Here is a 72,089-nt window from a genome sequence, read left to right on the forward strand (position 1 = left end):
CAGTCAGATAAAAGACATTGAACTGTTCAGTGGTGGTGGTAGCAAACATAAATTAGTAGCTAAATCYTAATTTGACCCTGCTTCTCACAGCAGGAAACAGTAAATGTGAATTATTATGTGGATTATAATTAATGAACATTTTTGTAGTAGTTAATACATTTTTAGTTAGGGCAAGTCAAGTCTGACATTTAGAAGCTGTTTTGAATAAACTACAATTTGCATTTCTCTACAAATTCTCTGTGACAACAGTGATCAAATTAAGATAAAACTAATTTACTGACTGATTATAAGGCAACAGTGACATCTACTGAGCACTGCTAATCCTGCAGCGTTGTACACGAATTAGGACATTGATGGATGTTTGACTAATGTTTTTTGGTCAGAAGAAGTCATTATTTTTGAAAATCTCAAATACATAATGAATAGGTTACAAAACTTGCTATACTTTTTGATCATGTTGGCTCTAAAAGTTTTGGGAGTTTGGAGTTTGTAGCCTATATAGGAAGGACGTGGCAACAGGCAGGTCTYACCACTGGGTGTCAGTGTGCACATTGTTAATCTGCATTGTAAACACAGTAGATCTTCAATATAATGCCTCATCCCCAATTGCCTTTTTGGATCTTACTTATGCCACTGGGGAGAAACTAAGGGGACTTTTCTTACCAGCATCCCGTTGACAGGTTAACCCTAACCCTTACATTTAATATCGCTTTGCATGTCAACCATGTCCCATTTATTTCCCATGCCACTGTCTACAATAAATGTGACCAAGCTTTATCTATACAATCAGTGTGGCTCAGTTGGAAGAGCATGGCGCTTGCAATGCCAGAGTTGTGGGTTTGATTCCCACAGGGGACCAGTATTAAAATGTATGCACTCACTACTGTAAGTCACTCTGGATAAGAGCATCTGCTAAATGACTAAAGTGTAAAAAAAAATAAAAAAAATGTTTGTACATGTTACAACAATAGTATGTTGATCGAATATTAATCTGTGGAAGAAATCACGAAGTAGACTCTTTGGCATGATGTACAGTACCATGTCAAATAATATACATACAAATGTATTTCATTATCAAAGCATTTACTGTGGTGTCCATTTTGGCAAAACAGTCCCTCTTCACCTTTTTCAGTGAAGGTTTTGGCTTTAGTTACATCACTAGAACTGAATCCATGCTTCTTTGTAGGGTCTACAGAGCCCTACATACTGTAATACTACAGAGTACAGCTCTCTACATCAGGAGGTGAAGACATGCTGGCCAACAATAACACCAGCTAAGCAATTATGAGAAAATGACAAACTAAGTGTAACTGATATGAGCTTGGCAAGCAATTCGTTTCAGAACCATGTTATTATTATTACCTCTATCATGGTTGGATTAATGGTCAGAGAAACTATACAAATGAACTCCTTATATCAGCATAAAGTGTGACCTATACAATATGTTATCTGACACTCATCATATAGATTCGTTTCTGCTGATACCAGGTCAACATTTCACACTGTTATTATTACCATAAATTATATATGTTTGTATGTGGTTTGAATGTAAAGACAGACTGAGCAGGTAATCCGTCTCACTCTGTTTSTCTTTGGTGATTCATTGTTATTACATATAACACCTCCTATAAAAGTCTGCCACTGACTTTATAGCCCTATATTGCATGAGTTACCTAACAGTCCACAACAGGAGCCTGAATTCCCACCAGCAACAGGACTTGGTTTCTAGACAACAGGCAAAACATGGTGCGAAGGAACACATCATATCCTTACAGGGAAAATTGGTTTATTATTCTTTGCAATTTATATGTACTGTGTGTGTAGTAGCTTATGTGATAATAGCTTGTATATAGGGCAATATATGGCAGCTTTGATGTTGTGAGGAAMCTAATACCATTTGCAGTCACTCTGTGGTCTTTTGTGGACCTGTACTGAATTTGATAGGAAAATACTATATAATAATAAGTTAACATGGCAAAGAAGTCAATAATAATTAGTCACTGTATTCATATTTATGTACAGTCGAGAGTTGCAGGGGTAACTCTGACATTTATGTTTCTTATCGCCCCTGGTGTATCAGCTTGTGTAAACATGGGTGAATTACATCATTAACATTTATAGAAACAATGATTTCAGCAGGGGGAACGTAAGTTCTTGCTATTATGTCAGATGTTATTGTTCAGGCTGTTATTGTTAAAGCTGAACTCAGTGTACTTCTTCTAATCTCATGCCTTTTTCAGCATACAGTACAACAGCAATCGCCTATTAGTTGCTTTAACTTACAGTAGGTTAAGTATATTTGGATTGTATTCAGAAGTAAGACTTTGGTAACTCATTTAACTGTTGTTATTAACCCTTGTCAGCTGAAGCAATGGCATAAGTWCTATTTCTATAAAGATGTATTGGCCTAACAAGATAGCATACTACATTTTTGCCCAATGCAGGCCTTACATCAGTATCCACAGGGCACAGAYGTCAATTCAACATTTATTCCACATTGGTTCAACATAATTTAAATGAAATGACGTGGAAACAACATTGAGTCAACCAGTGTGTGCCCAATGGGTAAGAACTACTGAAGTTACTTTTACTAACAAAACACAACTGAACAAATATACTGTATAACTATGTGAAACACCTGCAGTGCAGAGGACTACTATTTTTACATATCTCTATATATGGTGATAAAATGATTTCTCTCCTCTGAGACACAGTACTACTCATGTTCTTCCAAGATCTTGAGCAATGATATATGGCATGAGATTTAAACATTTGAGCACATTGACAGCTTTATAGTCTCAACTCCCTGGTGAATGTTATGAACATATTTATAAACACTACGATTTAAAGGTTTTAAACAACTGATTTTGTTAGATTTTTCAATGGTTCGGTTACAAAAAGTCTGAAGATAGTACTTCCTGGAGAATGCTAATGGATATTATTCAAACTATGATGTCATTCACCAAATGCAAAATGCCCTGTATGAACACGACTGAAAGTTACATGGATGGATACAGCTAGGCAGGGTTGGGGAGTACATGTAAGGGATTACAAAAACAGTAACTGTAATCTGTTATGTTACCAGCAAAAATATTGAAATCAGATTACAGATACTTTTTGTCATGGATACTCCCTCTCTGGCCTCTAGGTCATCAGGCTGCTGATTATCTTCCCTATATCTGTCACTCCCCTTGGTTCTTTCCTCAGGTGTTATTGACTCTGTTTTCATGTTGGTGCGTTGTTTGTGTTCATTGTTTCTTATATTTATTAAAACACTCACTCCCTGAACTTGCTTCCCAACTCTCAGCGCACTCGTTACACTTTTGAAAAACTAGATGATTACTTCGAGGATTACTTTGAAATTCAGAAAGGATGTTTGCGAAAAATCTTTGACACTCCTGTTTTCTCAATGACATTCAAATCAGTATTGAAAAAAGCCGCAACTTTTAAGTTTGTTCCTCCTGAGCGAGTCTGACCCCAAGTCAGAGACCACTATGATGACACACCAAATGGGTTTTGATGGATTGCGGGAAAAGAGCAGGAATAGGCTTTTGTAGGCTACAGTCCAAGCTATGTCTTCCAATGGTGCAACTGCTGTCGGCATCCATATATTATCCAATTTGTATAAACACTTGGAGGTAAGGATTACAGAAGTGGTGTAGTCTATAACGATACGAATACCACTTATTATTGATATCTACATAACGCATTGATGTGAATCACACTGCTGCTCTCTCATTTAGCTATTTGAGTCTTACAGATTGTGGTTGTTGTGGATGGATGTTCACAAATCTAAATGTGTGTTTGAACCAAATAATGGTTGAATTCAAGAAGTTTAAGCTGCCTATCAATCAGTTTTTGAAACCAATGGACAGCCTGTGAAAAATGCAATCTTGCAGCATCTGCATAGTGCGGATCCCAGCCTATGGAATAAAAGTGGGGATTTTATTGCTCAATCTAATTCATGCAGATTTTTTTTTAAATCCATAGGCCTAATGGACACATGCTCAAACTTGTACACTTTTGATAGACTTAAAGGGGCAACCAGTAGTTGCTACATTCATTTTTGGAATTATAAATTCTATATATACAGTACCGGTCAAAAGTTAGGACACACCTACTCATTCAAGGGTTTTTCTTTATTTGTACTATTTTCAACATTGTAGAATAATAGTGAAGACATCAAAACTATGAAATAACACATATGGACTCATGTAGTAACCAAAAAAAGTGTTAAACAAATCAAAATATATTTTATATTTTAGTTTCTTCAAAGTAACCACCCTTTGCCTTGATAACAGCTTTGCACACTTTTGGTATTCTCTCAATCAGCTTCACCTGGAATGCTTTTCCAACAGTTCCTTCATATGCTGAGCACTTGTTGACTGCTTTTCCTTCACTCTGTGGTCCAACTGATCCCAAAACATCTCAATTATGTTGAGGTCAGGTGATTGTGGAGGTCAGGTCATCTGATGTATCACTCTCCTTGGTCAAATAGCCCTTACACAGCCTGGAGGTGTGTTGGGTCATTGTCCTGTTGAAAAATAAATGATAGTCCCACTAAGCACAAACCAGATGGGATGGCGTATTGTTGCAGAATTCTGTGGTAGCCATGCTGGTTAAGTGTGCCTTGAATTCTAAATAAATAACCAACAGTGTCACCAGCAAAGCACCCCCACACCATCACACCTCCTCCATGCTTCATGGTGGGAACCACACAGGCGGAGATCATCCATTCACCTACTCTGCGTCTCACAAAGACACGGCGGTTGGAACCAAACATCTCAAATTTGGACTCTACAGACCAAAGAACAGATTTCCACTGGTCTAATGTCGATTGCTTGTGTTTCTTGGCCCAAGCAAGTCTCTTCCAATTATTGGTGTTCTTTAGTAGTGGTTTATTTGCAGCAATTCGACCACGAAGGCCTGATTCATGCAGTCTCCTCTGAACAGTTGATGTTGAGATGTGTCTTTTACTTGAACTCTGTGAAGCATTTATTTGGGCTGCAATTTCTGAGGCTGGTAACTCTAATGAACTTATCCTCTGCAGCAACGGTAACTCTAGGGCTTCCTTTCCTGTGGCGGTCCTCATGAGAGCCACTTTCATCATAGCGCTTGATGGTTTTTGCGACTGCACTTGAAGAAACTTTAAAAGTTCTTGAAATGTTCCGAATTGACTGACCTTCGTGTCTTAAGGTAATGATGGACTGTTGTTTCTCTTTGCTTCTTTGAGCTGTTCTTGCCATAATATGGACTTGGTCTTTTACCACATTGGGCTATCATCTGTATACCAACCCTACCTTGTCACAACACAACTGATTGTCTCAAACACATTAAGAAGTAAAGAAATTCCACAAATTAACAAGGCACACCTGTTAATTGAAATATGTTCCAGGTGACTACCTCATGAAGCTGGTTGAGAGAATGCCAAGAGTGTGCAAAGCTGTCATCAAGGCAAAAAGGGTGGCAACTTTGAAGAATCTCAAATATAAAATATATTGTGATTTGTTCAACACTTTTTTGGTTACTACATGATTCCATATGTGTTATATCATAGTTCTGATGTCTTCGCTATTATTCTACAATGTAGAAAATAGTCAAAATTCAATAAAACCCTTGAATGAGTAGGTGTCAACTTTTGACTGGTACTGTGTGTGTTGTGTGTGTGTGTGTGTGTGTGTGTGTGTGTGTGTGTGTGTGTGTATACAGTATATATATTCTCAATTGATTCTTGAATAATTAAACTTAGAAGTGCCTCATGAGCTTAGTTCAACTGTCACACTCCATGAGAACCCAAAATATAGGCTTGTTTTTCTCCAATGTTTGTAAACATTGCAAATGTAAACAAACACTGTGTAGCCTCATAACATTTTTAAAACAATAATTTTGATATCATGGGTGTTCAGTCCTTGCATCCATAGCTCTGTCTATTAATCTGAGAGTGGTTACATTTCTCCAGGCCCATCCCTCCAGCTTTTTACCAAAACAGAGGCAGGGTGTCATTTTGTTATTGTTCAATGAGTTGTATAGGGCCATAAGCAAATGCTCATCCAGAGGCGGCGCTCCTAGTGGCCAGGAACTTTAATGCAAGGAAACTTAAATCTGCTTTACCTACTTTCTACCAGCACGTTAAATGTGTAACCAGAGGGGGAAAAAACTCTAGACCACCTTTACGCCACACAGACACGCTTACAAGCAAAAACTAAAGCAGGAAGTACCAGTGACTCGCTCAATAAGGAAGTGGTCAGAGGGCGCAGATGCTAAGCTACAGGCCTGTTTTGCTAGCACAGACTGGAATGGATTCTTCCGATGGCATTGAGGAGTACACCACATCAGTCACTGGCTTCATCAATAAGTACATTGATGACGTCATCCCAACAGTGACCACACGTACATACCCCAACCAGAAGCCATGGATTACAGACAGCACTGAGCTAAAGGGTAGAGCTGCCGCTTTCCAGGAGTGGGACACTTATAAGACATCCCACTATGCTCTCAGACGAACCATCAAACAGCCAAAGCGTCAATACAGGACTAAGATTGAACCGTACTACACCGGCTCCGACGCTTGTCGGATGTGGCAGGGCTTGCAAACTATTACGGACTACAAAGGGAAGCACAGCTACGAGCTGCCCAGTGACACAAGCCTAACAGACGAGCTAAATAACTTTTATGCTCTCTTTGAGACAAGCAACACTGAAGTATGCATGAGAGCATCAGCTGAGAGTATCAATTGTGTGATCACGCTCTCTGTAGCCGATGTAAGTAAAACTTTTAAACAGGTCAACATTCACAAGGCCGCAGGGCCAGACGGATTACCAGGACGTGTACTCTGAGGATGCGCTGACCAACTGGCAAGTGTCTTCACTGACATTTTCAACCTGTCCCTGACCGATTCTGTAATATCTACATGTTTCAAGCACACCACCACAGTCCCTGTGCCCAAGAACACCAAGGTAGCCAGCATAAATGACTACTGACCCGCAGCACTCATGTCTGTATCCATGAAGTGCTTTGAAAGGCTGGTCATGGCTCACATCAACACCATTATCAAATCAAATCAGAGTTTATTTGTCATGTGCGCCGAATACAACAGGTGTACAGTGATATACTTACTTACAGGCTCTAACCAATAGTGCAAAAAAGGTATTAGGTGAACAATAGGTAAGTAAAGAAATAAAACAACAGTAAAAAGACAGGCTATATACAGTAGCGAGGCATATAAAAGTAGCGAGGCTACATACAGACACCGGTTAGTCAGGCTGATTGAGGTAGTATGTACATGTAGATAWGGTTAAAGTGACTATGCATATATGATGAACAGAGAGTAGCAGTAGTGTAAAAGAGGGGGTGGTGGGTGGCGGGACACAATGCAGATAGCCCGGTTAGCCAATGTGCGGGAGCACTGGTTGGTTGGCCCAATTGAGGTAGTATGTACATGAATGTATAGTTAACGTGACTATGCATATATGATAAACAGAGTAGCAGCAGTGTAAAAAGAGGGGTTGGGGGGCAACACAATGCAAATAGTCCGGGTAGCCATTTGATTACCTTTTCAGGAGTCTTATGGCTTGGAGGTAAAAACTGTTGAGAAGCCTTTTTGTCCTAGACTTGGCACTCCGGTACCACTTGCCATGCGGTAGTAGAGAGAACAGTCTATGACTGGGGTGGCTGGGATCTTTGACAATTTTTAGGGCCTTCCTCTGACACCGCCTGATGTAGAGGTCCTGGATGGCAGGCAGCTTAACCCCAGTGATGAACTGGGCCGTACGCACTACCCTCTGTAGTGCCTTGCGGTCAGAGGCCGAGCAATTACCGTACCAGGCAGTGATGCAACCAGTCAGGATGCTCTCGATGTTGAGGCTGTAGAACCTTTTGAGGATCTCAGAACCCATGCCAAATCTTTTTAGTTTCCTGAGGGGGAATAGGCTTTGTCGGCCTGTCAGGAAGTCCAGGATCCAGTTGCAAAGGGAGGTGTTTAGTCCCAGGATCCTTAGCTTAGTGATGAGCTTTGAGGGTACTATGGTGTTGAACGCTGAGCTGTAGTCAATGAATAGCATTCTCACATAAGTGCTCCTTTTGTCCAGGTGGGAAAGGGCAGATCATCTGTGGATCTGTTTGGGGGGTATGCAAATTGGAGTGGGTCTAGGGTTTCTGGGATAATGGTGTTGATGTGAGCCATTACCAACCTTTCAAAGCACTTCATGGCTACGGACGTGAGTGCTACGGGTCTGTAGTCATTTAGGCAGGTTGCCTTTGTGTTCTTGGGCACAGGGACTATGGTGGTCTGCTTGAAACATGTTGGTATTACAGACTCAATCAGGGACATGTTGAAAATGTCAGAGAAGACACCTGCCCTTTGGTCAGCACATGCCCGGAGCACACGTCCTGGTAATCCGTCTGGCCCCGCAGCCTTGTGTATGTTGACCTGTTTAAAGGTCTTACTCACGTCGGGCTACGGAGAGCGTGATCACACAGTCGTCCGGAACAGCTGATGCTCTCATGCATGCCTCAGTGTTGCTTGCCTCGAAGCGAGCATAGAAGTGGTTTAGCTCATCTGGTACGCTCGTGTCACTGGGCAGCTCGCTGCTGTGCTTCCCTTTGTAGTCTGTAATAGTTTGCAAGCCCTGCCACATAAGACGAGCGTCGGAGCCGGTATAGTATGATTCAATTTTAGCCTTGTATTGACGCTTTGCCTGTTTGATGGTTCGTCGCAGGGCATAGCAGGATTTCTTGCAAGCTTCCGGGTTAGAGTCCCGCACCTTGAAAGCTGCAGCTCTACCCTTTATCTCAGTGTGAATGTTGCCTGTAATCCATGGCTTCTGGTTGGGGTATGTACGTGTGGTCACTGTGGGGAAGACGTCCTCGATGCCCTTATTGATAAAGCCAGTGACTGATGTGGTGTACTCCTCAATGCCACCGGAAGAATCCCTGAACATGTTCCAGTCTGTGATAGCAAAACAGTCCTGTAGTTTAGCATCTGCTTCGTCTGACCACTTTTTTATAGACCGAGTCACTCGGAAGTGCTTCCTGGTTTAATTTTTGCTTGTAAGCAGGAATCAGGAGGATAGAGTTGTGGTCGGATTTACCAAATGGAGAGCGAGGGAGTGCTTTGTACGCGTCTCTGTGTGTGGAGTACAGGTGATCTATAATTGTTTTCCCTCTGGTTGCACATTTAACATGTTGATAGAAATTTGGTAGAACTGATTTAAGTTTCCCTGCATTAAAGTCTCCGGCCACTAGGAGCGCCGCCTCTGGGTGAGTGGTCCAACACCATAGTGCCATCCCAGAAACCCTAGATCCACTCCAATTTGCATACCGCCCCAACAGTTCCACAGATGGTGCTATCTCTGTTGCACTCCACACTGCCCTTTCACACCTGGACAAAAGGAACACCTACGTGAGAATGCTATTCATTGACTACAGCTCAGCGTCCAACATCATAGTGCCCTCAAAGCTCATCACTAAGCTAAGGACCTCGGGACTAAACACCTCCCTCTGTAACTAGATCCTGGACTTCCTGACGGGCCGCCCTCAGATGGTAAGGGTAGGTAACAACACATMTGCCATGCTGATCCTTAGTACAGGGGCCCCTCAGGGGTGCATGCTCAGTCGCCTCCTGTACTCCCTGTTCACCCATGACTGCATGGCCAAGTACGACTCCAACACCATCATTAAGTTTGCAGACGACACAACAGTGGTAGGCCTGATCACTGACAACAATGAGACAGCCTATAGGGAGGAGATCAGAGACATGGCCCTGTGGTGCCAGGATAACAACYTCTYCCTCAATGTATTCAAGACAAAGGAGATGTTTGTGGACTACAGAAAAAGGAGGACCGAGGACGCCCCCATTCTCATCGACAGGGTTGTCGTGGAGCAGGTTGAGAGCTTCAAGTTCCTTGGTGTCCACATCACCAACAAACTAACATGGTCCAAGCACACCAAGACAGTCGTGAAGAGGGCACGACAACGCCTATTCCCCCTCAGGAGACTGAAAAGATTTGACATGGTCCTCGGATCCTCAAAAAGTTCTACAACTGCACCATCGAGAGCATCCTGACTGGTTGCATCACCGCCTAGTATGGCAACTGCTCTGCCTCGGACCGCAAGGCACTACAGAGGGTAGTGTGTATGGTCCATTACATCACTGGGGCCAAGCTTCCTGCCATCCAGGACCTCTATACCAGGCGGTGTCAGAGGAAGGCCCAAATAATTGCCAAGGACTCCAGCCACCGTAGTCATAGACTGTTCTCTCTGCTATCGCATGGCAAGCGGTACCGGAGCGCCAAGTCTAGGTCAAAAAGGCTTAACAGCTTCTACCCCCAAGCCATAAGACTCTTGAACAGTTAATGAAATGGCTACCCGGACTATTTGCATTGTCCCCACCCCACCCCCCATTTGTATGCCGCTGCTACTCTCTGTTTATTATCCATGCATAGTCACTTCAACCTCTACCTACATGTACATATTACCTCAATTACCTTGACTAACCGGTGCCTCCACACAAAGACTCCACCGGAACCCCCTGTATATAGCCTCGCTACTGTTATTTTATTGTTACTCCTTAATTATTTGTTATATTTAAAAAAATGTATATATTTTCTTAACTGCATTGTTGGTTAACCTTTACTTAACACCCATCCCGGATCCGGGAGCATCCTCATCAGTAAAAGCTGACTAGCATAGCCTAGCATAGCGCCACAAGTAAATAATAGCATATATATATCATGAAATCACAAGTCCAATACAGCAAATGAAAGATAAACATCTTGTGAATCCAGCCAATATTTCCAATTTTTTAAGTGTTTTACAGCGAAAACACAATATAGCATTATATTAGCTTACCACAATAGCCAAACACACAACCGCATTCATTCACCGCAAAGATAGCATTCGCAAAAACCAGCAAAGATATAAAATTAATCACTAACCTTGACCAACTTCATCAGATGACAGTCTTATAACATCAGGTTATACAATACACTTATGTTTTGTTCGAAAATGTGCATATTTAGAGCTGCAAACCGTGGTTATACATTGTGAATATGTAGCATCGATTCACCAGAATGTCCGGAGCTATTTTGGACACTCACCTAATCTGACCAAAGAACTCATCATAAACTTTACATAAAAATACTTGTTGTATGGCAAATGAAAGATACACTGGTTCTTAATGCAACCGCCGTGTTAGATTTTTTAAAATAACTTTACCATAACAAACAGCTTGTGTTATTGCGAGACAGCGCCCGCCAAAACGGCAGAGAATAGGAATCAACATTTTCCACAGAAATACGAAATAACATCATAAATTGTTCTTACTTTTGCTGAGCTTCCATCAGAATCTTGTACAAKGAGTCCTAGGTCCAGAATAAATCGTTRTTTGGTTTTAGAATGTCCTTTTCTCCTGTCGAATTAGCAACCTTAGCTAGCCATGTGGCGCGAACATGCCCATCTTCTCTHGACGCAAAGAACGGAAAATTCCAAAAGTCCCAATAAACGTTGAATAAACTGATACAACTCGGTTGAAAAAAACTACTTTATGATGTTATTATCACATGTATCAAATAAAATCAGAGCCGGAGATATCCGCCGTGTATACCGAAAGCTTTTCAGAAGCCAATGTCGATGTTCTTCGCGCGCCAGAGAAGACAAAGACATTTCCAGACCTGTCACTCCAAAAGCTCTTGTTTGGCCTCAGATCAAGCTAGACACCCCATTCCACCTTCCACTGCCTGTTGACATCTAGTGGAAGGCGTATGAAGTGCATGCATATCGATAAATATTGGGCAATTGAATAGGCAGGCCCTGGAACAGAGCATCGTTTTCAGATTTTTCACTTCCTGTATGGAAGTTTGCTGCAAAATGAGTTCTGTTTTACTCACAGATATAATTCAAATAGTTTTAGAAACTTGAGTGTTTTCTATCCAATAGTAATAATATTATGCATATTGTACGATCTAGAATAGAGTACGAGGCAGTTTAATTTGGGCACGATTTTTYCCAAAGTGAAAACAGCGCCCCCCTATTGACAAGAAGTTTTAAGAGCTTGTAAGTAAGCATTTCACTGTAAGGTCTACACCTGTTGTATTCATGTGACAAATACAATTTGATTTGATCTGTGGATTTGCCATTTAAACAGCTGCATATTATCAAGATAACAAAGTGTCCCCAACAAAAAGGGAAACAATAGGCAAATATCAAATGCAGCAAATGGCATTAATTTTTCACATGTAAATAGCACTTTTCACTAGTGGTCAATGCATACCATTCCATGAGTGCAGCATTTATTTTTCAATTCGAATCAATGAGCCCAATCAGTCCTCCATGACAACAAAATCATAAACAACAGAGTAGGGATGGCTAATAAGTCCTTAGTTTTGGGGTTATACTCACTTAAAACAATTTGGCTAATCTATACTTCCATATTTCCATATCCTATTCTTGAAGATCAAGGGGTATAACATGCATTGGAATGATTGGAATTCTGATACTTTTTTTTTTTAAAGATTTTTAAAAAATTGAACCTTTATTTAACTTTGGGTAATCTAAAAGTTATATTAGTGATTACAAATCTGGACAGGTAACTAGTAACTGTAACGGATTACATTTAGAAAGTAACCTACCCAAACCTTCAGCTAGAATAGGTGATTTGGTATTACTGATACATTTACACAACTCACCTTTCTCCTATTATATCTGCTAAAAGAGCAAAGGCTAAGCTACTTCTAGCTCTCTGTGAGGCACATGGAGTTGTTGTACCTGTAAGTGTTGGGATTGTTTTTATGCCAACTCCTACCAAAGACCTATAGACTTTTTAGGCTGGTTTGGAAAGCGAAAGGATGCCAGTGTCACGATCGTCTTGATAAGAGAGAGAGGACCAAGGCGCAGCGCGTGAAAAATACATCTTCTTTTAATGAAGGAAAAAACAAACACTTACAAAATGAACAAAACAACCGATCGTGAAGCTAAGAAGAACTAAGTGCACACATGCAACATAGAACATAAACATAGACAATTACCCACAATAACCTAGTGCCTATGGCTGTCTTAAATATGGCTCCCAATCAGAGACAATTAATGACATCTGTCTCTGATTGAGAACCATTCAGGCAACCATAGACACAGCTAGACACCTACACTAAACACAAACCCATCTACTCTACTTAACCCCCTAAACCATACAACCACCCTAGACAATACAAAAACACATACATTCCCCATGTCACACCCTGACCTAACTAAAATAATAAAGGAAACAAAGAATACTAAGGCCAGGGCGTGACAGCCAGATTCTCATGCCTCTGAATGATGCTTTATTGCCACCGAAACAGTGATAGCTCTTGTTAAACAGTAGTATGTCATCGAAGGAAAGAAGTTGTACAATTCTCACACATAGTTTTCTGTGTGTTAAGGAGTTGATGGGATCTTCATGCAACTATTTGGTAAACCAAATGGAAAAGAGAGTATTTATCCATAATTAGATCAAATCAACCATGTTTGACAAATTATCCAAAAAAGTCTAAAGACTCAGTAAAACTTCAGGAATTATATGCGTGAAATCATAATGTTAGTGTAAAGTTTCTAACCCCCATATTGCAATGCAATTCATACAGTAGGTGTGTGGCCTTCAAACTGCACACTTGATAGAAGGTGTAGAGGTACCTCCTCAGGCAGCAACCCTTACTGACAAAGCAATGCAGAGGTTATGCTGGGACAGCACTGCATTCCCAGTCCAGCTTCAGGCCAAACCAAAGTAACTACTGTGCTATGAAACAAGCAATAAATCTATTCTTATGTGTGCAGAGGATGTAGTGCTTAAACGTTCACTATTCTGACTTGTTACTGTATAACAAAACCATGAGAACTAGAGCGAAACATTTGTCAAACTCTCCAACACTCCCAAGATTACAATATAGAGAGAAAAACTATCTTTCCAATATCACCTACTGTATTGTATTTCAAAACAAAAAAAAGAACAAGATATATAAAATCTTTGCTAATTGTTCTGTTGATCCGAAAGGTTTTTATTAGGAGCAATTGGTTGATAAACAACCAGCATTCACAGCTGATTCCCATTATAGAAGTTGAGAGGCTCTGGGACAAAATGGGACAATGGTGTGTATGTCATTCTCATAGAAGTGATTTCAAAACCACTACAGAAGTTTAGACTTACAGTACAGTTCATGTACTGTAACTGTAACAGATTTTGGAGAAAGGCTTTGGAACTGTACTTGAGGGAGGGGGCTGTGGGTATCGGGTGTTTTTCCAGTTGTCAGCTAGCTTACAATCAATGCGAATGAGATTCATTATTTCTTTCTCTTCTTGGTTCTTCCATCATATAATCATTGTTGCATCCCTGTGCTTGAAGTGAATGAAAACAGTAAATTACAGAAAATGTTGTCAGTCAGTAAATGCAAACATCTGCTCTTCTACGAAACAGCCAGGGCCACGATGATGTCAGGGGCATTTTGATATTCTAGAGCAACACAGCAAAAGTGGACCCTGTTTGTACTGCTCGCTTCAACACAGTCAAGATATATGCGACMCAGCAGATGTGTTTCACCAGCTGGTCAGATTTGCTTTGGCTGAGAGGTTTGGTTCTGTGTGAGTGGCAGCCAACCATCGATGCTTTCCTTTTAAATATTCTCACAGTCCTCCTCCCACAGCATCCACACCTGTTTACTCACATTATGCAAAGCATGTTAAATCAACCAGAACATTGTCCAGAGATAATAAGACCTTACATTTCTGCTTAGAATAAGTTTAAGAAAATTGTATAATAATCCGTTTGTACTGTCTGGCATGCAGCTTATTTCATTGGAATTAACATTTGGGTTGGATCTGCTAATTTGCTGAGCAGGGTGCGTGCCAATAGAGCAAAGCTGCCCCGCCCGTCTGAGTAACATACTGGCCACAGCAGTGTGGGGTCTGAGGTAAGACAGGCCTAGGATCTGAAAAAACAATCTCACGGTCATCATCTTTGGTTGATGGCCAGTTTGCTGTCACGGGCCTGCCAAGTCTCGATAATCTGTGAGAAGGCCAAACCTGAATTTAGAATACTAAGCCATAGAAAGCCCATTATCTCAATTTGAGATTAGAACAAGCCAACAAAGGGGAAATATACAGTATGTAAAGGAGTGTGTTGATTGCTTGATTTCACTACAAAATATGACTAATTCTGTATAGAATAATATTGAGAATTTGAACATGTGCAATATACCATTTTAATATCGTGAAAGTCAAGCTATAACATAATGGATATGAGTCATTCAAAAACATTGTTTTTGCTCCGATTGTTTTATTTCAGTATGAAATTGGGATAGTGTCAACACAGAAACTACATTTGTCAGTTCAGTCACAAATTACAGTAAGTCTTGAAACCAGCCTTTTGGGAGAATGCATTTTGCCCAAGCTGTCTGGTTCTTCTGAAACAGCTTGAAACCTGTTGCTAATATTAAAAAAATGAATGCCTAAGTCCACAGAGAAATATTGTGGGTTTAACTGGACTGTTTCTGTTGGACAGAAAAGGGGATAAATCAAGCTCGCCTTCACTCGGAGGTGGGAGATGGGCCTATGCCACTGGTTCAGATCTATTGGGACTGCATGGGACTCTGAATGCACTGCAGAAGTAGTCTTCGTTTTTATGTCCCTGGAGGAATCTCATTCTGCCCCAGTTGCTGATCTTTTTTATTTATTATTGTGAAAATAGAACACATGAGAGGTTTGGAATGGAATAGAATATTTGAGAATAGACAATRGAATATTTGAGAATAGRCAWTGTATCCCTGAAGAACCCCATTCCTCAATTACATGGTTTACTAAGCTCTATAGGTCACCCTTCAATTCTAACTTTGTAATTTGTTTGGCAGATGGAGATCTCATTTAGGGTTGCTTACAGCCTTATTATGCATCAAGCTTGTATATTTAGACATCTAACTGGACTATACTAATTGTACATTTATATGAATGATTTAAGGGTAATACCAAAACACAAGCCAGATGGGGAAAAAATACCATAACTAGTTTAGTTTTTTATATCATGTAATAATTGATGTGAATGCAGTTGTGATTTCTACTGAAATAAAGGCCAAAATGGGTCAAAAATACCAAAACTGATGTGAGCTTGTATAGTTTTAACATCTCATTCTTTCAAAATGGTAAAGTCTACGGTTCTAGACTAACCCCTGCCAATGGGTAAGAATATAATTGGGTGGAGTGCACAAGTGGCAAATTGAAGAATATAGTATACTTTTAAACCACCACAGTTTCATGTGTGTCCCCAATTTGGTCAGCTTTACTGGAATATTCTTCACTTCTCCAATACCATGAAATGAAGTATAAAATAAAAATGTAAAAATATATATTTGTAATCTTAAATTAAACCATCCAAAATAATATATTTGGTTTGGACAAAACTAAGTCAATGGTCACAGTCAAAATCATGTGTCCCTTGAACAGCTGCAATGGGAGAGAGTCAAAATCTTAACAGGCATGAATAGATTTTTATAATCCATAGTATAACAAACATTAAACCAGTCCAGGAAGTTATTCCAAGCGGCTAATTACACTCTTCTTGTGTAAAGAGTGATGATGTCACACCAAAAGCTACTGCCTAGTGATCTAGCTCCACTGTACAATCAATCACACAGGGAACTAAGTCCTTGTGGCTCAGAAGGGAAAACACTGCCTTGAATGGTAGGCTACCATTAAATTACCATGAATGAACATCACTTGAACTGTACTTTTAGTTTCTTCTAAGCTGTAGCCTAACGTATTATTTATGTCATTCTTTGCAGGCAACAAAATAGGACACAACTCCCTTGATGTATATGAATTGTCATTCTTGATGTTGCAATATTAAAACTTGAGTTGACTGAATCAATGGWACTCAAAGACGGCTCTGAGTTTACAGCCAAGTTTTTATATCACTGTGCTATTTGGAAGAAAACAAGTATGTMATTCTTCCAATAAAACTTTCAAACGCGCTAAGCAAAATAAGCAAAATAAGCAATAAGCAAAAAACAGAAACGATAGGGTAAATCACTGAAGCACTTTGCTTCAGTTCATTTCCAAATGGCAAAGAAAATGATGACCCTCTTGAGTTTTTTTCAACTTGGCACTTATTTTATTCTAGGGGGAGGGGGGAGAGTGCACAGGCAGTAGATTTGGCCACTGAACAAGTGTAATCCTTCCATTACAATGAACATGGCAAGAAACACTAGGCACAGGAGACCTCAGACCAGGAAAATGACTTGCGATACTGTAGTTGGAAAACCTGAGACTATCTAAATCAGTGTTTGGTCTCTTCCTGACAAGGTTTTGTTGTTCAAGGGCATGAGCCTGATCCAATTTCAAATAAGAGCAGAAAGTTAACTGCATCATGGACTGATAACTAATACAATATAATCGGGAACAACAAGCATGGCATTGTGATGCTGACAACCAACTGAGTGAAGTCATGAAGAAGACACCTTGCTATTACAGTAATATAAAGGATATAATCCTAACTTGACCTAAATGTAATGCAATTTGATTTCCAATAAATACGCATGCAATAAACAATGTTACAAGTAGCATACAAATGATATAATGTTGACATTAACACCTTAGACACTGTTTACCATATGCTCCTTGAGCAATGACAGATTATAAAAACCGTGGCCAAGGCAGAGGCATGTCGCAGTAGAGTGAGAGAGGGACTGAACAGAGTACGCAGAGAAGGGAATTGTACAACTTTGAACAGGCTCATCTGAGACTTTCTGAATTGCGGGTAAGACATTGGCTATTCAACAATGTATTTTGGATCAAACGTTCATGTTATATTTTGAATCCAATCAAGGAAGTGATAGTTTGAATAGTATAGTTATTTGCCAAAACATTTTTTAAAGAATTAATGTGATCTTTCTACCTTTGCGTTTTTATTCAAGAGCATGACATAATTATCCAGAGTAATGTAGGCTACCTGTTTTATTTCAAACGAGACTGTTATTTTCTTTGTTTTTCTTTACAGTACGTGACTAAACTGGAGAAGAATGAAAGGCATGTGCTATTTTACCAATGTGGTCCTGTTCTGCATAGCCAGTGGAGCAAGTGGATGGCTCATCCATAACTCGACAGAATCCACTTCAATAGCCAATTTCACCGACATGAACTCAACGTTAAACGCGCAGGTGTCTGCGCTCACCCCCAAGTCTAGACGGAAACGCTGGATTTCACAAAGCGACATGCTTACCATCCTTGACTATCACAATAAAGTCCGAGCAAACGTCTTTCCACCTGCTGCAAATATGGAGTATATGGTGAGTGCAAGTTTTTAATTGAGATTCAATTGAAAATGTTTTACATGCTAAACTACTAGGCTACTTTTTATTTGAGATTTGTTGGCGTAATGTTGCCTTTGTAATTTGATCTGATAATTTACTGTATAACTTTTTTTGCCAATTAAAATGTAGGTATGCATCATGAGTCATGTGGCTACTATGGCTTGGTCTATGGCTCACCCTGCTGGAAACATAAGGTTACTACATAAAATCAGTGTGCTCATGGTCACAGAATAATATATTATTTTGTTGGGGGGGGGGGGGGGCGTTCTGGCATCTATTCGATATCATTGCAAAAAGCTTTACTGTTTCTATTGGGTATCAACATATAACTGATGAGCAGTTTTGTGCATTTTGTATTCATACAAGGTAATTCAGGTAGATATTTATGAGAGCAGCTCACAATGCATGGCTTTTGTGCACTTTTAGGTTCAATCCCAATGAATGCATTATCATGTCTGCAACACATACAGGTGTGGGATGAAGGCCTTGCCAGATCTGCTGAAGCCTGGGCAGCCACGTGTCTCTGGGAACATGGACCACCATTTCTACTGAGATACCTGGGACAGAACCTGTCGGTCAGAACAGGGGGGTATGTAAAGCCTGGGATGTGTCAATCATATATCAACTGACCACGTGTTGATACAATATTTTATTTGTTTTTATTGATTGAGGGGGATCCGAGCAATGCCATCTTTGAGTCCAACCTCATGCAATGTTGACTATGGCACAAAATGAATGTACTTGATGTGTTTCTTCCAGATATCGCTCCATTCTGCAGCTGGTCAAACCTTGGTATGACGAAGTCAATGATTACATGTTTCCATACCCTCGTGACTGCAACCCCAGGTGTCCTATGAGGTGCTCTGCACCGATGTGTACACATTACACTCAGGTACAGTAGCCATCTAGGCACTTCAGATTTGGGAATCTTTGGGGTAGTCTTCTCCTGACGAAGACCCTGATGAAGGTCTATTGACCTAAACATTGCTTCTACGAGATGAATTCAATCGTTTGTGCAGTATTCAGGATAACCAGGGTGCTGGAGTTTCTTCTTTTTCAGGAAAGTATTTTTATCCTCAAAAGACTTCTCTGACTGATATTCAGATGGTGTGGGCTACAACGAACAGAGTTGGGTGTGCAGTTCAAACGTGCTATAACATGGTTGTCTGGGGAGCCATGTGGAGACAAGCAACATACCTGGTCTGTAATTATTCCCCAAAGTGAGTCCTGCTTAATACCTTAACAAGCTCCACTTATCACAGCTGAATGATTGATATCCTCTCTCTTACATTTCAGAAACACATTGTCAGACCGAATGAGAACAGATTTATAGGTGTTCACGTAAACTGATGTCATTATGAAAGTATCAAGGCTATTTTATGCAAAATAAAAAGTATAGCTGCTATTATGCTTTAGATTTGTGAAATGGGAAATGACAACTACATTAATTCAAATTGGAAAATGATCTGTTTAATGCCCAAGGGAGCATCTTTCAACTACAACAAGAATGACACATTATTACTCTTTCTTTTCCAGGGGGAACTGGGTAGGAGAACCTCCCTACAGAGTTGGCATCCCATGTTCAGCATGCCCACCAAGCTACGGAGGCTCATGTAGTAACAACCTATGTTTCCCTGCAATAACGTCCAACTACATGTACTGGTTCAAGTAAACCATTTARACATCTGTTTTAATAATGAACTGTCAGATATCATAATTTCACATTGCTTCAAATGTCAGATGTATTTCCCCCAAGTACTTTATACGTACAATGTACCTTTTATACAATTACACATTTTGAATTATAAGCTACATTTGATTTGGTTTGAGATGTAAATTAGTATCATACATTGTTATGTTGTAGCGTACAACACTTATTGTTGTCTTACCATCATATTGATGGTATTGTATTGATTTGTTGGTGACTTTTGATTGACTATTTGGTACAGAGGTCAAACCTACAAATACCTCTACTAAGGCAGTGGTTAATAAGCTTCCTCATAACTATAAAGACAAGAGTATATTGGATCGATCGACTCCAGCTCACAGTACCATATGTCAGTAGCATTTTCAACATTGATAAATATCGTTTTATTAAAGATTTACTGTATTTTTGTAAGTACTTCTGAAGTTTTTTCCAGAACATGAATTACATGTTGTTTTTATTTGCATGATGCTTCGTATTTTTACACCAGTGAATGTCACTTATATTTGTGTTCATGTAATTGCTATGGCCTGTTACCATTGTTATAGAATAAAGACTGCTAAACTGTATGTCTTGCTTGAGAATGTGTGTTTGGAATGTCCAACTGCATCAGAAGAGGTTTTAGCAGCTGTAGTGAGGAAAGGAGGACACCAGAGGGCAAGCCTGACAAAGTAAACCTTTTTTTCTCAAATCAAATTGTATTTGTCACATGGGCTACACAGTTTACAGCAGGTATAAAAGGTGCAGCGAAATAAACYCTGCCTGCAGTGGAATATTCCCTTGTGAATATTCAACAATGTCCCTGTGACAGAAGACAGAAGACTGATAATTATGGAAATGTTGCACATAAGTCACACAAAGACAAATAATGAAATGAATAATAGGGAAAACAACACAGGAAAAGGTTATTTAGACACAATGTCAACTATCTGCTGAAACGTTCTGTACACTGCTAAATAAAATCAAAAGAATGTCCCCGGTCAACATCATTACAGAGAATTTGTTTAGGCCCTGCCCATAAGCCAATTATCTCTTGGACCTGTTTAGTTCCCCACTGACTTGGAGTCTTGCAGTGCTAGAACCCAATTGACCCCTAGCATGGAGTGTCTGCACCTCTACTGTAAAGCACTGAAGAGGACTATCAATGGGATTAAAATTCCCTTAGTAGGCAACTTTGAATTGGCAAGTTACCCCGTCAATGCAGTCACCTGGAAGCAACCATGGCACTGTACARCAACTTGTTACAGGTCTTAGCTGGGCACTGACTTCATTTCCACCTGAGTGGACTTTTCTTGGTCATGTGGGTTGATTCCTCTAGACATCTTACTAGGAAGGCAGGATTGAAGTCAGCATGACCTAAGGTGCTGAGAATCTGATGCCCAGGAAGGCACTCATAAAACAGGGAGCACAGCATGCCCTCTACCCAGAGGATACCAGCTATCTCCATGATACCCACCTGAGGAACAGAGTCTGTTTCTCAAACTTGGGTTGATGCTTACTGAAGTGGAAAAAGCCTAATCAGTTTTGATGGGTTTGGCCATCCTTAAGCTGCAGAGCTCATTTGGGTTGTGTTGCTTAACAAAGGCAGGGAGTTTAGGAAGACAGCAAGTTCAGAGTGCAGCTTTTCTTAGTGTCATGGGTGCAGGCACAAAGCTAGAGAGGCTTGTAATAACATAGAGAGTGATGTTTGGGGTGTACAGTACAGTAATAGTTAATTCATCCATTCAACTCAAATCCCATTACAGTAAATGTGATAATTGAACATCTCAAAATCTTACCAACAAACATAAACAGAAATACTATTCTAAAGAAATACTAAATTTACATGTGAGTGGGCTCTTATTACCCAAAGTTTACCTTGCTGTAACTTGAGTGGGATGGCTGGGATCAGAACCAGAGTCTTCCAATAGTTCAATCTGGGAACACAGGAGGAGGCCAAGGGCGGGGTCTGCGGCGTTACGCATCGCTAAATCTAAATTTGGCATATAAACGCAGGGAGCGCTCATACTTGAATGATTATACAGGTACGCTCTAGATTCCTTGGTGGATGTACGATATCCGAATTGACTTACTTATTACGTAAATGTAGGCTCCTGTAGATGTCTAAATCTTAGGATGTATAAAGAGTAGCTCTCATGTTCACCGTTCTGCTTCAATACAACTTTTGGAGCTGGACATTGTTTCCCGGGGATAGTTGACCAGATTCAACAAAACGTTTTGGTAAAAGGTACATTTAAAAAATATATATATATTCGACACTGGGATAACGAAAAATACTGTTTTGAATTATAACTTTGTATTGTTGTAGCCTGTGAATTTCGCACGCAATACGCATGCTCATGAAATATTGCATGTGCTTGGCAAAAACGTATTTTTTGTGTGAACAGTGCAATTGACCTACTGTCAAGAGCTTAAAATACACCAAAGCTATGTACAGTATTACCGTTCTAATTCTAATGTATGATATCCTTGTGCCAGAGATGTGATAATTCATCAGTTCTCACATTCAAATGAATGCATAAATCAATAACCATTAATATTAAATTGAATAAAGATCTCTGAATGCTTGACCAACCATCATATTGTATTTCATTTTTTCTTTTGTTTAGCCGACATAATACAGATTTTGTATTGGAGTGAATCACAGAGGCTGGAGAGGCTGATCGTCATCATGAAGGGTGTACCTCAGGACTTGCTGAGAGGGTTTGGGTTGCTATTCTTTGCCCAAACAGTACTTTCTATGGTGATCCCTAACTCTACTCACCTGGAGGCCATACTGGAGAAGTATATGAACAAAGATGATGAGTGGTGGGTGTCCAAACAGAGAGGGAAGAGAGCCATCACTGACGGTGATATGCACCTCATCCTCGATTTGCACAACAAGCTCAGAGGTCAAGTTTATCCTCAAGCTTCAAATATGGAGTATATGGTAAGAAAGCTAAACCAGGACCAACTGTGTCTGCTATATTTAGGTTATGTTTAGGTTTTCCTAAGATGGACTGTAGGCAATTGGAATATGACACTTGCTCATACTGAAGAAGGAGATTGTACAGTACTAAAGATTGAAGGAAGTGTTAGTTACGTATTTTGCACTCATACTTCATCTAAGCTAACGTGTGATACTTGTTCATAGACTCAAGACATCTAGGCTTGAGAATCTGGAACATTCTCAAACCCATTCAACCAGAATGGTTTCAGCAGATCACATTTGGAAAGTCAGGGCCAATGCAGAGGTTTCACACCAAGCTCTGAGAGCCAGTGGTGTAAAGTAACTAAGTCAGAATACTTTGACATACTACTTAAGTCGTTTTTTAGAAGTATCTGTACTTTACTTGAGAATTTATATTTTTGACAAGTTTTACTTTTACTCCACTACATTCCTGAAGAAAATATGTAGATTTTACTCCCATACATTTTCCCTGACACCCAAAAGTACTTTTGAATGCTCAGGCAGGACAGCAGTATGGTCCAATTCACAACACACCTACCAGTATAATGCGGTGTCATCCCAATCGCCTCTGATCTAGCAGATTCACTTAACAAATACTGCATTTGTACATTTTTGTCTAAGTGTTGGAGTGTTGCCCCTGGCTGTCCGTAAAAAAAATTACATTAGAAAATTGTGCTGTTTGGTTTGCTTAATTAATATAAGGAATTTGACATCTAGCATTTACTTTTTACTTTTAAGTATGACAATTGAGTGAATTTTCCACAACTATACTTAAGTAAAACCAAATATTTTTACTCAAGTAGTATTTTACTGGGTGACTTTCACTTTTACCTGAGCCATTTTCTATTAAGGTATCTTTACTTTTACTCAAGTATGAATATGGAGTACTTTTTCCACCACTGCTCGGAGCAGAGAGCTCAAATAGATCAAAACCTAAAAACAAGCCTGACCAACAGCCAAGCAAGTTACTGCCCCTGTCAAACCCTGAGCTCTGGCCCCTGCCTTGGCTACCGACCAGCTCTCTCTTCCACTGTTATTGTGCACTCTGCCTCAACCATTTAAACTCACATTTTCAAATATTAGTCTTTATTTAATCTTTGCATTTCCTTTGGCAACAAAGCTGGATCTGTGTTGACTCAAACTTTTAACAGTTGAGCATCATCCTTTGAAGTATGGTTGATCAAATATAGGTTTCTGCGAAGGATTCCTGGAAGCAATGTAAAGTACTGTTCCCAGATGGAGGGGTTAACTGTAAATGTTGAAAAGAACACAAGGATTTGCCATTTAGAGGACATCATTTCGATGTCTTAATGTAAATTTCCAACACTATTTGGATAATTTGGACGATTTCCATGTATAAACAGAGATTAGTATCCAGGCCTACAGTATGTCCATTTCCTTCAAGCCCACTGCACTAACCCTAAGCAGTGCATAATGCAGATATCACTAATGTAATGTACTACACATGGAAGACATTAGGACTGTACAGGGCAGCCGACTGGCACCTTTTTCAATTAACCTTGATGGGTGTTAGTGCAGTTAAACAGCAGAACAGCAGCACACTACACCTATTCTTCTAATGGACAATTTTACTACAGCTTGGCAGAAACATTAGAATTCCTCACATCATATCTACTTAGCTCTTTGTCAGAAACAAGTGGTGCACAAATAGTTTATAGTGTCAATTGACCCAATACAAGATCTGTATCATGTGCAGATTGGTGCACTTTAGTGCAGAGTTGATGCAAAGAGGCCAGTAGTACTAAAAATGCCATCAGGTCCCCCAATACTTTCTGGGAAGAATGTTAAGATTTGCATTTCCAATGTTTGTTTATCAAGCATTTTGTATTTCTACAGTCTAAGTAACACTAATACAAGCATTTGTAAGAGTTTTAGTCTCAGTAGCTCTAGCACCAATCTGATGAGCCTGCAGATATGTGTTTAGCCTATCAGAATAACTCTGACTTTCACACTTGAAAGGTTTGGGATACGGAGCTGGAGAGGAGTGCTGAACACTGGGCACACACCTGCATGTGGGAGCATGGACCACAACACATGCTAACCCAGATTGGACAGAACCTGGGTGCCCACTGGGGAAGGTCTGTATAGTAACAGAAGAGATGACCAGTTTGATTATATGCATTATGTCATTATACAGTAGTACTGTATATCCATTTCCTAAGATGATTACTTCTAGATACTTTGTTTTAGGTGGCTTTAACAGGATGAATGACAGTTGTGGGGTCATATAAACTCATGAGGCAACAAATGTGTGATTAAACAGTGGAGTACAGAGTACTGATATATTGYCATGGGTTGTGTCCAGTTAGCTCAATTGTTTTGTTTCCACTTTCCTCAGAGACCGACCACCAACATTTCACGTCCAAGCCTGGTATGATGAAGTGAGAGACTACAGCTATCCCTATCCACAGGAATGTAACCCACACTGCCCTTTCAGATGCTCTGGTCCCGTCTGCACTCACTACACACAGGTAAGAGTTTCCAATGACAATATCATAACACTTTATTTAAGGCCAGAGAAGTCTGAGAGGACCATTATCTGAAGGGAGCTACTTTGTCTGTCTTTGCAGATGGTTTGGGCAACAAGCAGCCATATCGGATGTGCTATTAATGTGTGCTACAACATGAATGTGTGGGGCATGATTTGGACTAAAGCTGTGTACTTGGTTTGCAACTACTCACCGCCGTAAGTTTTCCAATTAAAAAAAATATATTCTTATGTTTGTCACCCCCACAAAAATGTTTTATTAAGTTCAAGTTGCTGTATATTATGTAGTGTATTGGAACTGGGAGGGATTGGGTCAAAAGGTTCAGTGTGTTTTATGATGTCATTTGTGTGCAGGGGAAACTGGTGGGGGCATGCCCCATACAAACATGGCAGCCCGTGCTCTGCCTGTCCGCCCAGCTACGGTGGAGGCTGTAGGGACAATCTCTGCTACAAAGGTTGGCTGCTTTTTTGGCGCAAAACAAATTGGTTGCTTTTCACATTTTTGTTTTGCAGGGCATATAACATGTGATGTGGCTCTTGTTCTTCTTCAGAGAACGGAGTACAGAGACGTCCTGCCCCTGAACTAGAAGAGACAAATTACATCGAGCCGGAGTCACAGCCAGAACCGAGAGCCCAAGAGCCTCGGGCGAGACCACTGCCCCCAACACCATCATCCAATGACAACGTGGAGAGGAATGAGGTGGTCAGCACAGTGCAAATGTGTAAGAATTGATCTCTCATTTGATTGTACTGTATTTCATATACAATGTCACTGTACAGTAGGACATGTCTGTCACCAGACAGATACATCTATATTTGGAATGACTGCCAGAAGATCTAAGTGAGATTGGTTTTCTTGTTTTTAAAGGTCAACAGATGGACTGTGAGACCAAGCTGCGTGATCGTTGTAAAGGAACCACTTGTAATAGGTAGGCCTAAATTGTAAAGGAAACACTAGTAATACTGTAGGTAGGCCTATGTTGTAAAGGAAACACTAGTAATACTGTAGGTAGGCCTACGTTGTAAATGAAACACTAGTAATACTGTAGGTAGGTCTACGTTGTAAAGGAAACACTAGAATACTGTAGTAGGCCTACGTTTAAAGAAAACACTAGTAATACTGTAGGAGGCCTACGTTGTAAAGGAAACACTAGTAATACTGTACGTAGCCTACGTTGTAAAGAAAACACTAGTAATACTGTAGGTAGGCCTACGTTGTAAAGGAAACACTAGTAATACTGTAGGTAGGCCTACGTTGTTCTTAAAGTCGATGCTGTCACTTACCAGTTCTTACTCATTCCTGTGAATCGGTCAAAGCTGAGTTATAACTATTGTTTCTTCTTGCAGGTACGAGTGTCCTCCTGGATGCTTGTCTAGCCCAGGGAAAGTAGTAGGGACTGGGTATTATGATATGGTATGAAAAGAAAACACCATTTTGTATCTGTCAATTTGTTTGGTCTATTCTCAGTGCACAAGTTGTGGGATATAAAATAATGATATAAAACAACTTTAGTCATTTTGCTCACATATTCTAATTCTTGAACAGTATTGGATAATACCCCTCAGAGCGGGAGTTGAACAGTTGGGGATGGCCATAGTATACTGCCATAATACATGAAGCAGGGGTCCCCAACTAAATTCATCTGCAGGCCGAGGATGGGCAGGGGGCCGGAACATAATTATAAATAATTTGTACACTGCAAATTGACCACAATAAGAAGAAGCGCAAACCGATATAGTACCTGACAAAAACATAATGATTACATTGGGATACGATCACATATGTCTCTCTATTTATGTGTGGGAAAACATGGGAACAGATTTCCTAAAATAAAATCACTTGGAGCTGATTTCCTGTTTTTTTTATAGTGTTTTATGTCCAACAATGAAAATTCACACAAAAAATGAATATGCTCAGTAAACTTGGGGGGCCAAATAAAATGATTTGGCCCATGGGCCGCCAGTTCGAGAACCCTGGTATAAAGTGTAGTGAAACATATTTACATTTTTCAGCAATCAAGTGTTTGCGGAGCTGGTTTCCACGCTGGAATCATAGACGATGGTGGAGGCTGGCTGGACGTTACAAGACAAGGAAGAAAATCACATTTCACAAAGTCATACAAAAATGGTGTTCAGTCTGTTGCGTGAGTTCAAATTTTACTCACTCCATTATATTTGTTTTACTCACCAGCATTTAGATATTGTTATTACATGCACATCATTTATTGTTTTTACTCATCTCCATTATATTTGTTTTTACTCACTTCCATTATTTTGTTTTACTCACGTATCATATATGTTTGTTTTCTCTCATTACACTATGTTTTGTTTTTACTCATCCATTATATTTGTTTTACTCACTCCATTATTTGTTTTACTCACTCCATTATATTTGTTTTACTCACTCATTTATGTTTGTTTTACTCATTCATTATGTTTGTTTTCTCATTCTGTTTGTTTTTCTCATTCTTATGTTTGTTTTACTCACTCATTATGTTTGTTTTACTCTTCATTATGTTTGTTTTACTCATTCCATATGTTTGTTTTACTCATTCCATGTTTGTTTTACTCATCCGTTAATTTGTTTTTACTCTCATTATGTTTGTTTTACTCACTCCATTATGTTTTGTTTTTACTCATTCCATTATGTTTGTTTTACTCATCCATTGTTTGTTTTACTCCTCGTTAATTTTGTTTTACCTCACTCATTATGTTTGTTTTACTCATTCACTATGTTTGTTTTACTCATTCCTTATGTTTGTTTTACTCTCATTTATGTTTTTTCTCATTCCACTATGTTTGTTTTACTCATATTTATGTTTGTTTTACTCATTACTTGTTTGTTTTTACTCATTCATTATGTTTGTTTTACTCTTCACTATGTTTGTTTTACTACTCATTAATGTTTGTTTTACTCTTCCATTATGTTTGTTTTACTCATTCCATGTTTTGTTTTACTCACTCCATATTTGTTTTACTCACTCCATTATGTTTGTTTTACTCATTCCACTATGTTTGTTTTACTCATTCCATTATGTTTGTTTTAACTCATTCCACTATGTTTGTTTTACTCATTCCACTGTTTGTTTTACTCACTTCGTTTATTTGTTTTACTCACTCCATTATGTTTGTTTTACTCACTCCATTATGTTTGTTTACTCATTCATTATGTTGTTTTACTCATTCACTGTTTGTTTACTTCCGTTATATTTGTTTTATCTCATCCATTATGTTTGTTTTTACTCATTCCACTATGTTTGTTTTACTCATCCACTATGTTTTGTTTTACTCATTCCATTATGTTTGTTTTACTCATTCCATTGTTTGTTTTACTCACCCATTATGTTGTTTTACTCACTCCATTATGTTTGTTTTACTCATCATTATGTTTGTTTTACTCATCCATTATGTTTGTTTTACTCATCATTATATGTTTGTTTTACTCATTCCATGTTTGTTTTTACTCACTCCGTTATATTGTTTTAACTCATCATTATGTTTGTTTTACTCATTCCACTATGTTTGTTTTACTCATTCACTATGTTTGTTTTACTCATTCCATTATGTTTGTTTTACTCATTCCATATGTTTGTTTTACTCATTCACTATGTTTGTTTTACTCATCTCATTGTTTGTTTTACTCTCCATTATGTTTGTTTTACTCACTCCATTATGTTTGTTTTACTCACTCCATTATGTTTGTTTTACTCATTCCACTATGTTTGTTTTACTCATTCCACTATGTTTGTTTTACTCATTCCATTATGTTTGTTTTACTCATCATTATGTTTGGTTTTACTCATTCCATTTATGTTTGTTTTACTCATCCATTGTTTGTTTTACTCATCCATTATGTTTGTTTTACTCACTCCTATATTTGTTTTACTCACTCATTTATTTGTTTACTCTCCATTATGTTTGTTTTACTCACTCCATTATGTTGTTTTACTCATTCCATATGTTTGTTTTACTCATTATTTGTTTTACTCATTCCATATGTTTGTTTTACTCACTCATTATGTTTGTTTTACTCATTCCATTATGTTTGTTTTTACTCATTCCACTATGTTTGTTTTACTCATTCACTGTTTGTTTTACTCACTCCGTTTATTGTTTTACTCACTCCATTATGTTTGTTTTCTACTCCATTTGTTTGTTTTACTCATTCCATTATGTTTGTTTTACTCATTCCACTGTTTTGTTTTACTATCCGTTATATTTGTTTTATCATCCATTATGTTTGTTTTACTCATTCACTATGTTTGTTTTACTCATTCCATATGTTTGTTTTACTCATTCATTATGTTTGTTTTACTCATTCACTATGTTTGTTTTACTCATCATTATGTTTGTTTTACTCATTCGCCTATGTTTGTTTTACTCATTCATTATGTTTGTTTTACTCATTCCACTATGTTTGTTTTACTCACTCCATTATGTTTGTTTTACTCATTCACTTATGTTTGTTTTACTCATTCCACTGTTTGTTTTACTCACTCCGTTATTTTGTTTTACTCACTCCATTATGTTTGTTTTACTCATTCCACTATGTTTGTTTTACTCATTCCATTATGTTTTTTACTCATTCCTATGTTTGTTACTCTCTCATGTTTGTTTTTTACTACTTTATTTTCATCCACTATTATGTTTGTTTTACTCACTCATTATGTTTGTTTACTCATTCATTGTTTGTTTTACTCATTCACTGTTTGTTTTACTCACTCCTTATATTTGTTTTACTCATCCATTATGTTTTGTTTTACTCATTCCACTATGTTTGTTTTACTCATTCCATATGTTTGTTTTACTCATTCCATTATGTTTGTTTTACTCTCATTCCACTATGTTTGTTTTACTCATCCATTTGTTTGTTTTACTCCTTATATTTGTTTTACTCACTCATTATGTTTGTTTTCTCACTCCATTATGTTTTTTACTCATTCCATTATGTTTGTTTTACTCATTCCACTGTTTGTTTTACTCACTCCGTTATATTTGTTTTACTCATCATTATGTTTGTTTTACTCATTCCATATGTTTGTTTTACTCATTCCATATGTTTGTTTTACTCATCCATTATGTTTGTTTTATCAATCATTAGTTTGTTTCCTACTCCATTATGTTTGTTTTACTCATTACTTGTTTGTTTTACTCATCCATATGTTGTTTTACTCACTCATTATTTTGTTTTACTCACTCCATTATGTTTGTTTACTCATCATTATGTTGTTTTACTCACTCCATTATGTTTGTTTTACTCATTCCACTATGTTTGTTTTACTCATTCACTATGTTTGTTTTACTCATTCATATGTTTGTTTTTCCTTCCATTATGTTTGTTTTCACTCATTTATGTTTGTTTTACTCACTCCATTATGTTTGTTTTACTCATCCATTATGTTTGTTTTACTCACTATTGTTTGTTTTACTCATCTTTTTTTGTTACTCATTCATTTTTGTTTTACTCACTCATTATGTTTGTTTTACTCATCCATTATGTTGTTTTACTCACCCATTATGTTTGTTTTACTCACTCCATTATGTTTGTTTTACTCATTGTTCATTCATGTTTGTTTTCTCATCCATTATGTTTGTTTTACTCATTCCATTATGTTTGTTTTACTCACTCATTATGTTTGTTTTACTCACTCCATTATGTTGTTTTACTCATCATCTATGTTTGTTTACTCATTCCACTATGTTTGTTTTACTCACTCATTATATGTTTGTTTTACTCATTCCACTATGTTTGTTTTACTCATTCACTATGTTTGTTTTACTCATTCCATTAGTTTTTTACTCATTCCACTATGTTGTTTACTCATCATTATGTTTGTTTACTCATTCCACTATGTTTGTTTTACTCTATCCATTATGTTTGTTTTACTCATTCACTATGTTGTTTTACTCACTCCATTATGTTTGTTTTACTCACTCCATTATGTTTGTTTTTACTCATTCCACTCATGTTTGTTTTACTCACTCCATTATGTTGTTTACTCATTCCACTATGTTGTTTTACTACTCCTTTGTTTGTTTTACTCACTCCATTATGTTTGTTTTACTCATTCCACTATGTTTGTTTTACTCATTCCACTATGTTTGTTTTACTCAATTCATAGTTTGTTTTACTCACTCATTATGTTTGTTTTACTCATTCCACTATGTTTTGTTTTACTCACTCCATTATTTTGTTTTACTCACTTCATTATGTTTGTTTACTCATTCCACTATGTTTGTTTTACTCATTCCACTATGTTGTTTTACTCATTCCACTATGTTTGTTTACTCACCATTAGTTTGTTTTACTCATCCACTATGTTTGTTTTACTCATCCATATGTTTGTTTTACTCATCCATTATGTTTGTTTTACTCACTCACTATGTTGTTTTACTCATCCATATGTTTGTTTTACTCACTCCATTATGTTTGTTTTACTCACTCCATTATGTTTGTTTTACTCACTCATTATGTTGTTTTACTCATCCCATTATGTTTGTTTTACTCATTCCACTATGTTTGTTTTACTCACTCCATTATGTTTGTTTTACTCATCCATTATGTTTGTTTACTCATTCCATTATGTTTGTTTTACTCATTCCCATATGTTTGTTTTTACTCATCTCATATGTTTGTTTTACTCATTCCATTATGTTTGTCACAAGCCAAACCAACAAGTGACACGTTTTCACACGTTTTACAGGATGAACAGGAGTGCAAATTCCTTCAACGTATTTACTGTACCAGGTATGTCTGGTCTACTATCATGTTGTGCACCTTTATGTCTCAGTAATGCATGTATTGTTTGAATGACATTGTGGCATCTTTGCTCCTCAGTAAAAGCAGTCACATGTGAGACCACCGTTGCACAGTTCTGTCCCTACAAAAAACCTGCACGGCACTGTCCAAGGTAAAGAAACAGGTCACTTTCTAATAAACCAAACTTGACCTTCTACTGTAAAGTTGATACTGTGTTTAATAGATATTTTTCCCCCACCAGGATGTATTGCCCCCGCAATTGTCTGCATGAGACCCGTGCCAGAGTCATTGGAACACAATGGTATTCGGATGTAAGTCCTTGAATGTATGTATGTATGTACGTATGTATGTATGTATATACTGTATGTCTGACAATGGCCTCCAAATATTTTATTTCTCTCATAGAACCGGCCTGTGTTTTACGCTAACCTACCTTGTTTTTTTTCTAGAAATCCAGTATATGTCGAGCAGCCATCCATGCTGGTGTCATTCAGAATGACTCAGGAGGCTACCTGGATGTGCAGCCTGTGGACAAGAGGAGACAGTACAGCGGTAGCTATCAGAACAGAATCTCTTCAGAAAGGTAAGGGACGTGAATAAGGGAAACGCAGGCCAATTGTGGGGTTTTGACTCTGTTGCAAATGCTTTTGGATGCGTAATGGCTAGGGACCAGGATTTTTTCCTGGTGTGCTCATGTGGTCAGAAAAACTCTTTGCCTTGTCAGATTTGGGGTGGCAAGTAGCCTAGTGGTTAGAGTATTGGACTAGTAACTGAAAGGTTGTAAGATCGAATCCCCGAGCTGACAAGGTAAAAATCTGTTGTTCTGCCCCTGAACAAGGCAGTTATTAACCCACTGTTCCTAGRCCCTCATTGAAAATAAGAATTTGTTCTTAACTGACTTCCCTAGTTAAATAAAGGTAAAATAAAATATACATTATAGGCTAGTATCAGTGTCATATACTGTACCTTGGCTTGACTATGTAAACTGTTCTTAGCTGAATGCAAACTTACACAAGTGTCCATTCTTCCTAACAGCCTACAGAATCCCTCAGGTGGCAAAGCATTCAGAGTATTTGCAGTCATTTGAATCCACATTGCAAGGACAGCAATGAAAATGAGCACTTGTCATTTAACACCCAGTAATTTCACGGCCAGTAATTACACTGCTTATGGTTTCCTTCTCTTGCTAAGCTGCACCTCAGCTTCTCAAGGCTGTTCAATTCACTTTGATCACAACATATATAAAGATACACTGTTCAAATGTAGATCTTTTAAGACTGTATATTGGATGTATATAACATGTTGTAAATAAGTTGAATGTCTAACAAATGTAATCTCTCATAGATATTTGTATCAGAACAGAAAAATATGTAATGTGCATGCATGGTAAAGTATCATATTTCAAATCTTGTATTGTTTTTTTTAATTTGTAAGTATTTTATACATTTTGATGACTGATGTTGATGTTATATTTCATGATACAAAATTGTATAGCCCTTATTCATAGATTTTTACAGTTCAAGCCTGGCTGGCCAGGAGTGCGTCAGAGAATTTCATAGCACGAACCACATGGTGAGACACACAAAATATGCATTATTTATTTACATTTGTGAAGAAATCATTGTTATCAATGGTCAATTCTGGAAGGACAGTTGGGACTTTCATAGCATGTCTTTTAGCTGAACATACAGTATAGCAATTATTATATGTTTCATGATAACCTTATCAGTTCTCCATTGATTGCTACTGTTCATAATACAGTAGCTGTATGGTATGTAGTTTATAAAGCACTACCTCACGTTGTTAGAAAGGCACCATTAATGTACTGGAAACTACTGGTATCCTGTCTGGATGACAGAGAGAGTACTGTCTTACTGTCCTAGATCCAACATGTGTTTGTCAGGTTCACAGGGCATTACTGTGGGATAAAGGGCTAAATCCTGGTGTATTCAGTAGTTGCTTTTCATATTTCTACAGCCACCCCCAACCCCCCCAAAAACCCACCAACAACAATTATCTGGTTGAAACATTAATATTTTTTATATACATTATACAGCTATTACACATGTTCATCTATCCACAGGACTCAGGCACTCATATTCAACATTTCAAAAACAGAATTTGTAGAAAGCCCATATTCTTTCCAGGCAGGAGCAGTAAAGAATGAAAGCTGAGCAAGCCCTTATGTTAAACTACTCGGGCCCACTGGCTGTGCGCTAGGTAGAGCAGACAAAGAGTGACTTTGTGTGTGTTGATCTCGATCTCACTTCCCTGGATGCATTTCCCCCACGCCTGCCACAGATGTGGTCAACCCCAGCTGAAAGGTCTCTGTCAGTCACCCGTACACACACATACCCTCTGTGAGATGCTTTATGTAAGGGTTGAGATTCAAGTTCAGTATATTTTACTCAATAGTTTTGTCTGAAAGGAGTTTGCTTCGGACAACGCATTTTAACTAATGCTGTAACTTTTTTAAAGGGGCAAGATCATATCTAAGATAATGTACTGTATTCTCTAATTTTGTCAAAAGCTCTTGTTAGACTATATAGTCAGTCAACATAAGAGATAGTTAAATATTAAAGCTGTAAGTGGATCAGACTTACTTCAATATGGAATAGAAACAAGGGAATCCAACAGGACAGACATATTGACCTTGATCCATAAACTTTTATCCATTCTATAGAACTAGATATTACATACTAGCTTCCATTGCTAGTGCAAAGCTATGGTTAATACATAGTATACACTGTACTGTAGTGGTGACCCATTATAACACACAACCCCCACTATCACCACCATTCTGCTGAGTGACCGGGGGGCTGGACTGAGAGGAACTTTCCAGGAAGAGGACCAGGGCTGATAGAGACCTGCTGATGGCCTCATTGAGTTCCGCACCGCTCTCCAGAGAGAAGAGGCATGCATCAGAACACTGTCAAAATTCACAGGGCAGTGTTGCAGAGGAGTCCACTGGCAAAGACGCCAACTGTTCACTGCTGCAGGAGTGTTATACAACATGAAAAGACCCCACCGTCACAGACCTGCACAAGGATCAATACATCATCATCTCAGAGGTGCTGTTTGGTGAAATTACATTTGTTTCCTTTCATTTGGACTGTAACTACTGCTAATAGTATACCTGATACTAAATAAAATAATAATCAATAAAAAAGTTGGAGAATATCATTTTTTATCATGTATTTGATGAATGTCTTCCAGTACTTGTTAATGCTTGTCCAATGTCTGTGGTTGCTGTGAGTAGAAATCAGCTCCATCAGATGAATGTTGTTATAGTATAACCCTCCTAAATTTGACACACTGTAGTACAGTACAGTACAGTGAACAGTGTTCCCACTGGGCACAGACATCAGTTCAACGTCTAGTTTTGATTTACATTTGGTTGAGTTGTCAACTAACGTGAATTCAATGTGAAATCAACAACAACAAAAATGGACCATGCCATTGGATTTAGGTAAGAAGTTTGGTGGGGAAAAAATGTATGAATTTTAGCAAATCCAATCATTTTTGCACGTTGATTCAACATCATCACATTGAGTTTTTTTGTTGAAATGTTGAGAAAACAACATTGATTCAACCTGTTTTTGCCCAGTGGGTTCTGTGCAATCATGATAGTTTATATCTTTATAGAATATTCTCACCTGATCCATAGTGGCAGGCTGTTCACAGTAAAAAAAAAAAAGTTTAATCCTGAGCCTCTAATGACATAATTTATGTTACTAGTTAGAGTGAGAGAACTTTTAAAATATTTTTGATTGTGGATGTTGGTTTATTGTACAGTACAACTACTGTATGTAAAATATAGTCAGTAATTATATGGGTTTTGAAGTATGTTTGAAATGTCAAGGCAGCTAACCGCTAGAGAAACATTAACTGGTGTGTAGAGGTGAGTGGTTTCTAAATATGACTTGTACAATCATTCTCATGCTTTATAGCTTGCTCCTGAGGTTGACATCTGGGTGGACATATATGATGTACTGTATATGGGGCAACAATCACTAACTCCAGAAAAATAAGTGTTGTGGTTAGTGCCTCATTCCTGTACTCCCTGAGAGAGTTAATCATTATTATCGTAACATAGTTGCCAGCTGTGTTTAGTTGGAAGAGAGTAATCATATTTGCATTGCTGGTTTTATAATGATAATGTGTTATTTATAACAGCGATAATTTAAATTCACTCTCACATGAAATAGATAGGATACATGTCACGGAATTCCCGCCCAATTTAAAATAAAATAAAATAATTACAGTAGTCTGGAAATGATTTCAAATTCTGTGTCCTGTGAGATGTGTTCAATTCAAATGCAAGAATTTAATTGGAATCAAAGAGCAATTTCCCACTCAATTCAATTCTGACCCCAACACTGCACTTCAGAACATGTAGCCTATAGAGTTTACAACCCATAGGGTACATATTCTGAAGTAGGAAATGCAACAATAAACTATTCTCAATTTCCATTTAAAACGCAAGTCTTTTATTCACAACATGAGAGTWAGAATAAGGTTCTCTTGCATCTCTACATAGTGGATCAAACATGTGCAGCCTCCTGCTCTGACCTCATCACCCTTCCTCCTCCTCCACACACACACCCACCCAGTTGTGATGATKGCAAGCCTCTCTCTTACTCTCCCTATTTGTTGGTATCCAACACACAGACTTCCACTGCCAGTGTGGCAACCATGCAATATTCCCCACAGCCTCGCACTGCAATAGTAGAACCAGTCAACTCTTTATGGACTCTTTTCATGCCCCTATGAAACTTTTTCCGTAACTCCCAGAATAGTTGTCTAATGTCTTGGCACACTTTATTGGTGCCCTCCTGTCGCTGCCTTGAGCAGAGTACACAGAAATGATGAGACTATTTTCATCTTAATATTTATGAAATTCATTAAATCTGTTTTTGTAACATCTGTTATTAGGCTACCCCCCATGCAGCACACTGCATGATAAGTGTTCACCAGTGGCAGTCGTGACGTTTAAGATGAGCATGGCCTTATTTCTATTACAGCATATTGGATGACTCTCATTCATATTACATTCACCCAGTTCAATGTAACAGTGATAGGTTTAGGCTACTATATGATACTCTAATTGTCCCTATACCCATCATGAGGTTGCTACAACCTAGCCTATGAATGAAAGGTGCACAGGTTGAGATATAAATTAGAGTAATCAAGGTGACAGACAGTGACACATTCAATACCACCTTGCATACTCCTGTCTGCATCTAGCTGCTCTAGTTGGTAATCATTAGTCTAACAGTTGCAAATGAGAGTTTCTATTGGACAAATTCTGTTATGTTCATCTCCGTTTGCTTTTGTCTAAAAAACATTTGTCTACAGAATCTGTGGAATGAATAGACCCCTGACCACACTCAAACACAGTTCACTTTCACATCATCACATACAAACAGCATGATCATTTTGCTTGTTGTATAAATTCCTTCTTGCGTCTATGCGCTCTCCTCCTCTCACCTTTCCCTTCACTTGTGAACAACACATCAGCTGTCTGTGACCAGGCAAAAAAACTTTTCCAAGGCAAACTATATATTAACCGCTAACTGCTACACACAGCCTACATCGTTGTCACCATATTAGCTAATGTCTTAGACAACATAGCTACCAAAACTAACACGTTAGGAAACCTGCTACAATCATACAGTACAGTCTACAGTCAGCAAGCAGTTTAGCGGTTACACCGGCAGCCCCGGTGGCAAAACATTTATAAAACCAAAAGCTTACATTGACTTGGAAGAGTTCCAGTGTTGGATAGCCATAGCCAGCTAGCTAACATAGCAACCCTCTGTTTGAGCCTGGTGTTTGAGTAGGCTAAACTAGCTAGCGGCATATGCTAGCTAAGTGAAAGTGAAATACAATGAAATATAGCTAGCTCTCTCTTTCTCTTGCTTCTTCTTAATTTTTAAATAAATGTATTTGTTCAAAACTGTTCAACTATTGTCTTTCTCTCTCTTTGAGTCAACAACTCATCACATGTTATGCACTGCAGTGCTAGCTAGCTGTAGTACATGCTTTCAGTACTAGATTAATTCTCTGATTCTTTGATTGGGTGAACATGTCTATTCATGCTGCAAGAGCTCTGATAGGTTGGACGATGTCCTCCGGAAGTTGTCATAATTACCGTGTAAGTCTATGGAAGGGGGTGAGACATGAGCCTCCTAGGTTTTGTATTGAAACCAATGTAACCAGAGGAGAACGGAAACTAGCTGTCTTCCGGCAACACCATGGTGCTACCGTACAGAGTGCTATTGAGACTACTGTAGAACTTCATTGCAAAACAGTGTATTTCAATCAATTATTTGGTGACGTGAATATATTTAGTATAGTTTTATCTAAAAATAATAACTTTTTAAATCTTTCACTATTTTTGTTTTTATGAAATTCACTGAGGAGGATGGTCCTCCCTTTCCTCCTCGGTGGAGCCTCCACTTTCACTATACTAATACTCATTAATTGGTACAGTATACAGTACGTCTTACAAACATGCAGCTTTGCATCAGTTAGCCCCTCTGTGGGGCAACTGGTTTACTCTTTACTTCTTTTGACAAACACAATATGCTTTCTGACTGGAGACCTGCATTGTGAATGCAATTGAAAGTAATTGTAGATACTGTGCCCTACAGTATGAAATACACAACCGTTCAAAAGTTTGGGGTCCAGCATCCCGGAGTCGCCTCTTCGCTGTTGACGTGAAACTGGTGTTTTGCGGGTACTATTTAATGAAGCTGCCAGTTGAGGACTTGTGAGGTGTCTGTTTCTCAAACTAGACACTAATGTACTTGTCCTCTTGCACAGTTGTGCACGGGGCCTCCCACTCCTCTTTCTATTCTGGTTAGAGACAGGGGCACCGGTACCGAGTCAGTGTGTGGGGGCGAAGTGACTTTTACAACATTAACAATGTCTACACTGTATTTCTGATCAATTTTATGTTATTTTAATGGACAGAAAATGTGCTTTTTTTTCACAAGCAAGGACATTTSGAAGTGACCCCAAACTTTTGAACAGTAATGTATATAAAAGTTAATCTACACAATATATCACCCACTTGCATTTTCACTGCACAGTAGAGACTCAAAATAACCACTGTAGTGACATAAGAATTCGTCCAAGCCTCCATATTTATTTAGTTTCTTGGGTTTGGAGTGCAGACTGTAAACAACAAGCAAGGTTACAAATAGAATTTACACACTTAAGAATATAGTCACCGGGCCTCACTCCCCACGTCATCTCTGACCTTTTTCTGTTTACAGGAGGGTTTTGATTTCTCCTTTTTTTCACCATTCACACATAAACCATTCTAGAATCGTGGAGTATAAGGAGTATAAAATAGTAGCTTTTTGTCTTGATGAAATGGGGGTGCAGGACCAACATGCAGCTGCCAAGCCATAAAAGAATGGTGCCAACAACCAGCACCAATTGCCAGCTCCAGCCCTCACCTGTTTTTTATTACGATTTCCGCCTACATAAGGAACCAGGCTAGCAAATAGACCTGAGTTTATGTACTTTACTTCCGTTACTCAGAGTCACCTAACTGGGCACAGACGTCAGTTCAACATCTAGTTTTTATTTATTTGGTTGAGTTGTCAACTTTAATGTGAAATCAACAAAGAATTTGACCATATCATTGAATTTAGGTTAAAAGTTTGGAGAAATTCCCTTACGTTGAGGACTTTTTTCAAATCCAATCAATTTTCACATTGATTTTTTTTTTTTATGATGTGGAAACAACATTGATTCAACCAGTTTTGCCCAGTGGGACTGTACACTTAATATGTTGTGAAATCTGTTTTGAATGTATTGTAATGTTTTAAAAAATGTATAACTGACTTAATTTTGCTGGACCCCAGGAAGAGTAGCTACTGCCTTGGTAGCAGCTAATGGGGATCCATAATAAATACAAATACAAATACATAGCAGCCACAGTAGTGTATCTGGAGGGGTGCATAGAAATGACTGCCTCTGTTTAGATTAACATGTTCTTTCCTATGTAATTTTGGATTCAGTCCCTTGTAGATAGTGATGATTTAATATTTGTATATTCATACGGAATCAAAAGGCTATAATTCAATTCTGACTGTCACAGCACATGCATTTTTTCCCCAAATAGGCACATCTACATGGACTTAACCAAACAACGAATTGCATTTTCCATTTATGTATTGAAGTTACGTTTATGACTTTCATCAATTTATCATGAGGCTCATTTCACCTTTTTGCTAAAAGCAGTAGTACTAGTTTTTAAGAGGGGTCTAGAGGGGATGTGCAAACAAACAATGACAATGATGCCCTCTGCAGGATAAAAGTTCTGTCAAAGCACTGAAGATAATGTATGTACCAATAGGGGAACATACAGGGCACAGAGAAAGGTCCCTACGGAATAACTCAAGTGTCGTCTCGTTCTGATCATACCACAATTTATAATAATCATTGCTAATTAAAGAAAGTAAAGAAATAGCTAAATGTAAACAGCTACATTCTGGGGGTTCTACACAGTTAAAATATCTGCAATTATTTCAACCTGACTTACTATAATTCAGAATTTCTTGAATTACTTTAATATTTTATATTTTAGCGGAGATGCCATTGCACCTCTTGATGGCAGCATCCCACTTTCCCAGGATGCCTTTCTCCAGCAGTGGGTGGCACGCCAGGCCTGGGGGGCCATAAAACTACTGGAGAGGAAGCAGATACAGAAACGTGAGGGGTCAAAAGAACAAACAAACCTACGAGGACTGGGAGAGGAAGAGATGAGAAGAGATCAACTCATTCTGCTGACATGAGTTACTTTCAACACCTACCCTCAAGCTCAAAGTGCACAAAATGATCAAGGTGTAGAAATGGAAATAATGAGAAAGAGGGAGAGAGAGTGAGAGAGAGAGATAGAGGGGGAGGGGGGGGGAGGTGAGAGAGGAACCTGGCCAATTCTTGTTAATTTACAGCTCATTATATCCAACAATTTTTTGTCTATTATTCTTACAAGTTCAAGAAGTTAACCATGTTCCTCAGTGCCCTCAGTGATCAAGATCTTAGTTAAACTCCTCCCAAAGTGAACAGAATAAGGGTTCACATGAACAATCAGTGTTAATTTGTGATCTGTCATTCACCTCACTCAGAGATGCAGGGAAATACTTAATTTGGAGAGATGGGAACAGCTTGTGATGTGAGTCATTGGGAGCTCTCTCACACTGAGCTTCATTGCAGTCTAATTAACCTTATTGCCACGTATACTGTCTGCTCCCATTGTACAGCCGCCATGGTGTATGTCTGTGTTAATGAATGACTTGTCAGGGATTTGAGTTTTGACCTAGTGACCACACAAATTACTCATGCTTGTTTCCCATCTGGCTGCACCACTACTTGCCTTGTGACTCAGTATAAATTCAGATGATATTGAATAAAGCTCATTCTCCTCAAAAGCATGAAAACAATGTCTGCCTCAATCTGTACTGTAATTTTAAGGGTAAAGATAATTTCTAGAGCATAACAAATTTTCTCAACGAAATACGCATTGGGCATCTTTTACATCCTTTCCAATTAAAACAAACATGTTTTACTTTCGGGACCATACAGTGCACAAAGCAGTGCCTGAAGCCCTTTTTATGGACAGTGCTGTCATTGTCTGAGGAGTTCATTTGGGAGCTCTTGTGGATATGGGTGTGGAATTGCTGTGTTTTCTTTTTTATTTCATGCTGTCCAAAAGCAACAGTTCTGTAGAACATTAATAATCTATATATCCTCCATTACTAAGCAAACATTCAAACCTAGGCCTATGAGACATGAAGCAGTGGACTTCCACTGCTTCAGTGGTTACCATCAAGAAGGAAATGGAAGCAAACAGAGTAAAACGAGAGTTTCTATTCGACAAATTCAGGTTTTGCAACAGAATTGGCAGAATGAAAACACCCTTGGAATCTAATTCTAAAACAAAGGTTAAGGTTTTATTTTGGAAAGGTTTTGTGCTGATTTAAATCAAATATGTGACACCAAATGTATTGTCTAGGCTAAATATGAAAAATGTACATGTAAATTGAGGTGATTATCAATGCGTTCAGTTCTGGGGGATTCCTTACCTCTTTTCCCACAATGCAATAGTCATGTAAACAAAGGACAACGACAGGAAGGGAGACTGAAAAGTTCTAGCTAGATAGCTAGCATTAGCTAAGTATAGCTACAAATGTGCAACTTATTAGCCTCAGCAGTTCTGCAAGGAATATTTAAAAATATATATATAACGTTATTTAGCTAGCTTCCTAACCAGTTAGACATAATTTGAATTTCTTTTTCTACATTGTCTCGTGTAGGATCTCTAAAGCCAGTTAGCTAGCTAGATGCCTGGCTAGCAGCCTGTCAGAAGCTAGCTAACGTCGTTAGGCAGTAACGTTAGCTGTCAAAACCAAGCCAAGTGCTTTGATTTCCCAGCGAACTCAAAATGCATCGATCTTGACAGTTTACAGGGAAAACCGTTTTTAACAGAGGATGACAGGTAATATCAAAAGTTAATCGAAGTATGAAAGAAGCTAGCCAGCTAGCCCTCTTTGTTTCTTGGGTGGCCACCTTAGCTGGCTAGCTAGCTAGCATCCAAACACTTGTACTAGCAGCAGGATGTATCTGTAGTGTTAGGCTTCTTCGTAGATATCGCCAGCAGTTGGAAAAACAGGCTACTGTAGAAAGGTAGCTAGCCATGATTGATAAGACTGTGCGGTATTCGAAATGTTATGACAACTACTGTAGGATATGTATTCTTTGTCTTGTCTTGTTGTGGAATAAATTAATGGGATTTTTTTCTTCTTCAGGGATGACTGCTTTTGAAGGACAACCTTTGTGGCCATCCACACATCTATGAGAGCCCCACATGTCTGAGGGACTTCCAAAATGAAGAAAATTAGTCTGAAAACAATACGAAAGTCATTCAACCTAAAAAGCAAAGAGGAGGGAGAGGATGTTGTACCACAGCCAAATTCAGCTACCAACTTTTCAACAGATTCGAAGTTTGGAAAATGTTACAGCAAAGAACTTGTTTGTAACGACTTTGATCATGAGGAGAAGAAAGGCCGTAAGAACGGCTCAAAAAGTGAGAGTCTTATGGGATCACTGAAAAGGAGGCTTTCGGCAAAACAGAAAAGTAAAATAAAAGAAAGTTCCACATCCGTAACCTGTGAAGATGACACATTCTCGTGCTCYTCAGCACCCATTTTCTTTAACGACGTAAAATCACAGCACCATCTAAGATCTAGTAGTCACCATTATAGCCCCACACCATGGGCCCTCAGGGCAGCAAATTCTGAGGAAACATGCCTTAGAATGGATGGGAAAGTGAAAGCTATGATACACTCATCAGACCCAAGCCCATCTCTGTATGGCATTCAGAAAGAATTCCCTGACCCCCAGATGGATAGGCCTTTTCAGGATTCATCTGAGAGCACTGAGCCTCAGAATTGTGATTTGCATCTAGATATTGATGTTGAAAATGTGCCTGCGATCATTGGACTATCACCTCAGAACTATATTCACTATGCAATGCCTTTAGATGATGACCTTGAAAAAGGCTTGGATAATTCCTCTCCAATAGATGAGGTGCCTCAGCCCGAGGGCTTCCCTCCTCATGCAGCGGAAGACCCCATTGACCAGGAGGAGCTGATGTCACCAGACATATTCATGGACCCATCAGTGAATAGACTGCTCTATCAATCTGCAGGTGTCTTGATTCCAGACTCTAGAATAGATTATCCTCTCTCCCCTTTGCTACCTCAGCTACCTGGCAGTCACATCCGAAGGAGTTTCCAAGTATATGGTGGTTCTTCTCACTCGCATGGTGCAGAGAGAGTGATGCACCATCTCAACTTTGACCCCAATTCAGCCCCTGGTGTTGGCAGGGTTTATGATGCTGTTCAGCACAGCGGGCCCATGATTGTAACCAGCCTTACAGTAGAGCTAAAGAAACTGGCCAAGCAGGGTTGGTACTGGGGTCCTATAACGCGTTGGGAAGCTGAGGAAAAACTTGCTAGCCTACCAGATGGGTCATTCTTGGTGCGAGACAGCTCAGATGATCGTTATCTTTTGAGCTTGAGCTTTCGTTCACAGGGTAAGACCCTCCACACCAGGATCGAACACTCCAATGGCAGTTTCAGTTTCTACGAACAGCCAGATGTGGAGGGTCACATATCAATAGTGGAACTCATTGAACATTCCATCAGAGATTCTGAGAGTGGAGCCTTCTGCTATTCACGATCTCGTACACCAGGGACTGCCACGTATCCTGTCAGACTGACAAACCCTATCTCAAGGTTTATGCAGGTGCGTTCCATGCAGTACCTCTGTCGGTTTGTCATCCGTCAGTACACACGGATTGATCTTATCCAGAAATTGCCTTTGCCAAACAAGATGAAAGATTACTTGCAGGAAAAGCACTACTGAAGAGGATCAATGAAACCCAGTTGGACTTTCTTGCACATTTTAGATAAGCAACACAATGAAATAGGCCTAGTTTTTAATCTTTTGGACATGACCCTAACCCAGTGATGTGTCCACCAGCCAATGCCAGTAACTGACATGTCTAGTGAGCCATACAGTTATACTCGCCACCTCAAAGCCAAGGATTGAAGCTGAATCTTAATCAGCTTTTTGTTACATTGGATTATTTCTGTAAATTCTGTTTTGATAGACCAAGTGTTTTGTTATATAAAGCATGTAAAAAGAAAGAATTTCGTACACTCAATATGCTCCCAACAATTTGGGTACAACCAACGTTTCGGCACGCAGTGCTTTCTTCAGGGTGTCAGTTAGTCAGCACCTCTGCAAACATTTTTGGGTGTGCGCCATCTCATGTTTTTTACTAGATTGTTATATAAAGCACATACATTATCTAATCATTACTACACTCAACATTTCCTCATTATCCTATGTGGTTTGTTGTCCTACATTAAAACAGTTTTTGTTAGTGGTCTGTAGCTAGTATAATTTTGATACCTGAAAGTCGTCTCTGCTGAGTCTTTAGTTAGAAGTTTTTTCTTTTGCCYCATTGATGGTTACTCATTGCATGTGAATTACATTGAGTATATGGAGAAATAATATTTGATCACCACACACCTGAAGCTATGATTTTGGAGAACTAATCGGCATTGACTGTGTATAACCATATAAGGATAATGTCTTGTTTTTGTAGCCTTAATTTGACTGTTTGCCTGTCACTAAGTATAAGGAAAATTGCTTCACCTTGTTACTTTTCAGATCGTGAGTTGCTACCTATGGTAGAATACTTGGTATCACCTAAACTTACTTTTTTGAATGGCTGTACACCGTTTTTATTGCACATCTTGAATGCAGTTAAAGGAGGGGTGTTTATTACTGTTAATAAAGGACTTATTCACAGATAAGTCTGTATGTTGTTAATCATCATACAGAAAGTTTTTATTTGAAAATGTGACTCTGAACTTAAAGTGACGCAATACATATTTAAAATGTCCGGGCTTCTCAGTCTACAGAGATCACGGATCCTCCAGTTAAAGTGGTGTTAAAACTTAATCCCACCCCGTCTTTGCCAGCTACTCCCTCCTCTTCTCAACATGTTACTGGATCCTGTATCTCTCAGGCAACTGAAAAGTAGCCTCAGCCTTGCCAGCTGCCCCAATCACCAGAGTGGCCTACTATCTTTATCTATGAACAATGCATTTTCATAACCAACTTTTAACTACTAACTTCGCTCTTTTGTTTAACAGTTTTGATTATACAACAAATCATTCTAAGGGTGAAATGTTGGGATGAGGCTAAATATTTTTACATTTTTATGAATGCCCTCTGAGAACAGAAGTGGCAGTCGGCCCTCTTGTGGCTTTAATCCCAGGCGATGGCACTGAAACAGCAGTAATAAGCCTAATATGATTTGGGGCAGCGGTCTATGGTACTGCATCTCAGTGCAAGAGGCGTCACTACAGTCCCTGGTTCGATTCCAGGCTGTATCACATCCGGCTGTGATTTGGAGTCCCGTAGTGCGGTGAACAGCGTTGGCCGGGGTAGGCCGTCATTGTAAATAAGAATTTGTTCTTAACTGACTTGCCAAGTTAAATAAAAAAGATATGTTTTTTGGATTATTTAATAGTAGAGGTAGTAATTAGCGATAATCATTGTATGTTTTATTTTCCATCAAACCACCCATAGGCTACAGAGTCAAACAGTAATCTCAGTACTTACAGCGGGTTCTTGGCCCTGCAGAAGTTTGTCACATTGATGCTTTATTCTGAAAGTCATGCCATCTGCCACCACTAACCCCAGAGGGCTTCTTATCCAGCGCTGCATGTATCTTCACATTAGAGGGCTTCTTATGCAGCACAGTTTCGGATAATAATGTGGAACGCCATGCATGCTCATCCAGTGACAGCTTCACTGAAGTAGGAGATTACTTTGAGCTGGCTGCCTACACATGCAGATGTGACCAATAATCATGTTTGCCAATCAGGATGAAGATTGAATCTGTCCTTGGTGGATATGGAAAGGATTTATATATATGTACACTACCATTCAAAAATTTGGGGTCACGTAGACATTTTTTGTCCATTAAAATAACATCAAATTGATCAGAAATACAGTGTAGACATTGTTAATGTTGTAAATGACTATTGACTAACTAGTCTAAAGAAGGCCCGTTTTATTGTTTCTTTTAAACAGCACGACCGTTTTCAGCTGTGCTAACATAATTGCAAAAGGGTTTTCTAATGAGCCTTTTAAAATGATAAACTTGGATTAGCTAACACAATGTGCTATTGGAACACAGGAGTGATGGTTGCTGATAATGGGCCTCTGTACACCTATGTAGATAGAATCAATCAATCAAGTTTATTTTATATAGCCCTTCGTACATCAGCTAATATCTCGAAGTGCTGTACAGAAACCCAGCCTAAAACCCCAAACAGCAAGCAATGCAGGTGTAGAAGCACGGTGGCTAGGAAAAACTCCCTAGAAAGGCCAAAACCTAGGAAGAAACCTAGAGAGGAACCAGGCTATGAGGGGTGGCCAGTTCTCTTCTGGCTGTGCCGGGTGGAGATTATAACAGAACATGGCCAAGATGTTCAAAATGTTCATAAATGACAAGCATGGTCAAATAATAATCAGGAATAGATGTCAGTTGGCTTTTCATAGCCGATAATTAAGAGTTGAAAACAGCAGGTCTGGGACAGGTAGGGGTTCCATAACCGCAGGCAGAACAGTTGAAACTGGGACAGCAGCAAGGCCAGGTGGACTGGGGACAGCAAGGAGTCATCATGCMCGGTAGTCCTGACGTATGGTCCTAGGGCTCAGGTCCTCCGAGAGAGAGAAAGAAAGAGAGAAGGAGAGAATTAGAGAGGGCCAAGATGTTCAAAATGTTCATAAATGACAAGCATGGTCAAATAATCAGGAATAAATGTCAGTTGGCTTTTCATAGCCGATCATTAAGAGTTGAAAACAGCAGGTCTGGGACAGGTAGGGGTTCCATAACTGCAGGCAGAACAGTTGAAACTGGAACAGCAGCAAGGCCAGGTGGACTGGGGACAGCAAGGAGTCATCATGCCCAGTAGTCCTGACGTATGGTCCTAGGGCTCAGGTCCTCCGAGAGAGAGAAAGAAAGAGAGAAGGAGAGAATTAGAGAGAGCATACTTAAATTCACACAGGACACTGGATAAGACAGAAGAAGTACTCCCCAGATATAACCAACTGGCCCTAGCCCCCCGACACAAACTACTGCAGCATAAATACTGGAGGCTGAGACAGGAGGGGTCAGGAGACACTGTGGCCCCATCCGATGATACCCCGGACAGGGCCAAACAGGAAGGATATAACCCCACCCACTTTGCCAAAGCACAGCCCCGCACCACTAGAGGGATATTCTTCAACCACCAACTTACAATCCTGAGACAAGGCCGGTATAGCCCACAAAGATCTCCACCACAGCACAAACCAAGGGGGGCGCCAACCCAGACAGGAAGATCACGTCAGTAACTCAACCCACTCAAGTGACGCACCCCCTCTAGGGACGGCATGAAAGAGCACCAGTAAGCCAGTGACTCAGCCCCTGTAATAGGGTTAGAGGTAGAGAATCCCAGTGGAGGGGAACCGGCCAGGCAGAGACACGAAGGCGGTTAGAACATTAAAAATCTGCCGTTTCCAGCTACAATAGTCATTTACCATTAACAATGTATTTCTGATCAATTTGATGTTATTTTAATGGACAAACATTTTCAAAAACAAGGACATTTCTAAGTGACCCCAAACTTTTGAACGGTAGTGTACATATATGTATATAAATACAGCACCAGTCAAAAGTTTGGACACAACTACTAATTTCATGTTTTTTCTATTTTGTACATTGTAGAATAATATTGAAGACATCAAAAATATGAAATAACACATATGGAATCATGTAGTAACCAAAAAAGTGTTAAACAAATCAAAATATATTTTCTATTTGAGTTTCTTCAAAGTAAACATCCTTTGCCTTGATGACAGCTTTGCACACTCTTGGCATTCTCTCAACCAGCATTTTCTCAACCAGCATTTCAATTAAGAGGTGTGCCTTGTTAAAAGTTAAGTTGTGGAATTTATTTCCGTCTTAATGCGTTTTAGCCAATCAGTTGTGTTGTGACAAGGTAGGGTTGGTATACAGAAGATAGCCCTATTTGGTAAAAAAACAAGTCCATATTATGGCAAGAACAGCTCAAATAAGCAAAGAGAAACGACAGTCCATTATTACCTTAAGACATGAAGGTCAGTCAGTCCGGAAAATGTCAAGAACTTTGAAAGTTTCTTCAAGTGCAGTCGCAGAAACCATCAAGCACTATGATGAAACTGGCACTCATTGGTCTGATGAATCAAAATGTGAGATTATTGGTTCCAACCGCCGTGCCTTTGTGAGACGCAGAGTAGGTGAACGGATGATCTCCGCATGTGTGGTTCCCACCATGGAGGACGAGGTGTGATGGTGTGGAGGTGCTTTGCTGGTGACAGTGTCAGTGATTTATTTAGAATTCAAGGCACGCTTAACCAGCATGGCTACCACAGCATTCTGCAGCGATACACCATCCCATCTGGTTTGCGCTTAGTGGGACTATCATTTGTTTTTCAACAGGACAATGACCCAATACACCTCCAGGCTGTATAAGGGCTATTTGACCAAGGAGAGTGATGTAGTGCTGCATCAAATGACCTGGCCTCCACAATCATCCGACCTCAACCCAATTGAGATGGTTTGGGACGACTTGGACCGCAGAGTGAAGGAAAATCAGTGAAACAAATGCTCAGCATATGTGGGAACTCCTTCAAGACTGTTGGAAAAGCATTCCAGGTGACTACCTCATGAAGCTGGTTGAGAGAATGCTAAGAGCGTGTAAAGCTTTCATCAAGGCAAAGGGTGGCTACTTTGAAAAATTAAAGATATCAAATATATATTGATTTGGTTAACACTTTTTTTGGTTACTACATGATTCCATGTGTGTTTTCATAGTTATGATGTTTTCACTATTATTCTACAATGTAGAAAATAGTACAAATAAAGAAAAAACATTGAATGAGTAGGTGTGTCCAAACTTTTGACTGGTACTGTAAAGTCGTGGCCAAAAGTTTTGAGAATGACACAAATATACATTTTCACAAAGTCTGCTGCCTCAGTTTGTATGATGGCAATTTGCATATATTCCAGAATGTTATGAAGAGTGATCAGATGAATTGCAAAGTCCCTCTTTGCCATGCAAATGAACTGAATCCCCCAAAAACATTTCCGCTGCATTTTAGCCCTGCCACAAAAGGACCAGCTGACATCATGTCAGTGATTCGCTCATTAACACAGGTGTGAGTGTAGATGAGGACAAGGCTGGAAATCACTCTGTCATGCTGATTGAGTTTGAAAAACAGACTGGAAGCTTCAAAGGGAGGGTGGTGCTTGGAATCATTGCTCTTCCTCTGTCAACCATGGTTACCTGCAAGGAAACACGTGCTGTCATCATTGCTTTGCACAAAAAGGGCTTCACAGGCAAGGATATTGCTGCCAGTAAGATTGCACCTAAATCAACCATTTATCGGATCATCAAGAACTTCAAGGAGAGCGGTTCAATTGTTATGAAGAAGGCTTCAGGGCGCCCAAGAAAGTCCATTAAGCACCAGGACCGTCTCCTAAAGTTGATTCAGCTGCGGGATCGGGGCACCACCAGTACAGAGCTTGCTGCACGCACAGCGAGGCGAAGACTTTTGGAGGATGGCCTGGTGTCAAGAAGGGCAGCAAAGAAGCCACTTCTCTCCAGGAAAAACATCAGGGACAGACTGATATTCTGCAAAAGGTACAGGGATTGGACTGCTGAGGACTGGGGTAAAGTCATTTTCTCTGATGAATCCCCTTTCCGATTGTTTGGGGCATCCGGAAAAAACCTTGTCCGGAGAAGACAAGATAAGCACTACCATCAGTCTTGTGTCATGCCAACAGTAAAGCATCCTGAGACCATTCATGTGTGGGGTTGCTTCTCAGCCAAGGGAGTGGGCTCACTCACAATTTTGCCTAAGAACACAGCCATGAATAAAGAATGGCAATCAAATCAAATCAAATTKTATTTGTCACATACACATGGTTAGCAGATGTTAATGGGAGTGTAGCGAAATGCTTGCGCTTCTAGGTCCGACCATGCAATAATATCTAACAAGTAATCTAACCTAACAATTTCACAACAACTACCTTGTACACACAAATGTAAAGGAATGAATAAGAATATGTACATAAAAATATATGAATGAGCAATGACCGAACGGCATAGGCAAGATGCAGTAGATGGTATAGAGTACCATATATACATATGAGATGAGTAATGTAGGGTATGAAATATGTTCCTAGGAACGCGAAGCGAGGCAGCCATCTCTGTTGGTGCCGGAAGTACTAACACATCCTCCGAGAGCAACTTCTCCCAACCATCCAGGAACAGTTTGGTGACGAACAATGCCTTTTCCAGCATGATGGAGCACCTTGCCATAAGGCAAAAGGGATGGCTCGGGGAACAAAACATCGGTATTTTGGGTACATGGCCAGGAAACTCCCCAGACCTTAATCCCATTGAGAACTTGTGGTCATTCCTCAAGAGGTGGTGGACAAAGAAAAACCCACAAATTCTGACAAACTCCAAGCATTGATTATGCAAGAATGGGCTGCCATCAGTCAGGATGTGGACCAGAAGTTAATTGACAGCATGCCAGGGCGGATTGCAGAGGTCTTGAAAAAGAAGGGTCAACACTGCAAATATTGACTCTTTGCATCAACTTCATGTAATTGTCAATAAAAGCCTTTGACACTTATGAAATGCTTGTMATTATAATTCAGTATTCCATAGTAATATCTGACAAAAATATCTAAAGACACTGAAGCAGCAAACTTTGTGGAAATTAATATTTGTGTCATTCTCAAAACTTTTGGCCACGACTGTATATATGTACAGTTGAAGTCGGACGTTTACAAACACCTTAGCCAAATACATTTAAACTCAGTTTTTCACAATTCCTGACATTTAATCCTAGTAAAAATTCCCTGTCTTAGGTCAGTTAGGATCACCACTTTATTTTAAGAATGTGAAATTCCAGAATAATAGTAGAGAGAAAGATTTATTTCAGCTTTTATTTCTTTCATCACATTCCCAGTGGGTCAGAAGTTTTCATGCACTCAATTAGTATTTGGTAGCATTGCCGTTAAATTGTTTAACTTGGGTCAAACGTTTCAGGTAGCCTTCCACAAGCTTCCCACAGTAAGTTGGTTGAATTTTGGCCCATTCCTCCTGACAGAGCTAGTGTAACTGAGTCAGGTTTGAATGCCTCCTTCCTCGCACACTCTTTTTCAATTCTGCCCATAAAATGTGTGAGAGAGAATGTTAAAAAATAGAAAGCAAAAAAGAAACATTTAGCTTTTCTTGAGAAATAAAGTATAAATCAGACCACTCAAGAAATGCAAGTTCATTTTTTTGTTAATAACACTACATTTATAAAGACCACCATCGATTATAATTTAAACATTTTTGTCAAATTACTTTGACTTTGTTGTCCTTAAGCCATTTTGCTACAACTTTGGAAGTATGCTTGGGGTCATGGTCCATTTGGAAGACCCATTTGCGACCAAGCTTTAACTTCCTGACTGATGTCCCCCACAACATGATGCTGCCACCCCAGTGCTCCACGGTTGGGATGGTGTTCTTCAACTTGCAAGCTTCCTCCTTTTTCCTCCAAAGAAAACGATTGTCATTATGGCCAAACAGTTCTATTTTTGTTTCATCAGACCAGAGGACATTTCTCCAAAAAGTACGATCTTTGTCCCCTTGTGCAGTTGCAAATCGTAGTCTGGCTTTTTTTATGGCGGTTTTGGAGCAGTGTCTTCTTCCTTGCTGAGCGGCCTTTCAGGCAATGTCGATATAGGACTTGTTTTACTGTGGATATAGATACTTTTGTACCTGTATCCTCCAGCATCTTCACAGGGTCCTTTCATGTTGTTTTGGGATTGATTTGCACTTTTCGCACCAAAGTACGTTCATCTCTAGGAGACAGAACCCGTCTMCTTCCTGAGCGGTATGACGGCTGCGTGGTCCCATGGTGTTTATACTTGCGTACTAGTGTTTGTACAGATGAACGTGGTACCTTCACATGTTTGGAAATTGCTCCCAAGGATGAACCAGACTTGTGGAGGTCTACAAAAAATGTTTGAGGTCTTGGCTGATTTCTTTTGATTTTCCCATGATGTCAAGCAAAGAGGCACTGAGTTTGAAGGTAGGCCTTGAAATACATCCACAAGTACACCTCCAATTGACTCAAATTATGGCAATTAGCCTATCAGAAGCTTCTAAAGCCATAACATTATTTTCTGGAATTTGCCAAGCTGTTTAAAGGCACAGTCAAATTAGTGTATGTAAACTTCTGACCCACTGGAATTGTGATATGGTGAATTAAAGTGAAATAATCTGTCTGTAAACAATTGTTGGAAATATTACTTGTGTTATGCACRAAGTAGATGTCATAACCGACTTGCTAAAACTATAGTTTGTCAACAAGAAATGTGTGGAGGGTTGAAAAACTAGTTTTAATGAGTGTATGTAAACTTCCGACTTCAACTGTAAATAATCATATTTCCCCCTTCATTTAACCAGGCAAGTCAGTTAAGAACAAATTCTTATTTACAATGACGGCCTACCAAGAGGCAAAAGGCCTCCTGCGGGGACTGGGGCTGGGATTCAACTTCCATGTTAGCGTTGCCATGGGAAAATGGGCTTGTGATTAATTCAATAAGATCTAATGAAGAATATGAATATAATAATGGCAAAGATATGGTAATATACACTGTGTATACAAAACATTATGATCACCTGCTCTTTCCATGACAGACTGACCAGGTGAAAGCTATGATCCCTTATTGATGTCACTTGTTAAATCCACTTCAATCAGTGTAGATGRRGGGGGGGGGGGGAACAGGTTGAATATGGATTTTTAGCCCTGAGACAATTTAGACAGGGATTGTGTATGTGTGCTATTCAGAGGGTGAATGGGCAAAATTTAAGTGACTTTGAATGGGGTATGGTAGTAGGTGCCAGGCACACCAGTTTGAGTGTGTCAAGAACAGCAACACTACTGGGTTAATGCTCAACAGTTTCTCGTGTGTATCAAAAATGGTCCACCACCCAAAGGACATCCAACCAACTTGACACAACTGTTGGAAGGATTGGACTCAACATGGGCCAGCATCCCTGTGGAAATCGTTAGACACCTTGTAGTTTTGAGGCTGTTCTAGAGGTCAAAATGGGTTCAACTCAATATTAGGAAGGTGTTCCTAATGTTTAGTACACTCAGTGTAAATGTCTATGGCTGTGTTTCCACATGCAGCCTAATTCTGATCATTTGACCAATCTCTTTTTTCAATAATCTGTCAAAAGATCAGAATTGGGCTGCCTGTGTTAACAGTTTGATACATTTTTGAAGCCAGTTAAAGAGTAACCAGCATTCTGTGTGCCAAGTGTTTCCCAAGAGAGTTAAGTCAGGGTTAACTAGGTACAGCCAGGATCAAGGTCGGCTGGGTTTCTGGGAAAAGGATACTTCCCATCTCAATAAGAAAGGGCAAATCCACATGATGTTTCAAAGAGAGGAATGATTATGGACTTTTACATGCCAGTTGTCAGCATAGTGCAGATAGTTTTTTTCCTTGGTCATTCTAGTGCTCTGTGTAAACTCAGAGGCAGAGGACAGACATCAAAAGGCTACAGCCATGGTCTCACGCTGAGGAGCTGTTGAATTGGTGCTTTTCACAATCTGAGTACTTTATCCTGAAGGCACAGGGGTGCACACTCATCAGACATGACTGCTGCTGGGGTAAGAGGGATATCACCATGAATGAGAGAGAGAAAGAAAGAGAGTGATTTTATGTCAAGGTAAATGATACATGTGATGAAAATGATACACAAAAGGGTTCTTCGACTGTCGCCATAGGACAACCCTTTTTGGTTCCAGGTCGAACCCTTTTGGGTTCCATTTAGAACCCTTTGTGGAAAGGGTTTTACATGGATCCCAAGAGGGTTCTACCTGGAACTAAAAAGGGTTCTTCATTCAAATGGTTATCCTATGGGGACAGCTGAAGAACCCTTTTAGGTTCTAGATAACACATTTTTTATAAGAGTGTATAGATATAGTTGAAGTCGGAAGTTAATGTACATCCACTTAGGTTGGAGTCACTAAAACTTGTTTTTCAACCACTCCACACATTTCTTGTTCACAAACYATAGTTTTGGCAAGTCGGTTAGGACATCTACTTTGTGCATGACACAAGTAATTTTTCCAACAATTGTTTACAGACATATTATTTCACTATCAGAATTCAAGGAAATTCAATTCAAAATAAGGAAACAGGTACAAAAGTATCTATATCCACAGTAAAACAAGTCCTATATCGATATAACCTGAAAGGCCGCACAGCAAGGAAGAAGCCACTTCTCCAAAACCACCATAAGGCCAGACTATGGTTTGCAACTGCACATGAGGACAAAGATCGCACTTTTTGGAGAAATGTTCTCTGGTCTGATKAAACAAATAGAACTGTTTGGCCATAATGACAATCGTTATGTTTGGAGGAAAAAGGGGGAAGCTTGCAAGTTGATGAACACCATCCCAACCGTGAAGTACGGGGGTGGCAGCATCATGTTGTGGGGGTGCTTTGCTGCAGGAGGGACTGGTGCACTTCAAAATAGATGGCATCATGAGGATGGAAAATGATGTGGATATATTGAAGCAACATCTCAAGACATCAGTCAGGAAGTTAATGCTTGGTCACAAATGCGTCTTCCAAATGGACAATGACCCCAAGCATACTTCCAAAGTTGTGGCAAAATGGCTTCAGGACAACAAAGTCAAGGTATTGGAGTGGACATCACAAAGCCCTGACATCAATCCTATAGAAAATGTGGTCAGAACTGAAAAAGCATTTGCGAGCAAGGAGGCCTACAAACCTGACTCAGTTAGACCAGCTCTGTCAGGAGGAATGGGCCAAAATTCACCCAACTTATTGTGGGAAGCTTGTGGAAGGCTACCCGAAACATTTGACCCAAGTTAAACAATTTAAAGGCAATGCTACCAAATACTAATTGAGTGTATGGAGACTTCTGACCCACTGGGAATGTGATGAAAGAAATATAAGCTGAAATAAATCATTCTCTACTATTATTCTGGCATTTCACATTCTTAAAATAAAGTGGTGATCCTAACTGACCTAAGAARGGGAATTTTTACTAGGATTAAATGTCAGGAATTGTRAATAACTGAGTTTAAATRTATTTGGCTAAGGTGTATGTAAACTTCAACTGTAATGAAAACTACGTATGTACTCTCTTTCTCGTCTAACACACACAGGTTCTAGTCAGTTGTCTTTAGAGGTTAAACTGTTCAGTACATAATCTCAATGTGCAGTACAGGTCCAATTGCCAGCATGAGGAGGAAATGTTTTTTATTATTACAGTATTTCAATTACACTACGGCAACAACGTTGACACCAGAGCCAACATTCAATCGCCACCTGTTGGCTCGATGCACTTTAAGCACCACTGACAGCTACCGAGTATATCTGTGTATGCGGATTCAGGACCTTGGATAGCTACTGAATGAGTACAACTAACATTCGCTTGAACAGGCTACTCTTCGCAGTTTAGATCATATTATACCAACAATCATTCACATTCAGCAATACAAATCCCAACATTATAGCACAGAATAATTTCATCATATATGACCAAAATAGCCCTACTTTATCTCAGTCAGTTATACATTTCTTCATAATTAAAGTCCAAAGAAGGGTGGCCAACGTCCTTGAATAAAATAAATATCACTTGATTTGAGACTTAGAGTGGAAAAACCAAGAATCCAGAAAACGTTGAGTACCTCCATCCACCCATTAGATTTCCCCGCTCAAGCTTCAAGTAGAGTTTGTCCCCCCGTTCCAGGTGCAGAAGAACTGAATTGCTCGCAGCCTCTCGAGTGACATCCTGGTCCCCGGCGAAAGCTGATATGATAGGGTATTCGTTGTGCATCAAGTTCACCTGCAGAATGCAATGCCATGGATATGTGATACAAAAAAACAAGTCCACAATTGGTGTCTCAACTAAAGCAAGACCTCTCTGTGCGCTCACCTGTATAGTCTGCCGGTTGTAAACCTTCACCACATGGAAGCTGAAACTGTAAATGCCTCTTCTTGGTGCTTGAAATACACTTGCTTGCAGATCAAAATGGTTGCCAATGTTTACTAGTAACTGAAAAAAATACAAATAAATAGTACACATGTACATTATGAAGATTATGCTAATTTGTAAACACAAATAATGGAGAGAATTATTCCCTGACCTGATCAAAGTAGATGGTCAGAGACTTATTGCTCATAGAGGAAGGTTCGTGGTTGGTTCCCCTGAGCGCAGAGAAAGCCACTTTAGCGTCGCCTGCCCGGACAGATATCCCGAAGGAAGAGGTGAACGCTCCCTCTGCAGACGGGTTCGCATCACAAACCACCAGACACTTTCCCTCCAAAACAAGAGGCCCCGTGTCATTCTGTCCCAATGAAAAGGCAACGCCAAAACCTAGGAGGACCAACGGCAGCATGGCACAAGATCGACTGTTTCGCCGTTTATGGGGTGCGACTGTTCTGTTTCAGGCAATCAGTCCCCCTTCACCCCTCATTCACACATACTCTCACACACACAAGCACACACAGTATGCATAGTGCAGTGTCAATGCTGTGATATGAGTTACACTTGCACCATCAAGTGGCTGGCAAATGCAACACAAACATGTAGGCCTTCAAGTTTCTGTCTATATAAAAGAGGAGTTGACAATATATGGTAGTAACAGTCTGTTCTCAAACAACGTTAACCCTCAGTTTGGCCCCAGTCGGGCTCTGAATCCGTCATCCAGTCTGCAGACTTTCATTGTCTCTATGTGTGTAGGTATAACACAATGTTCTGACATTCACAGAATGTCCAATGCAGACTGATCTGTATTATATCACATTTACACTCAATATGACCTACTTTTTATTCTTAAAATGATTGCTTACCATATTGAAACAGATGGCATGTCTGGCAATAACTTTGTTTCTTCTCAAATCTCTGAAGTCTATTAAAACGATAAATCTCTGGTTTTGGATTAGCTCCATAATAATCATGTAAATTGGTCAARAGACAATGTTTTGTAGACAAAGTTACAGTACATCAGAATGATTGTTTAGTGGGGAGAGTGGAGGGACTCCTGAAAGATACACACCACACTTGCCCTGATATTCCAAGGATGGCGCAATTGCATGTGGCTCCATACAGATAATATTGTGTAATTACAGATGTGATACTTAGTGTACATGCAGTGGTCTCAGATTGGCTAGACTGTGTAGGCAGGGGTCTTCACCAGCGCTCATGGCTATCTTATGTCATACCGGTATGTCAGATTAGCTCAATCACCAAGTGATCAGCCTCTGAGTATCACAGAAACACTTTGAATGATTAACAAAAACATTTTCATAACAATTGGCTATGGATGAAATTTAACAAATTATCTGTTCAAAACATGAAAAACATCTATAGTACCAGTCAAGTTGTCTTTTGACTAATTTACATGATTATTATGKAGCTACAAAGCTACTAATTTACAAAGACCAAACAAACACGTATACAAAACACAGGGTTGAGACCCAAACAAAAGAGCGAGGAGTACCTCAAATAAATACACCGGGGCGAGACCCGTAACATACACACACACAATGATTCCACACGGGACAAAACCCGTAATCATCTGCAMACAACAAGTGGCACGAAAGCCAAAACAACAAAGCACAGGTACTCACACGACCAACGGACATTGTAACAAYAATCGACAGGACAAATGGTGAACAAAGGGCACACTTATAYAATTACTAATCAATGGGAATAGGGGCCAGGTGTGCGTAATGACAGTTCTGGAGGGATCCGTGACAGACACACCTACCCATTCAAGGGTTTTTCTTATTTTTAGAATTTTCTACATTGTAGAATAATAGTGAATACATCAAAACTATGAAATAACACAAATGGAATCATGTAGTAATCAAAAAAGTGTTAAACAAATCAAAATATATATTATATTTGAGTTTCTTCATAGTAGCCACCCTTTGCATTGACAGAGCTTGAGAGGGTCTGCGGGGAAGAATGGGAGAAACTCCGAAATACAGCTGTGCCAAGCTTGTAGCGTCATACCCAAGAAGACTCGAGGCTGTAATCGCTGTCAAAGGTGCTTCACCAAAGTACTGAGTAAAGGGTCTGAATACTAATGTAAATGTGATATTTCATTATAATGTTTTTTATATATTAGCCCAAATTTCTAAAAACCTGTTTTTGCTTTGTCATTATGGKGTATTGTGTGTAGATTGATGAGGGGGGGAAACGATTTAATCCATTTTAGAATAAGGCTGTAACGTAACAAAATGTGGAAAAAGGGGTCTGAATACAGAGTGTGTGTACAAAACATTAGGAACACCTTTCTAATATTGAGTTGCACCCCTTTTGCCTTCAGAACAGCCTCAGTTGATCGGGGTATGGATTCTATAAGGTGTCGAAAGCATTCCCCAGGAATGCTGGCCCATGTTGACTTCAATGCTTCCCACGGTTGTGTCAAGTTGGCTGGATGTCATTTGGGCAGTGGACCATTCTTCATACACATGGGAAACTGATGTTGACAAACCCAGCAACGTTGCAGTTCTTACATTATTTGTCTTGCCCATTCACCCTCTGAATGCCACACATACACAATCCATGTCTCAATTGTCTCAAGGCTTAAAAATCTTTTTTTAACCTGTCTCTACACTGATTGAAGTGGATATAATAAGTGACATCAATAGGGGATCCTAGGTTTCACCTGGATTCAGCTGGACAGACTATGTCATGGAAAGAGCAGTTGTCCTTAATGTTTTGTTTACTCATTGTATATTTGAGAGGAAAAGGTGGCTTGAATTAGTGTCTAGACTGTTTTTATGCAGAATGTCCACGGGAAATAAACACCACAAGCACTGATGATGATGTGCACTAGGACTACTAAGGCACGTGGCAGATTTAACGCGGAAACATTTCAGGCGTGAAATCTAGGCTCATAGATACAGAACACATGGTATATCGCTATGGCTGGGCTACTCATTGGAGGATTGAAGGTTGCTGTCGATCGGTCGGATTGTCATCGCTGCACTTAGATGGAAATCAGTATTCAGGAGAACGTTTAGACCTGTCAAAGCAGCAGCAGCAGATGGATTGAGACAGATGTTCCTCTGGTACCTTTGTATTTCTGTGTTTATGTGGACGTAAAATCGGGATATCGTGGATATAATTTCTCCGATACATCGTTGAATTGTCCCATTACACAAAATAATGATTCGGTCATTTGGTTTTGGAAATACAGCGAGGATTAGGCTAGACATGGTGGACAAATGTGACTTGCCTCTTGGTAAATTCAGTCTTTTGTATTGCATCTCATCAAATTCATAGATAGATGCTCAACTTTAAGACTTTAAATGAATGCTTGCCATTGGACTTTCCAGCAGTGACACATTATTTATAAAGGCTAAATGTGACTGAAATATGCTACAAAATGACATTGTAATTTCTGGCTATTGTGGAACATCATTTTATTTGATGGTTTTACTGTGATTTTATTTAATATACAACATTCCTTTCCTTTGATTTTTACAGCAGTAGTTTTCAAGTCTAATCACTCTTGGGTTGCCTGGTACACCTGAAAAGAAAGCAGGTAACACTGAAATAGCTTATACACATAATTATTTATTTTTCTCTGTTTTGTTGAAATCTACACAACTGTGAAACTGATTGTTAATGAATGTGCTGCGAAGAAGACTATGACACACCAGATCAATAACAATACATTTGATACATTTTTCATGTTAGACAAAGCTGGATGGTATAATGGTACAGAAATGTTCTGTCTGATTGAGACCTTAAAATGACTTTTGTGCTTCAGTGACGAACAATTCAGGGGTGACCGCAATTGGCCAATTTGGCATCTGTATAAAGGAGGCTGAAGGAGGTCTGTTAACCTCCCCCAACTACCCCCCAGAGCAAACGTGTATTTACATCCTTGAGGGTAAGACATATTAACACCATCTCAACAATTAAGAGTTTTTTTATTGGATGTTGTGTTACTTTTCTTACATTTCCCCACTGTTTTACCTCAGCTTCACCAAGATAATGCATCAACCTCTTCTTTGACGAGAAGTATTCAATAGAGCCTTCATGGGAATGAAATTTTGACCACATTGAAGTCCGCGATGGGCACCTTTCCTTCTCCACATTAATTGGTCGATACTGTAGCCAGGAAAGCCCTTTGTATATTAAATCAAGTGGGCGATACCTGCATATAAAGTTTGTAGCAGACAGGGAATTGGAGGCAATTGGATTTTCTGCACGATATAACTTCACTCATGGTAAGGTATTGTTTCAAATACATTGATTTATTATGTTTTTTGTGTTATTCTGAGGTTATTGAATATATGACTCCTATAGGATAACTGATTACCTCACACAAGCACGCATGCAGACACACACAATATTAACATAAAGTTGTACACATTCAAATTCAGGACAAACAGCTGAAAGGACAGTGAGAGAAAAGTTAAACAGTCACAGCTCAGTGAGTTACAGCTATAGGAGACTGGTTGAGTTATGCTGAGACTCTGATTTTTCACTTTAAAATGTATATCAAACAAAAAAACACTGATTTTAAAGTTTAACAAACCATATCGTTTTTTTGGCATACATTTTAATGTGAAAAATCTTAGTCTCAGCGTAACTCTGTACACATGGAATTGCCCAGCTGATATGGACACACAGCATGAATCTTAATTCTGTTTTTGTGGAATTGCCCAGCTGCTGCCTTTGTAGTGCAGGCATACATGATGCAGCTGATAGGGGGAGGTCTCCTCCACCTTTATTTAACCAGGTAGGCCAGTTGAGAACAAGTTSTCATTTACAACTGCGACCTGGCCAAGATAAAGCAAAGCAGTGCGACAAAAAACAACACAGAGTTACACATAGGATAAACAAAAGTACAGTCAATAACACAATAGAAAAATCTATATACAGTGTGTGCAAATGGAGTGAGGTAAGACAATAAATAGGCCTTAGTAGCGAAGTAATTACAATTTAGCAAATTAACACTGAAGTGATAGATGTGCAGATGATGATGTGCAAGTAGAAATACTGGTGTGCAAAAGAGCAAAAAAGTAAACAAAAACAATTTGGGGATGAGGTAGGTAGTTGTTGGGCTATTTACAGATGGGCTATGTACAGCTGCAGCAATCGGTAAGCTGCTCAGATAGCTGATGCTTAAAGTTATTGAGGGAGATATAAGTCTCCAACTTCAGCGATTTTTGCAATTCGTTCCAGTCACTGGCAGCAGAGAACTGTAAGGAAAGGAGGCCAAAGTGGGTGTTGACTTTGGGGATGACCAGTGAGATATACTTGCTGGAGTGCTTGCTACGGGTGGGTGTTGTTATGGTGACCAGTGAGCTGAGATAAGGCGGAGCTTTACCTAGCAAAGACTTATAGATGACCTGGAGCCAGTGGGTCTGGCAACGAATATGTAGCGAGGGCCAGCGAACGAGAGCATACAGGTCGCAGTGATGGGTGGTATATGGGGCTTTGGTGACAAAACGGATGGCACTGTGATAGACTGCATCCAGTTTGGTGAGTAGAGTGTTGGAGGCTATTTTGTAAATGACATCGTCGAAGTCGAGGATCGGTAGGATAGTCAGTTTTACAAGGGTATGTTTGGCAGAGTGAGTGAAGGAGGCTTTGTTGCAAAATAGGAAGCTGATTCTAGATGTAATTTTGGATTGGATATGCTTAATATGAGTCTGGAAGGAGAGTGTACAGTCTAGCCAGACACCTAGGTATTTGTAGTTGTCCACATATTCTAAGTCAGAACCGTCCAGAGTAGTGATGCTAGTCAGGCGGGCGGGTGCGGGCAGCGATCGGTTGAAGAGCATGCATTTAGTTTTACTAGTGTTTAAGAGCAGTTGGAGGCCACAGAAGGAGTGTTGTATGGCATTGAAGCTCGTTTGGAGGTTTGTTAACACAGTGTCCAAAGAAGGGCCAGATGTATACAGAATGGTGTTGTCTGCGTAGTGGTGGATCAAGGAATCACCCGCAGCAAGAGCGACATCATTGATGTATACAGAGAAAAGAGTCGGCCCAAGAACTGAACCCTGTGGTACATCCATAGAGACTGCCAGAGGTCCGGACAACAGGCCCTCCGATTTGACACACTGAACTCTATCTGAGAAGTAGTTGGTGAACCAGGCGAGGCAGTCATTTCAGAAACCAAGGCTGTTGAGTCTGCCGATAAGAATACGGTGATTGACAGAGTCAAAAGCCTTGGCCAGGTCGATGAAGACGGCTGCACAGTACTGTCTTTTATCGATGGTGGTTATGATATCGTTTAGTACCTTGAGCGTGGCTGAGGTGCACCTGTGACCAGCTCAGAAACCGGATTGCACAGCGGAGAAGGTACGGAGGGATTCGAAATGGTCAGTGATCTGTTTGTTAACTTGGCTTTCGAAGACTTTAGAAAGGCAGGGCAGGATGGATATAGGTCTGTAACAGTTTGGGTCTAGAGTGTCTCCCCCTTTGAAGAGGGGGATGACCGCGGCAGCTTTCCAATCTTTAGGAATCTCGGACGATACGAAAGAGAGGTTGAACAGACTAGTAATAGGGGTTGCAACAATGGCGGCGGATAATTTTAGAAAGAGAAGGTCCAGATTGTCTAGYCAGCTGATTTGTACGGGTCCAGGTTTTGCAGCTCTTTCAGAACATCTGCTATCTGGATTTGGGTGAAGGAGAAGCTGGGGAGACTTGGGAAAGYAGCTGTGGGGGGTGCGGAGCTGTTGGCCAGGGTTGGGAGTAGCCAGGAGGAAAGCATGCCCAGCCGTAGAGAAATGCTTATTGAAATTCTCAATTATTGTGGATTTATCGATGGTGACAGTGTTTCCTAGCCTCAGTGCAGTGGACAGCTGGGAGAAGGTGCTCTTATTCTCCATGGACTTTACAGTGTCCCAGAACTTTTTGGAGTTAGAGCTACAGGATGCAAATTTCCATTTGAAAAAGCTAGCCTTTGCCTTCCTAACTAACTGTGTGTATTGGTTCCTGACTTCCCTAAAAAGCTGCATATCGTGGGGACTATTTGATGCTAGTGCAGTACACCACGGGATGTTTTTGTGCTGGTTGAGGGCAGTCAGGTCTGGAGTGAACCAAGGGCTATATCTGTTCTTAGTTCTACATTTTTTGAAAGGGGCATGCTTATTTAAGATGGAGAGGAAATTACTTTTAAAGAACAACCAGGCATCCTCAAATGACAGGATGAAGTCAATATCCTTCCAGGATACCCGGGCCAGGTCGATTAAAAAGGCCTGCTCGCAGTAGTGTTTTAGGGAGCGTATGACAGTGATGAGGGGTGTTCGTTTGACCGCAGACCCATAACAGATGCAGGCAATGAGGCAGTGATCGCTGAGATCCTGATTGAAAACAGCAGAGGTGTATTTGGAGGGCAAGTTGGTCAGGATAATATCTATGAGGGTGCCCATGTTTACGGATTTAGGGTTGTACCTGKTGGGTTCCTTGATGATTTGTGTGAGATTGAGGGCATCTAGCTTAGATTGTAGGACGGTCGGGGTGTTAAGCATATCCCAGTTTAGGTCACCTAACAGAACGAACTCTGAAGCTAGATGGGGGGCAATCAATTCCCATATGGTGTCCAGGGCACAGCTGGGAGCTGAGAGGGGTCTGTAACAGGCGGCAACAGAGAGACTTATTTCTRGAGAGATTCATTTTTAAAATTAGAAGCTCGAACTGTTTGGGCATAGACCTGGAAAGTATGACAGAACTTTGCAGGCTATCTCTGCAGTAGATTGCAACTCCTCCCCTTTTGGCAGTTCTATCTTTACGGAAAATGTTGTAATTTGGGATGGAAATCTCWGAATTTTTGATGGCCTCTCTAAGCCAGGATTCAGACACGGCAAGGACATCAGGGTTGGCGGAGTGTGCTAAAGCAGTGAGTAAAACAAACTTAGGGAGGAGGCTTCTGATGTTAACATGCATGAAACCAAGGCTTTTACGGTTACAGAAGTCAACAAATGAGAGCATCTGGGGACACACAGGGCCTGGGTTAACCTCTACATCACCCGAGGAACAGAGGAGGAGTAGGATGAGGGTACGGCTAAAGGCTATCAAAACTGGTCGTCTAGTGTGTTGGGGACAGAGAATAAAAGGAGCAGATTTCTGGGCGTGGTAGAATAGATTCAGGGCATAATGTACAAACAGGGRTATGGTAGGGTGCGGGTACAGTTGAGGTAAACCTAGGCATTGAGTGATGATAAGAGAGAATGCATCTCTGGAGGCACTAGTGAGGTCACTAGGTGAGGTTACCCCATGTGTGGGAGGTGGGACAAAAAAGGTATCTGAGGCATGTTGAGTTGGGCTAGGGGCTCCGCAGTAAAATAAAACAATGATAACTACCTTAAATAACAGTATACAAGGCACATTGACATTAGAGAGAGACATAAAGCGAGGCATAAATCAATCACAGGTGTTGATTGGGAGAGCTAGTTAAGACAACGAGTAAGACAGCAACAGCTAATCAGCTAAGACAACACAACAGGTAAAATGGCGATGAATGGGCAGAGAGGGTCAGTTAACTACACACAGGGCCTGAGTTCAAGGCTGGGACCGACAGATAAACAAAACAAACAAAATGGAGTACCGTAATTAATGAACAGTCCAGCAGACATCAGCTATGTAGCCAGGTGATCATAGGGTCCAGTGAACAGCAAAAGATGAAACAGGGAAGTCGTTACTTCGCTAGCAAGCGGGAGACACGGCGTTCATAAAGTTAGCAGGCCGGGGCTAGCAGAAACGTCGTCATCGACGTCCCGATAAAGGCCGGTTGAGGGCACATCGGATGGAATTACGTCAGCAGACCAGTCATGATGGATCTGCGGGGCTCTGTGTCAACAAAGGGTCCAGGCCAATTGGCAAAAGAGGTAATGTAGCTGGAGTAATATCGTTTGCTAGCCGGGAGATGCGCCTGGCTCAAGGCTAACTGGCTAAGGGCGTTCACCCAGCCCAGTTAATGAAAGCYTGTCTTCAGGGGAGTACAGCTTGTCAGCTCTGAGCCTCGGCTTAAGGCATACCCATGCAGTCGAGAATGTATTACTAATAGATTGTATAGGTTACCTAATAGGAGGAAAGATTAATCAGCTCCCTTTTTCCCCCATCAAAGCAGTTCATCATATCAATATTTGTAAAAAATGCGGCTCAGTAACCTCACATTCTTGTTAACCTTCTTTTTCGTTCCAACYACCGTGTCTTTGTGAGACGCAGAGTAGGTGAATGGATGATCTCCACATGTGTGGTTACCACCGTGAAGCATGGAGGACGAGGTGTGATGGTGTGGGGGTGCTTTGCTGGTGACATTGTCTGTGATTTATTTAGAATTCAAGGCACACTTAGCCAGCATGGCTACCACAGAATTCTGCAGCGATACGCCATCCATCTGGTTAGCACTTAGTGGGACTATTATTGTTTTTTCAACAGGACAATGACCCAAAACACACCTCCAGGCTGTGTAAGGGCTATTTGACCAAGGAGAGTGATGGAGTACTGCATCAGATGGCCTGGTCTCCACAATCACCTGACCTCAACCCAATTGAGATGGTTTGGGATGAGTTGGACCGCAGAGTGAAGCAAAATCAGCCAACAAGTGCTCAGCATATGTGGGAACTCCTTCAAGACTGTTGGAAAAGCATTCCAGGTGAAGCTGGTTGAGAGAATGCCAAGAGTGTGCAAAGCTGTCATCAAGGCAAAGGGTGGCTACTTTGAAGAATCTAAAATAAAATATATATTTTGATTTGTTTAACACTTTTTTGGTTACTACATGATTCCATATGTGTTATTACATAGTGTTGATGTCTTCACTATTATTCTACAATGTAGATAATAGTAAACATAAAGAAAAACCCGGGAATGAGTAAGTGTGTCCAAACTTTTGACTGGTACTGTATGTTTTATATATATATATCAGTACATTTTCCCTAAATGCTGACACATTTTCTCACAGACATGCATGCATGCACACGTGAATACACCCACACGCATGCACACACATGCCCACGCACATACACACAATGTTAATAATCCATGATGCGGAGGTAAGAAACAAGAGGATTAATAATGATTCATGGGTTATTTTCGGTTTATGAGTTCAGCTGTCTCTTTGCAATGATCTGTAAAATGTCCTGAGAGTGTTGCAGGCGAGATCTAGATCCCTCGTGGGCATCGAAGTGGGAATGGAAGAATTGTAAGACCAGCCATTGTCTGAATGTATGCTTGTGAAGTTAGATCCTTCGGTTTGTGCAGTTAAATGTGCAGTCTAACTTCAATTTGCAGAGGCTGCACACTCAACCTGGACTCAGGCGTAGACGTAACATAGTAAACGTCAATCTGTCTCCCTCCATTTAGTAAGGTACMGTGCATTTGGAAAGTATTCAGAACCCTTCACTTTTCCCACATTGTTATGTTACAGCCTTATTCTAAAATTTATAAAAATAGTTTTTTCCCCTCATCAATCTACACACAATACCCCCTAATGATAAAGCAAAAACAGATTTATACCAATTAAGAAATGGAAATATCACATTTACATAAGTATTCAGACACTTTACTCAGTACTTTGTTGAAGCACATTTAGCAGGAATTACAGCCTCGGGTCTACAAGCTTGGCACATTTGTTTTTAGGGAGTTTCTCCCATTATTCTCTGCAGATCCACTCAAGCTTTGTCAGATTGGATGGGGAGTGTTACTGCACAGCTATTTTCAGGTCTCTCCAGAGATGTTCTATCGGGTTCAAGTCCAGGCTCTGACTGGGCCACTTAAGGACATTCAGAAACTTGTCCCGAAGCCAATCCTGCATTGTCTTGGCTGTGTGCTTAGGGTCGTTGTCCTTTTGGAAGGTGAACCTTCGCCCCAGTCTGAGGTCCTGAGCGCTCTGGAGCAGGTTTTCATCAAGGATCTCTCTGTACTTCGCTCTGTTCATCTTTCAATCGACCCTGACTAGTCTCCCAGTCCCTGCCGCTGAAAAACTTCCCCACAGCATGATGCTGCCACCACCATGCTTCACCGTAGGGATGGTACCAGGTTTCCACCAGACGTGACGCTTGGCATTCAGGCCAAAGAGTTAAATCTTGGTTTCATCAGAGAATCGTGTTTCTCATGGTCTGAGAGTCCTTTAGATGCCTTTTGGAMAACTCCAAGTGGGCTGTCATGTGCCTTTTACCGAGGAGTGGCTTCTTTCTGGCCACTCTACCATAAAGGCCTTATTGGTGGAGTGCTGCAGAAATGGTTGTCCTTCTGGAAGGTTCTTCCATCTCCACAGAGGAACTCTTGGAACTTTGTCAGAGTGACCATCGGGTTCTTAGTCACCTCCCTGACCAAGGCCCTTCTCCCCCGATTGCTCAGTTTGGCCTGGCAGCCAGCTCTAGGAAGAGTCTTGGTGGTTGCAAACTTCTTCCAATTAAGAATGTTGGAGGCCACTTTGGTCTTGGGGACCTTCAATGCTGCAGAAATGTTTTGGTACCCTTCCAAAACATCGACACAATCCTGTCTCGGAGCTCTACAGACAATTCCTTTGACCTCATGGCTTGATTGTTGCTCTGACATGCACCATCAACTGTGGGACCTTATATAGACAGTTGTGTGCCTTTCCAAATTATGTCCAATCTATTGATTTTTCCACAGGTGGACTCCAATCATGTTGTAGAAACATCTCAAGGATGATCAATGGAAACCAGATGCACGTGAGCTCAATTTTGAGTCTCATAGCAAAGGGTCTGAATACTTATGTAAATAAGGTATTTCAGTTTTAAATTTCTTAAACTGTTTTCGCTTTGTCATTATGTGATATTTTATTATTACATTATTATTACATCCATTTTAGAATAAGGCTGTAACGTAGCAAAATGTGGAAAAAGGTATGTATTAATTTGTGGATGTCCATCATACATTTCGTATGATATGTTACGAATTGCAATTCGCACAATATGTAACGAATTTTAAATACTTATCTTCATGAATTCCAATGTGTCGTGGCTAACATTAGCTAGGAGGCTAACGTTAGCTAGGTTAGGGGTTAAGGTTGGGGAAGGGTTAGCTAGCATGTAGCCAGCAGATCCGACCCACTTGCTTACAGCTGCACTAGGGTCGGACAGGCTTCCTGTCTAGATTAAAGGGATACTTCGAGATTTTGGCAAGATCACCTAGTGGATACAGTTTTTAGGTCTCTGCAATTTTAAGGAAGTTGCTAACTAGCATTAGCACAATTGCAAACTACTGTTAGCGCAATGACTAGAAGTCTATGGTAACTGATAGCATTCCTTCATACTGGATGCAGAGATATAGGTCGTGTCTACACTTGCTATCAGAATACGAAGAGCGCATTGAAAAGACGGTCTAGATGCACAAAAGTTGCTTTGTGGTCTGATTGTGTTCAGATCCGACTGACCACTTCAGGAGGTGGTTATGGATGCATTGTGTGCGAATTTCTCCTCAGTCTGGATGCAATCAGGATACCAAAAGCTAATACAGTGGGTGATGTCATCAGCCCTCTTCCCACAAGTCTCCAGAAAATGTGTGTTTTGGAACCGAGAGGTACCTTTTCATTATACCGTTGGAGAAAATATGCTCCTAGCGTGTGAGGAATGTGTTTGCTGGCCTCATAAAGGCTAGTCAGCTAGCGAATATGTTAACCTGTTTGCTATACCTTTAGCGTTGCTTGCTAGTTTGGTGGCTAGCTACAGAGGTTAGCTGGCTAGTTAGCTACTGCATTCAGTTATTGTTGTGTTATCATATTTAGCCTATTACACCGTTTGTAGAGTACTTACTGGCATTTGAATATAGTGCGGGAAAAGGGAACTCGGACACGCTGTGGACACGGTAGACACATTTAAATGTAGGTGTAGATTGGCTATGAAAAGCCAACTGACATTTACACCTGAGGTGCTGACTTGTTGCACCCTCRACAACTACTGTGGTTATTATTATTTGACCATGCTGGTCATTTACGAACATTTGAACATCTTGGCCATGTTCTGTTATAATCTCCACCCGGCACAGCCAGAAGAGGACTGGCCACCCCTCATAGCCTGGTTCCTCTCAAGGTTTCTTCCTAGGTTTTGGCCTTTCTAGGGAGTTTTTCCTAGCCACCGTGCTTCTACASCTGCAATGCTTGCTGTTTGGGGTTTTAGGCTGGGTTTCTGTACAGCACTTTGATATATCAGCTGATGTAAGAAGGGCTATATAAATACATTTGATTTGATTTAGAGGYGTGACGTGTTCAGAATTTCAAGATTAGAATTCTATGATCAGAATACTAAAGCTACATGAACTTTCAAATCTAGACACGGCCATAAAAATGTTATCCATGAGTTCATCTGACTCTGGGGAAGTAGATAAATGGCTTCATTGCTAAAATCACGTAGTATCCCTTTAAGACACAACAAAGCCGGCATGATACATGGCTCAGAAAACGTACCTCAATCCAGGGATAAGAATTCTGTTGTACTCCAAATTGTCACATTATTCCAACTATTACACCAAGAAGATGAAACCTCTGATCTAGCGGACTCACTAAACACACGTTTTTTTGCAAAATATGTCTGAGTGTTGTCTGGTTTGCTTAATATAAATAATTAGAAATTATTTATACTTTTACTTTTGATGCTTAAGTATATTTTTGCAATTACATTTACTTTTAATACTTAAGTATATTTAAAACCAAATACTTTTAGACTTTTACTCAAGTAGTATTTTACTGGGTGACTTACATTTTTACTTGAGTAATTTTCTATTACGGTATCTTTACTTTGACTCAAGTATGACAATTGGGCACTTTTTCCACCACTGGGTACATCATTTACAAAAAATTGCATGTTAGCTAGACAGCAGATCCGACCCTCTTGCTTACAGAGGATGACCAGGGATGTTCTCTTGATAAGTGTGTGAATTGGACCATTTTCCTCTCCTGCTAAGCATTCATTTACATTTTAGTCATTTAGCAGACGCTCTTATCCAGGGCAACTAGGGTTAAATGCCTTACTCAAGGGCACATTAACAGATTTTTCTCCTATTTGGCTCAGGAACTCAAACCAGCGACCTTTCAGTTACTTGCCCACCGCACTTAACCGCTAAACTACCTGCAACCCCATTCGAAATGTAATGAGTACTTTTGGGTATATGGGAAAATGTATGGAGTAAAAAGTACMTTATTTTCTTTAGGAATGTAGTAATGTAAAAGTAGTAAAAAATATAACTAGTAATATACAGATACCCCCCAAAACGACTTAAGTAGTACTTTAAAGTATTTTTACTTAAGTAATTTACACCACTGGATGTACCTGTATTTAAAATAATTAAAAATAATTGTGATAAAAATGTATGCAAATTCCCCTTCGTGCATTCGTCACTACCATTACCAACAATTTATTTAATTTGACTTCATATGAACTTAAACTGTCCTAAAACGTATTTGTTGAATGTTTATTTTGGGAATAAAAGTATACTCTTTTGACGTATTTCAATACCGTAAGCATACTAATAGTTGCTGTGCACTTCTGTTTTTAGCGTAGCTAGTCTTGCCTTCTAGCAGTGCCATGATGAAGTGTGCCCAATAAATAGCTTCATTGTGTCACAACGGGGAATCAAATAGACAGGTTACATTGTATTCCGGGGATCGTTGGTGTTCGAATCGAACATCATTTTCAGATGTTATGTTTATTTTATTTCGTTGGCAGCTGGGCATTCCACCAACTAGTCAGACGGTGTTTCGTGTTGTGCTGGCTGTAAAGAGGACAGTGTGCGTCAGCATTCAAGATGGACACCGCCGAGGAAGGTAGCTAGCAAGCTCGTCAACCCATATTATTAAATTTACGTTACAGTATTAGTTAACTTCCTGTTGTGACACACATTTGATTGGCCCTCAAGGAATCTGTTTTCTGGAAATGTAACAATAACTGTTTCTTTCTGTCGATTCTGCTACCTGCGTGTAGTAGCTAACGTTAACGTCAGCTAGTAAGCTAACTATGTTAAGCTACATCCACTCACTCACCACTAGGTCCGAGATATAGCTAACCAACATTCGTGACTGCTAGTTAACATTAGTCGTGGGCTAACTTCACTGCTACACGTTCTTGTTAAATGTCGATTCAATAGAATAGTGGCGTAGTA

The 72,089-nt window shown here is 39.9% G+C and overlaps 5 protein-coding genes across 7 annotated transcripts in view; 4 read left to right on the forward strand and 1 right to left on the reverse strand.

Moving 5' to 3' along the window:
* Positions 1–17,689: 17,689 nt before the first annotated feature.
* On the forward strand, positions 17,690–20,088 carry pi15b (peptidase inhibitor 15b). Its single transcript, XM_023977809.2, has 6 exons — positions 17,690–17,773; positions 18,014–18,302; positions 18,797–18,915; positions 19,086–19,218; positions 19,431–19,546; positions 19,863–20,088. The coding sequence occupies exons 2-6, from the start codon at positions 18,036–18,038 to the stop codon at positions 19,996–19,998; spliced, it is 771 nt and encodes a 256-aa protein (XP_023833577.1). The 5' UTR covers positions 17,690–17,773; positions 18,014–18,035; the 3' UTR covers positions 19,999–20,088.
* Positions 20,089–21,985: 1,897 nt separating this feature from the next.
* LOC111957226 (cysteine-rich secretory protein LCCL domain-containing 1-like) lies at positions 21,986–35,416 on the forward strand. The gene is made up of 15 exons (XM_023978001.2): positions 21,986–22,258; positions 22,641–22,960; positions 24,962–25,080; positions 25,341–25,473; positions 25,573–25,688; positions 25,845–25,945; positions 26,042–26,212; positions 26,359–26,419; positions 26,838–26,904; positions 27,504–27,634; positions 32,195–32,238; positions 32,329–32,401; positions 32,492–32,561; positions 32,700–32,833; positions 33,286–35,416. Exons 2-15 carry the CDS (start codon positions 22,703–22,705, stop codon positions 33,335–33,337), a joined length of 1,530 nt encoding a protein of 509 aa, XP_023833769.1. The 5' UTR covers positions 21,986–22,258; positions 22,641–22,702; the 3' UTR covers positions 33,338–35,416.
* Positions 35,417–42,365: 6,949 nt separating this feature from the next.
* LOC111956953 (suppressor of cytokine signaling 6) lies at positions 42,366–45,656 on the forward strand. Of its 2 annotated transcripts, none has more exons than XM_023977666.2 (2): positions 42,366–42,766; positions 43,077–45,656. In XM_023977666.2, exon 2 carries the CDS (start codon positions 43,156–43,158, stop codon positions 44,695–44,697), a length of 1,542 nt encoding a protein of 513 aa, XP_023833434.1. In that variant the 5' UTR covers positions 42,366–42,766; positions 43,077–43,155; the 3' UTR covers positions 44,698–45,656. The 2 variants fall into 2 exon arrangements, with proteins under 2 accessions (XP_023833434.1, XP_023833435.1); XM_023977667.2 differs by lacking the exon at positions 42,366–42,766 and adding an exon at positions 42,814–42,954.
* Positions 45,657–56,250: 10,594 nt separating this feature from the next.
* On the reverse strand, positions 56,251–58,637 carry LOC111957261 (cerebellin-2-like). Its single transcript, XM_023978042.2, has 3 exons — positions 57,139–58,637; positions 56,928–57,047; positions 56,251–56,837 (listed from the first exon to the last, which is right to left on the reverse strand). Exons 1-3 carry the CDS (start codon positions 57,388–57,390, stop codon positions 56,640–56,642), a joined length of 570 nt encoding a protein of 189 aa, XP_023833810.1. The 5' UTR covers positions 57,391–58,637; the 3' UTR covers positions 56,251–56,639.
* Positions 58,638–71,482: 12,845 nt separating this feature from the next.
* The window catches only part of LOC111956567 (E3 ubiquitin-protein ligase MARCHF6), a 13,016-nt gene continuing 12,409 nt past the window's right edge, over positions 71,483–72,089 (forward strand). For both annotated transcript variants that reach the window (XM_023977048.2, XM_023977049.2), the window contains exon 1: positions 71,483–71,754. In XM_023977048.2, coding sequence (XP_023832816.1) covers positions 71,736–71,754 — 19 coding nt within the window. In that variant the 5' untranslated portion in view covers positions 71,483–71,735. The remainder of the gene's footprint in view (positions 71,755–72,089) is intronic.

The sequence above is a fragment of the Salvelinus sp. IW2-2015 genome, linkage group LG32, assembly GCF_002910315.2.
Source record: "Salvelinus sp. IW2-2015 linkage group LG32, ASM291031v2, whole genome shotgun sequence".
NCBI lineage: Eukaryota > Metazoa > Chordata > Actinopteri > Salmoniformes > Salmonidae > Salvelinus > Salvelinus sp. IW2-2015.

What these genes read in the sequence shown, in the direction of transcription:
- pi15b (XM_023977809.2), top strand. Translation starts at nt 18,036, where the DNA reads ATGAAAGGCATGTGCTATTTTACCAATGTGGTCCTGTTCTGCATAGCC. An exon ending in CTGTCGGTCAGAACAGGGGG is followed by an intron (nt 18,916 to 19,085) that starts GTATGTAAAGCC and finishes TGTTTCTTCCAG; the next exon opens with ATATCGCTCCATTCTGCAGC. An exon ending in TGTGTACACATTACACTCAG is followed by an intron (nt 19,219 to 19,430) that starts GTACAGTAGCCA and finishes ACTGATATTCAG; the next exon opens with ATGGTGTGGGCTACAACGAA.
- LOC111957261 (XM_023978042.2), bottom strand. Translation starts at nt 57,390, where the DNA reads ATGCTGCCGTTGGTCCTCCTAGGTTTTGGCGTTGCCTTTTCATTGGGA. An exon ending in TGACCATCTACTTTGATCAG is followed by an intron (nt 57,048 to 57,138) that starts GTCAGGGAATAA and finishes TATTTTTTTCAG; the next exon opens with TTACTAGTAAACATTGGCAA. An exon ending in ACAACCGGCAGACTATACAG is followed by an intron (nt 56,838 to 56,927) that starts GTGAGCGCACAG and finishes TGCATTCTGCAG; the next exon opens with GTGAACTTGATGCACAACGA.
- LOC111957226 (XM_023978001.2), top strand. Translation starts at nt 22,703, where the DNA reads ATGAAGGGTGTACCTCAGGACTTGCTGAGAGGGTTTGGGTTGCTATTC. An exon ending in CTGGGTGCCCACTGGGGAAG is followed by an intron (nt 25,081 to 25,340) that starts GTCTGTATAGTA and finishes CACTTTCCTCAG; the next exon opens with AGACCGACCACCAACATTTC. An exon ending in CCTGCACGGCACTGTCCAAG is followed by an intron (nt 32,402 to 32,491) that starts GTAAAGAAACAG and finishes TTCCCCCACCAG; the next exon opens with GATGTATTGCCCCCGCAATT.